At 47.2% G+C, this 63,490-nt stretch overlaps 1 protein-coding gene across 2 annotated transcripts; it reads right to left on the reverse strand.

Moving 5' to 3' along the window:
- Positions 1 to 14,523: 14,523 nt before the first annotated feature.
- Positions 14,524 to 43,827, reverse strand: BATF3 (basic leucine zipper ATF-like transcription factor 3). Of its 2 annotated transcripts, none has more exons than XM_059675433.1 (3): positions 43,633 to 43,827; positions 40,515 to 40,619; positions 14,524 to 15,243 (listed from the first exon to the last, which is right to left on the reverse strand). In XM_059675433.1, the coding sequence occupies exons 1-3, from the start codon at positions 43,708 to 43,710 to the stop codon at positions 15,013 to 15,015; spliced, it is 414 nt and encodes a 137-aa protein (XP_059531416.1). In that variant the 5' UTR covers positions 43,711 to 43,827; the 3' UTR covers positions 14,524 to 15,012. The 2 variants fall into 2 exon arrangements, with proteins under 2 accessions (XP_059531416.1, XP_059531417.1); XM_059675434.1 differs by lacking the exon at positions 14,524 to 15,243 and adding an exon at positions 31,064 to 31,650.
- Positions 43,828 to 63,490: the final 19,663 nt, after the last annotated feature.

The raw sequence follows: 63,490 nt of genomic DNA on the forward strand, positions 1-63,490 counted from the left end.
TCCTCTTTTCACTTTATTTATTTTTTCAAATATATTTTTATTGATTTCAGAGAAGAAAGGAGAGGGAAAGAGAGATAGAAACATCAATGATGAAAGAGAATCATTGATCTGCTGTCTCCTGCACGCCCCCTACTGGGGATGTGCCCTTGACTGGAATCCAACCTGGGACCCTTCAGTTCTCAGGCGAACGCTCTATCCACTGAGCCAAACCAGTCAGGGCTCACTTTATTTTCTTAATCCCTTCTCTTTTGCCCCACTTTCAGTTAACTAAACTCACAGGGACTCAACTGGGCAGATCTTAGCCCCTTCCTCCCCACTTCTCCCCACATATTGGCAAGCTCTTTGACCCCGGGGCGAAAGATTACTAGGAGCACCTAGAACAACAGCAGGTCAGGCCGAGAAGGGGCCTCCTGACTAATCCCAGAAGCACTTTACATATGAGGAAGTTGAAGCCTAGAGAGGAGAGGGATTTTCCCAAGGTCCTACTTCAAGTAAGTAACAATTCTGGCTAGCACAGCACAAAATATAGCTCACAGTGGGTCTCAAAGAATGTCAACACCTGCTTTCCATTTCTGACTTCCTGAAACTAAAGCCACTTGTTTCTGTTTCACATTCATTGCCTCAATATTACAATGTCCTTTTAGCCTCTTGGTCAAGGAGCAAAACCAATACGGGCAGGTTTCCTGCCCAGAGAGGCCTGTCCCAGTCCTGGCCTTCAGAGATGGAATGAGGAGGGGGGATGCTTGTAGATGGAGGAATGACCCCTCTCCAACCATCTCACTGCACCCCAGACATAAGTAGGTCCTTTCTTTCTGATCCTGAAGTCCAAGAATTCTCTGAAGTCAAGTATCAACTAGCAGCCGTTTTTTAAAATTGGGGGGCACCCGGAGATGGTGAATTTAGTTTAGGTCGATGATGACTGAAGTCAGGCTGAGGATAAATCTGTGGTGACACAGGGCAACAAGACAACTGTGCAGACAGGCTCACGAGACAGCAATTCTGTTATGTTAACATCTGTTTCCTTTGATAACTCCAAACAGGAGGAGGCAAAGGCCCAGAGTAGGGATCCCACCAGACATCCCATCGCATAGGGACTGGGTCTTGAGGGAAAAGCAAGGGCTGGAGAAAGCACAGGAGCTGGCACATTGCTCAGGGATCTGAATAGTAACAAGATGGAGAATAGCCTGTTAAATAGCCTCTCGGAGTTTTTGTAACCCACCAGCTCAGCACTTTCTGTCACAAGGTATTCAGCTCTGCAAGTCCGTGTGCTGTCAGGGAAATCACCTTGGGTCAACAGTGTGAGTCCCCAAGGCTGTAGAAATAGCATCTGTGGAGGACTCTATCAACAAGAAGGAATTGAAATAATTATTTAATTGGTATAGCCTGTAACCTCCGTTAGGGGAGTAGCCACGTCTTATTGTTTCTGGGTCCCTAGGTCTTGCCCAGAGGTTGGCACATATTAGAAGTTGCATAAAAGTTTGTTATGAAGACATAAAGGCATTCCCCTGCATCTAGGCACCATGCCGCCAGGGTATTCCTTCCTTCCATGTATCCCCTCCCTGCCTCCCAGCAGCCCTCTGCCAGCTCTCACTGATGGGTGGCCCAGGATGTGGAGAGACACCACTAATGAGGTTTAGTCCCTCCTTGTCCACAGTAGCTAGACTAGCACCTCTTCTTCAGCGGTCCTCTATTGGGAGTGGTAAAAACAAGTCATGAGGATCCCATGCCTTTCTTCCTGTTGAGGTCCCTCCCTCCAGCCTGTGTGCTCCTTCTTGCCAAACAAATAAAGGAGCCATTTCTTTCCCTCCATTTCCCCCCTGGAGGAAAACACCCCACACCATCAGCTACCAGAGTCATTTCCCAGCCTGTGGTTGGCCAGCACCCGTGCCTGGCCCTCATCCACACAGCCTGCTGCTGCGGCTGCATCCACTTCAGTAGAAATGGTCGGAGCAGCTGCCACACCAGGCACAGTGCCAGGAAATTAGGAGCCAACCCCCTGTTTCTCTCCAAGTTCTTCAATTTTCTCGTTGCATGTTATTTGGGACTGCTGTGTGTAATAACAGTGGTATCTATTGAGTGCTTCCTCTCTGGCAGCCACTGTTCTAGGAACACTAAAGGGATTATTGGGTTCAGTGCTTTCCCCACAACTCTTTTAAGTAGGCATTATTATTCCCATTTTATAGGTGAAGAAACCAAGGCTCAAACCAGTTCAAATAACTTACCCCAGGCCCCAGTGGTGGAGCCAGGATTAAATCCCACTGGATCCCAGAGCCCTGACCCCCACCTTGGGTTGACACCATGGAGGGCCTGGCCTTAGAAGGTATCTGAGACTACACCTGGTGAGTGTCCAACCTACAGTCAGCTGTCAATAAACTCCATGGTTAGAACGCTGAGCACAGTATCGAGTACCACCCTCTCCTCTGGCTGTGGGAACCACTCCATTTCCCTCCACTCCACTGCAATGAGCAGCACCTTTTACTCAGGCTCAGCAGTGCCTGGCCACTGGGGCAATGAGCTGTATGTGTGGGCACAGCAGTGTGTTCCTTCTAGAAAAACCACCCAAAATTCCATCCTCCTGTCGTGTCTCGCCTGAAACCACTTTAAAATCTATCATCTGTACATCTTAGTCCCTTGACAGACCCAAGGGATGACTTTCCAGGCCCCAGCAAGACACCCCAGTCCAACACCAGCCTGGCAAGGAGAAAAGGTAATGGTCCCTGAGGAAACACCTGGTCAACGCCTCACACTCTCTAGCTTTGATCACTAACTTCCAGATAACAAAAGTCTACTCTCCATTCTAACTAGCCATGCAATGCTTACACATTAACTTGCCTCTACTTACCCACCCACTCTTGTTCCTTCTTACCTTTGCCCCCTCTCCCCTTTTCCTTCCTCAGAGCTCCCCTCCACATGGGCTGTGTCATCTCCAGTGAGACTCTCTGTCCCCCTTCCTTCTACCTCTCTTCTCAGATCTGAGGATCCCTCCTCACCCAGTTCCTGTCACACTGAATCTAACCCCCACACATGCCTCACGATGCCAATCCCCTCTCTTAGGCTCCAACACATTAAGGATAACGTATAAGCTTCAGCTCCCAGAAAACAGAGGATCCCTTGACAGAGTTCTCAGTGGGCCCAGGGTGTGTTCTGCAGGCCAAGGGAATGAGGGGACCACCTGTCTACAAGTCAGGGCTCTCTCTCTCTCTCTCTCTCTCTCTCTCTCTCTCTCTCTCTCTGTCTCTCTGTCTCTCTCTGTCTCTGTCTCTGTCTCTCTGTCTTTCTCAGGCTGAGGCCTTCCTCTATCACTTCCCAGGGGCACAAAAGCTGGAGCCCATTTGCATTAATTCTCTGAGTTGCTTAGACTCTGAGTCCAGGACTCCTATGGCATGCTCATTTATGCAAACTGAATGCAGAAGATGAATAAAGAAAACTATGTGACCCTGGATTTACTGGAAATCAGAGATTCTCCTGATGGGAAGACTTGGGGAATTTTGAAATCTACTTCCCAAGAGGAATTTAAAAATAGAGTGGCCTCCAGTTGGGGGTTGAAGAGGGATGTGGCTGGAAGTCATTCAGAGGAAGGAGCATAGTCCGAGTTTCATGTCATTTCTAAGTGACACAGCAAAAGTCAGAGGAAGAGAAAGCATCTGGCCACCAAGCTGTCCCACCCCCTTTCTCTTCTGTTGGCTCCAAACTCTAGTTCAGCTCAGAGCTCTGCCAAAACCACTCCACAGTGTACATGCTGGAGAGCAGAGCACCCAGGACATCCCGCATTTTTGGAAACAGCATTTTACTTATATCCCGCTTCCCATGGCAACACTCCGCTATGCTCCTTTCCTTTTGCATCTCCTATTTGACTGTTCTGCTTGTCCCTCAGTGTGTATACCTGGTCAAGTGAACAAGATGTTGTGGAACCTGGCCAGGGGTGCTAGGCGGTCTGGATGTCCACATAAAGAAGACCTCAGAGGCTAGTTGGCAGGTAAGTCAACCCAGGCACAAAGCCTTGGGCACCTCATTTCCAGGAGGAGGGAGGAAAGGACCACTTCAAGAAAGGACAGGAGAGAGAAAGTTGGCCCAGAAGTAGCAGCCTAATCTTCTGACCCTAAACTGAGATGTGAGGAAAACCCCAAGAGGTAGCAACTGACCTTTTCTTAAAGATTTCAAGAGAAGAAACTACTTTTTCAAAATATTTCCAAGAGTCCACTAAGTATCATCAGAACATTTTTACCCGTATTAACATAAATGCTGGGTGCTACCATGGAAGTCATTTTCTCTGGTTCTTTCCATCAACCAGAGAACAGCTATTCCTGGCTATTATGGTAATACTCCAGCAAACCCTTAACACATGCCATGAAAAGACCTTAAGACAAACCTCCCCAAGACTGAGGGACCACCTCATCACTTCCCTGAGAGACGATCACCCAAACAGAACCTTCCACCCCCAGGTGATAGGGAGCATTATGTATCAATCCTTGTTCCCCTAACTAGATAAGAAAACATGCTGAGGGCCAACTTTCAACTTGTCAGTATTTGGGGTTACCCAGAGGGGAAAAAGGGCTCATTTGTACATTTAAAAGGGAAGGGCACCCTGTGTATCAAGTATGTTTTATATATTATACTTTTTAAGTCTTACAATAGTCCCACTAGATATGTATAATTTCCATTGACAAATGATGAAACCAAGGCTAAGAGAGTTAAAGTCATTTGCCCAAGATCACACAGTTGATGAATGGTTGTGGCAGAACCTTCTACTACTCATCAGTATCCATTTCTCCTTTTCTATTTTTCCCATTGATTTTTTAGAAAGAGTGGAAGGGCGGGAGAGAGGGGGAAAGAAAGAGAGAGAGACATCAATTTGAGAGAGACACATTGATTGGTTGCCCCTGCAAGTGCCCTGCCTAGGGCCAGGGATAAAGCCTGCAACTGAAGTACATGTCCTTGACCAGAATTGAACACACGACCCTTCAGTCAGAGGGCTGATGCTCTAACCACTGAGAAAAACCAGCTAGAGCTCTCCTTTGCTTTTTAGGTACATGTTAAATGACATTTTCCAGCCTTCTTGTGTTAAAGGCCAGCCATGTGACTGAGTTCTAGCCAATGGAATAGGGGCAGGAGTGATTTTTGCCACTTTCAGGACTGGCCCATAAAAATCTTGCAGGTGGCACTTCATCTTCTTCCCCATCACTATCTGGAGGACCCAGGGCACCACGAAGCCACCTGATTAAGATGGTAGGAGCTTGGTCCCTGAATGACTAGGTGGAGCACAGACCCTTTACCCTGCCCTCTGCCACCTGTGCTGGACTGTTATTTAACTTGGATGGAATAAAGCTTTCCTGTGTTAAGCCATTGAGATTTTAGCTTACCCTGACTGAGAGCATAGCGAAGGCAAGATCTGAAACCAAGCCCATCAAACTCCAAAGACCATCTTCTCTCATTAAGCCAAACTGCCACACAATACAACAGAAATATATTAGCTAGTCCCTGAACCTATGCCCCAGAGACAAGCTCTGACAAACTACTGACCCACCCAAGAGCTGCTTCACCCTTTTCTTGCTAACAAAACACCAAGTTTTCATTTGTTCATACATCCACCTGGCCTGAGTGGGTGGATAATTGGTCAGTCCCTGCCCCTTGCCCAGGGATTAATTTAATGCTAGATCTGTGACCAGTTCTGGCCAAAGAGACTCAAAACTACTAGGAGCTTCTGGGAAATATTTTCCTCACTGATTGCACCCCTATCCCATTTCTTCCATGAGAAGGAAAGCTTGGGGCAACTGCAGCCACCTTGCCACCATGAGGGAAGATAGCGGCAGCCAGGAAGAAGGCTGAGAAAAAAGGTAGAAGAGCCACACCAATCCCATAATCACCTCCCTCTGAACTGCAGTTTCCTGTGATGAATTGGCCTCTATCATTTAGTTCTTTATTACAAGCATTTTGTTATTTGAGGCTGAAACATTCTGGTATACTGATTCACTGAATTTCACCGTTTTCCAAAATAATTAATTGTTGGAGCTAAAAGAGACCTGGGACATCAACTAGATTTGAGTCTCTTTGTAATAGAAGAATCGGAGGCAGATGCAGAGTCAGAGCCAGCAGTCTTAGCTCATGATAGGTTCCCAACATCATGAAGATGGAGCACCCAGGGCAGGGGCATGGGTGGACAGCCAGGGTCAGTGTGTGGATCCTAGCATCTGAGAGTTGTGGGCAAAAGAAGGGCAGTGTGGGCTGAGCTTGGGCAGGGCTATGGCCAGGGATATCTGAAACACCAGAGTCTGAGGAAAGGCAAGTTGTCACCCCAGCTTTCTGTTAGGGCGCATGCACGCACGTGTGCGTGCGCACACACACACACACACACACACGCACATGCACACACGCACACACATGTGCACACAGACCTTTGCCTGGGCTCCACTTCCCAGGCTCGCCGGGTCTCTGGGATCTCCTGTTTCCCCACTGGCCTGGCAGCGAGATCCTCTTCCTCTCACCTATTAGGGCTTTTTGTGGTTTTTGTTTGGTTTCATGCCCTACACTTGGACCAAAGAGATCCTGAGGAGAGGCGAGAAATGAACTTTTGTACTCTGCAAAGCTACACAACAGTGAACCAGACCTAGTGGGAACAGGCATCGTGGAAAGCAACAAGTGGGCAGAGATGACAGTGCTGTGATTTCTTCAGAGGCTTCAGAAGACACCCCACCACTCCTACCCCACCCTCGTCCCCAAGTCATACTTCCTTTGCCTGGGAAATCCATGCTAAAATCCCACCATCAGAGATACAATGTAAATATTCCTGGGACACAAAATGCCCCATACTACTCTTCAAGGTGAATGAGTTTTATGACCCTTTCAAGTTTTTATGATCCACTCTCATAAATTTTATGTGTCCACTTAGCTGGGCCACAGGGTGCCTAGATATTTGGTCAAATGGTCTCCAAAAAAATGTATACATGCTTTGAGTAATTATTAATTCCAATAGGTTAAATCTGAAAAGAAAGAAACATCAATTGAACTATCAGAAAAAAAAATATGTATGCATTTGGAGGGGAGGGGGGCACCTGTATATTCTGGGTGTTTCTGCAAGGGTGTTTTGTCCTCTCTCAATCCTCACTTTTATCCTCCAATATCCCCATCCTGGGCTTCTTGACTCCCTCTTCACTCATAAAAGAAAAGAAATTCAAGAAACCATATTGATCCCTATCCCCTCCATGCCTGCTCCGTGGCCGAGTCTGCCGGTGGCACCCCTCCTCTCAGTCCCCCAGGCACTATCTTGGATGCCTCCTCCTTCCACATCCTACATTCCTGCAGGAGCCAAGTTCAGACCAATTAACCTCAGACATTTCTCCTTCATCAGGCCTTCCCTGTGACCCCACAAGGAAGGGGGTGAGCATTGGGAACCTGGAGGAAAGTTCCTTCTCCCCTTCCTGCAGCCTCACTCAGGATCTGGCAAGGAGAGGTGCGAACAGGTAAGAGGTAATCCACCTTCAGTCTGTCTTCCTCACCCATGCCAGTATTCCCAGGGCCCAGCACATCCTGGGTTCCTGCCAAGTATTTGTGGAATGAATGAATGAATGAATGAATGAATGACTATGAAACCAAAGGTGCCCAGAGCAGAGACTGCTGGATGGAGGAGCCTCCAGTCTCCCTGGCTAGCACAGCAGTGAGTCAGGCAGCTCTTTACACCTCCAAGGCAAAGCTCTGAAAACCATTAGCAGGGCCATTAGCTCTAACCAAGTTCACACACTGGGTGCCCATCCCTTGGACCAGTAGCCTCACCTCCCGTACCCAATGCCCCCAGCCAGATCCAGTATCAGACCTTCTGCCATTGTCCTATTTGGGCAAGGGCGGGGGTGGAAGCCCCTGGCAGGCTGGGACTTTGGCTCCCTGCCCATGCACCCCCAGGAACAGGCTCGCCATAGGCGGATAAATGTCAAAGGAAGGAAAATGGGGTTATTAACTGCTCATTAGGTGCCAGCATCTTGAACACATAGAAGTCATTCTGGCCGCAGAGCAGTTCTGGGAGATGGATCTTACTCAGCCCATTTTTGCAGATGAGAAAACAAACACACACAGGCAAAGAAGTTGAGAGACTTCTTTAAGACGGCACAGCTATTTTTGTCACAGAGACGTGGGGTTGATTCATATCGGGTCTTTCGCTCTAAAGGCCGTGTTCCTTCTACCAACCATAAAAACTAAAATGAACTTGGGACCTGGAGGAGGAAACCCTGGTGTCTGGAGTCCACACAGTTATTGTTCCTCCTCTCTCTACCCCCAGGCTGAGTGGGGGAGGGTGGCAGTTCCTTCCAGGCGTCAAGGAGGCTCACTACTGAGGCCTCGCTAAGGCTGGCTCTCTGTGACTCTCAGATGCCCAGGATGGGGAAGGGGTACTCATTTGGAGACCTACCGGGTCTGGGGAGGGTCTAATTGCCAAGGATGGGCCTCCTGGTTCTACCCCAAACCCCAAGGGCCTCTTCCCTTTACTGGAGGCCTTGGGGCCCATGGCAAACAGCCAGGGGCAAAATAGAAGCTGCATTTGGAAGGACAGAGTGTGGCAGGTGGAGCCAATGAAGCTGGCAAGGGGACACCAATTGGCACTTGACCCCAAAGCAGGGTGCATGGGTTAGAAGAGTGTGCTCGAGCAGAGAATTCAGTCAAGATGGAAGCCATCGGAGGGCAGGGAGGGTAGGGGGGGAGGCAGGTTTACATGGGCCCGCCCAGCCTCCACGACCATGCTCCATTCTGACAGACAGCTGATTCCAACAAGTCTGCCTTCTAGAGCTCTGTGCCCTTGAGCAAGTCACTTGACCTCTCTGAGAGGCCCTTCCTCAAGGTCATCATACAGTTCAGAAGCATCAAATGAGATGGTGCATGTGAGAGAAGCACTGTCCAACAAAGCATAGGAGACCAATGGAGAGAAGACACTCAATTACCATTTGTTAAACGGGACTGTTCTGAGTTTGCAGCTTTTATCTGATTGGATTTGGGTTACTATTCCCCCATATCGCCTCAGTCTCCCTTTTGATTTGTCCTTGGTTGGGGAATGAAAATGAGCATTGAAGGTCTAGTCCAGGGGTGGGCAAACTTTTTGACTCGAGGGCCACAATGGGTTCTTAAACTGGGCCGGAGGGCCGGAACAAAAGCATGGATGGAGTGTTTGTGTGAACTAATATAAATTCAAAGTAAACATCATTACATAAAAGGGTACGGTCTTTTTTTTTTTTTTTTTAGTTTTATTCATTTCAAACGGGCTGGATCCGGCCCACGGGCCGTAGTTTGCCCACAGCTGGTCTAGTATGTGCTCAATTAGTCCTTCTCTAAGTTGGGTCCCTGGGCAGACTGTAGCAAACATCTCCTGAAATGCAAATTAGAAATGCAAATTCTTGAGCCTCAGATATACTGATTTAGAAACTGTGGGCAGGACCCAGGGACTAGTACTTTTAATAACTTCTCTGATGCTGATACAAACTAAATCCACTCGGCTATGTGTTTTAGTATGAATGTCTCATGCTAAACGAATGTCTCGTTTAGTTGCATAAAAGCCTGAGGAAGTGGGGATTAACATCTCTGATGTACAGATGAGAAACGTGGGGTTTGGAGGAGTTAGTGACTTGCCCCAGGTCCTCACCTGGCAAGTGAGCGCCAGCTCTGTGTGGCCATGCACTGCTACCCTTTCTCCTCACTACTGTAATGCCTCTCAGAAGTGGGGTGGTTCTGCTCCAAGAGGGTTTCCTGCAGCATATGTGGGAGGCGGATTAACTGGGGAAGATGCAACATCCCCCTGGGCTGATGAACACAATAGGCAGCTATTTTTACATGATTTGCAAGACCAACTGGATTGCTGTCTTTTATAAAAATAGGCCAGTATTTAGTGCTAGGGCTGTCCCACTATTCAGCTGGCACTAAAAAGGCATCACTACTAGTTTGCAAGGCACCCCGAGCACCCGCCATCTGCCAGCATGAGTTTGGGCGGCACTGGCATCTATTGTGTTGCCTGAGGATGAGGACAGCATCAGTGATGAGCTGAGCTCCCACGGCTCGAAGACTGTGTTCTAGAGGCTTTGCAACGTATTATCCACCCGGCGTCATTATGCCCTTTCACAGGTGAGAACATTGAGGTCTAGAAAGGCTCAGAGACAAGAGGCTCTGGCTTGCCCGGCTCTAACGATCATTCCTTCCATTACGCTACGCGCTGAGAAGCCAACGCTCAGATCCAGGCCAATCTGGTCCTGGCCTCCGCCCTCAGGTCCACTTCCCCGCTGGGCCCCCTGCCTCAGAACAAAGCCAACTGGAGCCCACGGGCGGGCGCTGATGCGGAGGGTGCCAGGTGCTGAGCCCTACGGAGCCCACGAGAGGCCCTTCAGTGGCCACGAGATGGCGCTGTGGTTCAGGAGACTCGGGGTCCTGCCCGACACCAGCTCCGCGGACCGAGGGCCGGGACCCTTGGGGAATGAGACCCCTCCAGCCAGAGCCTCCCTGCTCCGGACCGGACCCGAGGGCGCGGAAAGAAGTTGTTGAAGACGCTCTCCCCCGACTTCCCACGGAATCCCTCTCCCCGTCCTCCTACCCGCTCCGACCTCCCTGGCGTGGAGGCCGCACCCGGGAGAGCCGGGCCACCGGGACTCCGCAGCGACTGTCTGCGCTCAGCGGAGCCGCTGCTCCGCCGCCGCCCCGCCCTCCCCTCCTCCGGCCCGCCCCACCCCCACCCCCCCCATCCCCCGCTCAGCTCCGGCCCCGCCCGGCCAGCCAGCGCCGGCCTGTGCTCTCATGCATCGTCGCCTCCGCACGCTCACCATTCACTATTGCAAAAGTAAACATCAAACATGAGCTCTTCGCACTAAGGCCAGCTCCTACTTCAAAACTCAGCCATCGAAGGTCCTTCTTTATGTAAAAAAAATAATAAATAAGTTACAAACAGGAGTCAGAGCCCATGCCTGCTGTCACTCGTCTTTCCCGAAGTCCTTGCCATCACTTCACACGCACACGCACACGGGTGTCTGTGCACACGCTCTTGCTGAGGCAGGATCTTGCGTTCAAATCCTGGCTCTTCCATTAAAAACCGTGGGACGCGCGGACCAAGGTCTCTCATCTCCTTGGGGCTCGCCTTTCTCGCCCCGTAGAAGGAGATTCATACGAGCACCCACCTTATGGGTGGTCGGAAAAATTAAATGCGTATAAACCATTGAGAAGAGGGCTTGTCGCATGGCGAGTGCACAGTGAGGGCGGCCCTTGTTCTTTCTCTTCCGCTGGCACCGTGTGCGCCGGTCCTTCGGCATGTCATACGGGTTTATTTGTGGCTGACTTTTCTACAGGCCAGGGGGCTGGGTTATATATTTCTATGCTCAGAAGGACCCGGCGCAAGCCCTCACCTGGTGCACAGCAGTCGGCGCGAGCGGGTCGCAGTGACCGCCACCAACCACACCTCTGGCTGCAATTCTGCCTCCATCTTGTCTTCTCTCGGGTGAGGAGTTCTTACCTGGACCTGCTGGTGCAACGGCAGGGTGTCCCCTGGCCTTCTCTGCTGTGGGACCGGGGGTGCCCCGTTTGGAGTGACGAGAGCTTTAGCCTCATACAGTTAGCGACACCCCCTTATCTGAGGGGGGTACATCCCAAGACCCCCGTGGATGCCTGACACCGCCAACAGTACCAAACCCTACGTATACTGTTTTTCCTATACCTACCTACCCACGATAAAGTTTAATGTATAAATTAGGCACAGTCAGAGATTCACGACAATGACAAATAATAAACTAGAACAATTATAAACCTATACTTGTCATAAAAGTTATGTGAATGTGGTCTCTCTCTCTCTCAAAATACCTTATGGAACAATTCACTCACCTTTTCACTTGAAGGAAGCGCTTTATGGCTTTTCTTGGGCATTTCTGAATTGCCCGCATCGCCGCTCTTGCACTTTGAGGCCCTTACGAAGTAAAGTAAGGGTTCCTTGAACACAAGCACAGCGACACAGCCTGGGTTCCCCAGAACCAAGATGGCTGCCAAGTGACCAACGCAGCGGGGCGAAGAGAGCGTGGAGACGCAGGGTCCACAACGTGGCGACGCAGGGTCCACAGCGTGGCGACGCAGGGTGCACAGCGTGGGGACGCAGGGTCCACAGCGTGGCGACGCAGGGTCCACAGCGTGGCGACGCAGGGTGCACAGCGTGGGGACGCAGGGTCCACAGCGTGGCGACGCAGGGTCCACAGCGTGGCGACGCAAGGTCCACAGCGTGGAGACGCTGGACAAAGGGCGGGCTCATGTCCCAGGAGGTCTGAGCAAGATCACGCGAGATTTCGTTCTTACTCAGAATAGCGTGCAATTTAAAGCTTATGCGCCTGGCCAGCATGGCTCAGTGTTTGAGCCTCGACCTCTGAACCAGGAGGTCACGGTTCGATTCTGGTCAAGGCACATGCCTGGGGTTGTGGGCTTGATCCCCAGTGGGGGCGTGCAGGAGGCAGCCGACCAGTGATTCTCTCATCATTGATGTTTCTTTCTCTCTCTCCCTCTTCCTTCCTCTCTGAAATTAATTAATTAATTATTTATATTTTTAAAACTTATGAATTGTTTATTTCTGGGGTGTTTTGTTTTTTGTGTTGTTTTTGTTTTGATAATCCTCACCTGAGGACATTTCCCCCATTGATTTTTAGAGAGTGGAAGGGAGGGAGACAGACAAAAAGAGAGAGAGAGAGAGAGAGAGAGAGAGAGAGAGAGAGAGAGAGAGAGAGAGAAACGTTGATGTGAGAGAGACACATTGATTGCTTGTCTCCCTCATGTGCTCTGACGGGGCTGGGGATCAAGCCTGTGACTGAACCCGCAACCCTTCAGTCCGAGGGCCCACGCTCTAACCAGCTAGGGCTATTTCTGGGATTTTTCCATTTAATATTTTCAACCCGTGGTTGACCACAGGTAACTGAAACCTTGGAAAGTGAAACCTCGGCTAAGAGAGGACTACTGTACTCTCCCCTAGGCCAGGGAACCCCTTCTGCTCCCAGGGGCGAGGGGCATGTCCAGAGTGGGTGGGTGGCGGTGTCAGAGTTGTTTTATTTCCACTCAGTGTCGGAGAGAAAGTGTGCTCCTGGTGCAGGCCTGCTTGGGCAGAGGGGAAGAGCCTGGCTCCAGAACCTTGGCCAGGTTAAGGCAGCATAGAACTCTGGCCTCTACTGTGCATGGCCACAGGGGTGAGCAGCTCAGCTTGTAGATGTTTGTGTCTGGAGTTCTTTGGGATTTTTATTTATGTCCTTCCTGACTTCTCCATCTCTAAGAGTCAGGTCTTTCCTGGCAAAAGGCATGGCTGGTGGTGCACAATCACTCCATGGGTGTTGACTGACTGACTGACGGGCCGATGGGCTCTGGAGGCTCAACCAAGTGGGTTCCCAAGCAGGTCTTTCAAAAAGCTGCAATCCATCTCATTGAGTCCCTCAGAGAGCCCTGCGGAAGCTGTTCACAGATCACTAAGATGTCAATAAAAAGCTAACCACATATGCAAATGAGGGTGTTAGAGGTGTGAGGCTGACTTGGGTGGTGGGAAGGGCTTCTGGTTTATCTAGGAAGGCTTCCTGGTTTGGAGGTGGAGGGGGCTGAAGGTTTAATTAAAATGGATGCAGTTTGACTGAGTGAGAGGAGGGTGGGGTTTTAGGACATAACCCACCCTTTCCTGGTTCAGCTCCTCACTTGAGTCATTCCAGAGTTCCCCTGCCAGCCACTGGGGAACGTTCCAGTGTATGACATCTCTCAGGAAGCTAGCTGAGTTTCCTGGAAAACATCATCCGAAGAAAGCAAATCTACCACCTCCACCCCTACATCTTTCTTAGAAATCCTAGGCGTCTGCAGCCAGGAATGAATGAAATGGAGGCCGAGGATTAAGCAATAACCAAATCTTGGTTTTGGGGTGCCCTGGTGACTATCTGGTTTCTAGGCAGGGCCACTTGATGGCATCGACTCTGTGGGTGAGGACACATTCACACGAGAAATGCGAGTGAAGCCAGGGGAGGGAGGTGGCTGAGGGGCTCTGGGACATCCTGATCTCTTGCTCAACTGGCAGAGCGGCCCCCTGCTCAGTGGAGTCCTCACCTTCCTGGTTCCCTCTCAGGACTCTGGGAGGGAATCTAAACCCTGGGTCTCTCATTCATTCACCATGAGCTCATCAAGTTGTGTTTGGCCAGAGGCCTTGGATGTCTCGGAAAGAGCTATTGGTTTGGTCTCATTTGTTTTTGTTTGGTTTTTATTTTTGTCATGCTTTTCCTTTGAAATAGGAAGTCTGTTTTGCCAAGACTGAAATGAAACACCAGATTGGAGGTTGGGTTAGAGCACAAGAAGAAATTAGGATTTTTATCCTTTGTGTCGCCCTCTTTTTAACTGTGAAATACAAAATACGTGTTAGCCAACATTTCATCTTGCAAATCAGGTCCTATTATTATTATTACCCCCACTTAACAAGTGGGAAAGCTAAACCCAGAAGAGTTCTGTGAAATGCCCAGGTCCACATGGCTAGTAAGCTGCAGGCCTGATGTACCGGCGTAGGCCAAGGGCCACAGTGCTTTTGAGGGCTTTCCAAGTATTTTAATTATTTTTAAATCAGAAGGAAAAAATGGATTTTTAGGTCGAATACAGAGCAACCTGTGTGTGACAAAGTGCTACAGAGTTTGGACTAGGTAGATTACAAGAGGTTTCAAGAAGGAGCTGGAATTTGAGGAGACAGGGGTTAAACATGACAGGAGAGAGATGGGAAAGTGGAGGCATTTTGAAGAATGGAGAATTCACTGGTATGGGGGAAACTGAGGCAGCTGATATAGAGGTTGTGGTCATCAGTTGAAAGTTAGCTCCAAACTTACTTCCGAATTTTTAACAATACATTTCACACCAAGAACCCACATTTAACTATTGAATGCCATCAGTAGGACTTAAGGCCTAATTGTTACTTAACTTCACAATGATTATCCTATACAATAGAAGGGAAAATAGGACTTTTGTTTTTGTTCATACTTCTTCTCTGTTAGATATTAACGAATCTTTATTCTTTAGCAGTTAGTGTCCACCAGTAATTAGCAAATTGTCCAAAAGGTCATAAGAAATCATCTCACTTCCTCGTTTTTGCATTAGAATGACATACACACACCAGCTTTGCAGTATGGTTTCCGTGGAGCCGACTGGAGGTCTACAGGCAGGGCTGCTCAGAGTGAGGGCTTGGCCAGGATGTCTCAGGAGACGAGGGGATGGCACGGGCTGGAGGCTTGCGGTACTTTTCCCGGCTTTAGCCTAATGTATATAACATATGAATAAAGGGCTTCTAGGAAACATTTCATTTTTATTATTTTTAAATTTTTTATTTATTAACAGAGAGAGAGAGAGAGAGAGAGAGAGAGAGAGAGAGAGAGAGAGAGAGAGAGAGATTTGTTGTTCCACTTATTTATTCATTCATTCACTGGTTGTTTCTTGTATGTGCCCTGACCAGGATCAAACCCTCAACTTTAGTGCATCGGGATGACACTCCAACCAACCAAGATACCCAGCCAGGACAGAAACATTTCATTTTTAAAAAGAGAGTCCTTTTAAAAAAATACATTTGAAAATCACTGATATAAGTACTTCAAGAAAGGTTCATAAGAACTCCAGGAACTAGTTTACTAGTATTTATTTATTCTCTGCCTATTTCAAGAATAACCTAAGGTGACTTACGAAAATAGATATGACACAGCAACATATATATATATATATATATTGAGGTAAAGAAAGAAATGGAAAGGAGGACAGACAGTGGTAGGAAAAGCCAGATGTTGCCATGGTAAGGCTTAGGCCAGTGATGGCGAACCTTTTGAGCTCGGCGTGTCAGCATTTTGAAAAACCCTAACTTAACTCTGGTGCCGTGTCACATATAGAAATTTTTTTATATTTGCAACCATAGTAAAACAAAGACTTATATTTTTGATATTTATTTTATATATTTAAATGCCATTTAACAAAGAAAAATCAACCAAGAAAATGAGTTCGCGTGTCACCCCTGACACGCGTGTCATAGGTTCGCCATCACTGGCTTAGGCCCTAATGCCCATGCTGAGGGGCTGGCCAGTGGGTTGGGAAGCACAGCTTCAGCTGGCAGGCGTGGTCCCCAGGAGGTAACAGAAACACAATCATCCTCCCTCTACAGGAGGAGATAACATCCTGGGCAGGGCCCTGAGCTCCCCATGGATGCTCCTAGACAATGAGAGAGAGCTCTTTAGAGGAATCATTTGACCTTGGACGGGCATGTCCTCCTCCCTCCTAGCCACCATCCTCATCCTCCTCTTCCCTACAGACCCCCAGTCCAGGACAAGAGGAAAGCTCTGCCGGGCCACCTGGCCGTCCTCAGTCCTCTAGCCACAACCACCCCCCAACACACACACACTACCCTATATGTACCAGTCACCCCCTCAAAAATAATCAGAGAGTGACAAGCCCAGAATTGCACACCCAAGAATCTCTACGAAATAAGAATGGCTAACATTTACATCGTGATGACTCTGCACCAGACACTGTTCCAAGCACGTCTGTGTGTTAAACACCCGTGCGGCTCACAACCCTAGGAGGTAGGTACTATTCTTAACCCCATTTGACAGGTCAAGAAACAGAGGCACAGAAATAACTTGCTCAAGGTCATCAACTGTTGACAGTGCTGAGATCTGAACCCAGTTTGGTCCTGGGCTCGTAACTATTCGCCATGCAGCCTTTCAGTCTGCCAACAGGATACCCCCCGCTACCCGGGGACAGAAAGTTAGAGATGCTGCCTCTGAGCTGAAGTCCCAAGTTTTCTCCTCAAGGGGACCCTACAGCCTCATTCTGGTCTGTCCTGTTTGGTGGCTGCAGGTGGCCACTCATTGGTGTTGTGGGTCCCAAAACAAACCTAAGGTTTGAGGGCATCAGGGACCTCAGGGCAGGCCTTCCTCATGACAATTCAGTGAGCAAGAATATGCAAGACGGCATCGTGGTTGGCCCGTATTTTCTCTTACTGACAGTAATAATTATTGAGTCAAGTGCCACTTCAAGCCAGATGCTGTTCTAGGGGAAACTGAGACCTAGGTAAGTTCAGTAACTCCCTAGAGGACATGGCTAATTCTCCTGGGCTTTCTCCAGGCCACCCACCCCTGCACTCTACCTGGTCACCACCCTGTGCCCGTGTGCCCCCTAAACCCATTTGCACAGAAGTTCCTTCTTGAACGTTCTCAGGATCTTTCTGTGCTTCAGAAGTTCCTCAAAAGCCAGGGCTGTTGTTTATTAGTTCTCTTCATGTCCTCCCCCCTCCAACATGAAGTTCTTCCTAAGGTGGACCCCAGTCAGTTAGATGCTCCAACCTCGTGGCCATGACAGCATGAGCAGCAGACATGCGGAAATGAGGAAACAGCCAAAAAATCGAGTTCCCTGAACTTCATCACTCCAAACAGCTTCTCACCTAACCACCCCAGAAAAACACCTACCCATGAATGTCCAGGCCCGGGCATCATGCAAATGAGGTGGCAGCTGCCGGGCGGTTCCAGAGCCATTTGTGTCCACACCCACCACCCCGTAGAGCCCAAACACCGACAGGAAAACCCTGCCCCTCCAAGCTCATCCCTGCTGTGATGACTCAGAGAGAAACTATGCAGTCATTTACTGGGCAGCCTCTAAAGGCAGCCTTTTCACTTCCCTGCCATTCCTCCTGCACACCACCCTCACCCCCACCCCCATCCCTCCCCCACCCAGCACAGGCTGGGAGAGGCCATCATAGTAAACGAGCTGTTAGCAGCTGTCATTTCAGGGCAACAACAACAAAATACGATTGCTCAGCTTTGCTCAGGAAAACAGTCACCTAACCCTGAGTAACCCATGGGCTGCAGGGCCACCAGCAGGACACTGATGCGGGGCCTGGCTTAGGTCTTAGGAAAACACCATTCATCTGGGCAGTACACAGACTATAGCAACGTAGTAGTTGGACCAAACTTAACTTGTATAAATCTACGAGGAAACGAATTTCTTAGCAAACAAATTTAATTATTTGTTTATTTATTTAATGCACATATAGAAACACATGCAATGAGGACTAGGAAAAAAAAAAACTAAAAATGGCCCTGTTGTCAAGGAAAAAAGGGGTAAGTTAATGAGTCACAGCACCCTAATTCATGGGTGAGAATCTGGCATTTTCCAGCTGTTGGGAGACCCTTGTGTCTGGCAGCAAAACAGACCTGTGAATCTCAAATCCTCCTTCCTTCACTGATTTGGAGCACTGATTTGGATCTCTCTTTTTAACTCTGTGTCACTTGACACAGTGATAATTCATATCCTGGAAAGAAATAAAAACCCTTGTGCTTTATAATACTTACATAATTTACTTTAAAAAATTCACACTGCTCTCTCTACCTCGCTTTTTTTCTGAATTGGTGAGATGACCCCAAAGAATAACTTGTAAAAAAATCACTTGGGCTTCAGAACATACTAAGTCCTCGCCACTCAAAGTCTGGCCCACGGGCCAGCAGCATTGGCATCAGGGGGCAGCTTGTGAGAAATGCAGACTCTTTGGGCCCTATCTCCTGGGCCAGGATCTGCAACTCAGCAAAATCCCCAGGTGCTTCCGGTGCACAGGAAAGTTGGACATTATCTTCCTGGGCAAAGACCTTCCTTGTAGAGTTTTGCTCCCAGTGATGCTAGCAGAGACTGGTCCTCTCTGAGCATGTGCCTTGTCCTGGGGGCGGCCAGCCCTGGGCCTTATTGAGGCTGGAGGGAGCCCTGCAAGAAAAGATCACAGAGCGGGGCAGGTACATGTCATGACCTTGGCAGCTGGCCTCCAGGTCAAGAGGAGCAATGAGGGGGAAGATGCCTAGAAAGCAGGCTCTTCCAGGGCACCGTGGGTGGCACAGGTGACATTTGGACCCTGTAAGGGGAAGCACCTGTCTTGATGCAGGAGGTAGAAAAGGAAGAGAGAAGGGAAGGGTCAGCACCGTGGTCCACAGGGTTCTATTTCAGCCCAGCCCACAGCGGGCTGAGGAAGGGTCAAAGGCCAGAAAACAGGCTGAGAGCTGGACTCAGACCCAAATCAGAGGCCCTGGCCTATCTGCTCTGACTTGTGCTGAGATTAGGAGAGACACAGGCTGTGTCCCGTGGACAAGGCGGTAAGAGCTGGCCTGCTGAGCCTCCCGCTGCTAGACCAGAGGAAGACAAGGGGGAGTGGGGCTGGCACTGATTTAAGACAAGTCACGCCAACTGCTGCACAGGAAGGCTTATGTAACGCTCTCTGGACAAGCCCGGAACCCACAGGATGAGTGCAGGCAGCAGCCACACTCCCTCTCTCCCTTAAGGCAGAAAAGGCTGCAATCAGCATTTCTCTCCCCTCGCCATTTCCCAGGCAGAAGTCACACGCCAGCTGGCAGTGTCCCCCAGACCGCAAGGACATAGATCAGCCCTTTGAGGTAACTGCTGAATTCCTCTTCCTTGACTTTAAGGGATGGAGAAAGCCCTCACAAATCCCCTCACAATCTCTTCTCTCTCCACTCTTTTATATGCTCAGTGTAGCTGAGGGGTTTCAATAGTCACGTCATCAGCTTTCAGCTAATTTTGGAGTAAATTTTGCATACAGTCTAGCATGTTCTTTGGAATGTAGCGAGTCCTGTAACTTGACAGCTGAGTCAAAACTTCAACATTACATCTTGTGGTATGTATCATACAAAAAAAAAAATACTGGGAAAACCCTAAATGTTTATCAATACTGGTTCAGTAAACTGTAGAATATTCATTCATGAAATATTGTGCAGTGTTTTAAAAAAATAATATGTGGCCCTGGCCGGTTTGTCTCAGTGGATAGAGTGTCAGCCTGCGAACTGAAGGGTACCCGGTTCGATTCTGGTTGGGGCACATGCCCAGGTTGCAGGCTTGATCCTCAGTAGGGGGCGTGCAGGAGCAGCCAATCAATGATTCTCCCTCAACATTGATGTTTCTATCTCTCTCTCCCTCTTCCTTCCTCTCTCAAATCAATAAAAACTATTTTTTAATAAAAGGAAGAATAATGTGTGAACTTGAGATGGTATCCAAGACATATTATGCAAAAAAGCAATTATCTAACTAATATTGTTATACTTGTGTCTGAAAGGAGAGGGGGAATAATGCTTGTCTTTATGTGCATAGAATATTTCTGAACCTACATCCTAGAAATTGGATTGTCCACTGCTTCTAAGCAAGGCACCTTGAAGGTCAGTGTTTGGGGGAAAGACTTAGCTTTTCGTGTGTACTATTTGGTATTTCTGAAATTTTTTACTATGCGTGTATATTACAGTTTTTATTTCCAAAGCATTATAGAGCCATTTACAATGGTGATTATGAAAATTAATGTAGCAACATGGTAACATTTGTGTTGTAATGTTAAGTGAACAAAGCAAGATCCAAAGTCATTATGTAAAGACAAGCAAGTAATGATGAAAATGAACAAAATTTCAGAGTACGTATGTTACAGTACTGGGATATGAAAAAATTTAAATTCCTTTATGATAAAATTATCTCAACAAATTAAAAATAGACATGAACGTTTTCAACTTGATAAAGGGAAATTCTGAAAAAACTCTACAGCTAACAACATACCTAATGGTTTAAAAAACATAAAAATAACCACACAAAAAAACCCTGAATGCTTTCCTCTAAGATAGGGAACACACAATAAAATGATGACTGCTCTTAACACATCTATTAAATATTATGCTGCAGCCCATAGCCAGTGTGTAAAACAAGAAAAAGAAATCAAAGGCACAAGGTTTGGAAAGGAAAAACCAAAACCTTCTCTATTTACAGGCAACGTGATTGTCTACATAGAAAATCCCTAGGAATTTAAAATAAACCCAACCAGACTAAAACTGATAAATAAATTTAGCAAAGTTAAAGTATATAAGGTCATACACACACACACACACACACACACACAATATACCAGCAACAAATAATTGGAAAATTATAATCTTATAAATCCTATCTACAATAACATCAGAAAGCATAATGTATTTAGGGATAAAGTTAATGAAAGATGTGATAGACCTCTACACTGAATATTATAAAGCACTGAACAGATGTAAAACATTATATTAGCTGAGAGAAATTAAATCACATTCAAATAAATAAATAGATATATCACATGAATGCATTGGCAGACTCAATATTATTAAAATGTCAGTTCTCCCTAAATTAATCTATAGATTCAATGCAATTCTATTTGAAAAGAGCGGTGGTTTTTAGGCTTGGACAAGGCGATTCTAAACTTATATGAAATTTTAAAATTAATACAATGAATCTAAAATAGAATAAAATAAGCCGGGCTGGTGTGGCGCAGCAGTTGAGCATTGCCCCAGGAACCAAGAGGTCACCGGTTCAATTCCCCGTCAGGGCACATGCCCAGGTTTCGGGCTGGATTCCCCAGTGGGGGGGAGGGGAGGGGGGGTGCAGAAAGTGAAGAAAGCAGCCGATCATCTCATCAATGTTTCTATCTCTCTCCCTTTCCCTTCCTCTCTCTCTAAAAAATCAATTAAAAAAAATAAAATAAAATAGAATAAAATAAGACCAATGCTGCAACAGAAACACATACAAGGTTCTACCACAGCACAGAAGAAGAAAGAATCTCTCTCACTAGGTAAGTCAGAGGAGGCTCCTTACAGAAGATGCCATTTGAACTGGGAGTTGAAAGATGATTAAGTACTTACCAGGTGGAGACATTCATGAAGGGTATTGATTTTCTTGGGTTTCTCGCATCATAAGGAACTAAAACTCACTGCATTCGCACATGATGGGATCGCATGTGGAACTGTCCAGGAGATAAAGTCCCATGGAAATCTTTGGTGAGACCTCAGAAATGCTGGGCTTCAAGGGGAGTTCTGGATCTGAGGCTCCTCTCCTGGCCTCCGCAGCCGAAGCCCTGAAGGCTCTCTCTCATCTGTGTCCATCTTCTCACCTCCGACCAACTGCTTTATTCTCTCGGTATTTTCAGAGATGAAGCTGGAGGGCTAGGTTAGAACCAGATGGTAAAAGATCTTGTTTGGCCAGGCAGGTTGGCTTTTACCACTGTAGCCACTGAAGGTTTTTAAACAGGAGAAATAAATGATCAGATTTGACTTGGAAGCAGGTGATTCTGATGGTGTGTGGAGAGGCCAGAGGCAGGCAGACCAGGGAGTAAGGTATTCTAAGTAAGAGATACTGAAGGTCAAGACCAATGGAACTCAGTGAATATGGAGATTAGTTTGTAGCAAAATACATCCTACCCTGGTCAAATTTTTTTTTAATTTCTTTATTGATTAAGGTATTACATATGTGTCCTTATTCCCCCATTGCCCCCCTATCCCCCCTGTTGTCTGTGTCCATTGGTTAGGCTTGTATGCATGCATACAAGTCCTTTGGTTGCTCTCTCCCCCCTTACCCCCACCCTCCCCTACCTTCCCTCTGAGGTTTGATGGTCTGATCGATGCTTCTCTGTCTCTGGATCTGTTTTTGTTCCTCAGTTTATGTTGTTCATTATATTCCATAAATGAGTGAGATCATGTGATATTTATCTTTCTCTGACTGGCTTATTTCACTTAGCATAATGCTCTCCAGTTCCATCCATGCTGTTGCAAATGGTAAGAATTCCTTCTTTTTTACCACAGCGTAGTATTCCATCGTGTAGATGTACCTGGTCAAATTTTTAAAATATCCCCTTAGGAAATGAGGGGAAGAAGAGTTAAAGCATATGCATTTTGAAAATAAAACTCCCCGGTTGATCCTGGTTGAGAACTGCTAGTCCAAACGAAGTGATGCCGATGGAATTAGAAAAGTGAGAACAGATGGAAGGTAGGAATGGATTTGGGGACCAACTGGACTTGGTGGAAGAACTCCAGGTACCTCTGTGATTTTTAGCTGGGGAAGCTGGGTAGATAATGGTTTCATTTTTTCAGGATTTGTGAAATAAAGGGAAGTGAAAGTTTATATATAGGTGTGGGAATGAGAGAAGTTGAGAGGAGAATTATGTCTACACACCCCCAGAGAGCTCAGGAATTCCGTCCCACTGAATGCACACCCAGCAGGCAGAGAGCTAGAGATGGACTCCAGTCCTCCCTTTAGTTTTTGCCTCTATGGGGCAGACTCTGCTGGTGAGAAAGGTATTCACTGGGCATTCATTAGTTGGATAGATGCTGCGTTCTAGGTCTCTGAATAAGTATAACGCAATTCTCTTCTTGGTTTCATTGGTGATGGGAATGTTCTTTAACACGGACTTTGTTTGTCCCTAGCCAACTGGCCTTTCGTTTAGAACGCTAGAACAAATTTTGATCAGGATCCAAGATTCCACTCTGATGGTTCTACTGAAGAGCTTTTACGGAGAGAATTTACAGGGACGTTGGCAGGATTAAGGGAACCAATCAAGGATGTTGAGGCACCCAAGGGATATCAACAGTGGGGCGCTGTTACCATCTAGTCCTGAAAAGGCAGAGGGAGAGGATGGTACCACTGGGGCCCAGTGGAAATGAGCTGGGGAGCGGGGGTTGCAACAATCACTGAGGAATGCAGCCACCACTAGAACCTGGGCTGCAAACCAGGAAGGGCCAGGCAAGAAACACTGGGCTGACCTCTCCCTCCTCTCGCCCTCCAGCCTCCTCTGGCTCCCTCTGGCTAATGCTGATTGGAACCAGCCATCGGGGAGCACAGAGTGGAGTGCCGGTATGTCCAGGTTGGCCTTGTGACACAAAGCAAGGCAGAGCATGGATCAGGTGTATGGGTTTAGGGGCAACCACACCCTGGAACACAGCCTGTGTGAGGCGGTGACATGGATGCGAAATGGCAGAAAGGCCAACCCCAGGAAGTCGAGATGCTTGGATTCCTGACAGGCCTGATGCACACCTCACACCAACCGTCTTGAGGGCACAACACTGGCATCCGGGGCCTTGACCACTTCAGCTGTAAAATTAGCAGATTGGATGGATCACGTGGCCTTCTCAGGCTTCCAGGGTAAGATCCCTGGACTATGCTGTCAGTCGGCTTCCCCTTTTGCCCAAGCACAGACTGGGCTGGGCGCTGTGCTCACTGCTCCAGGGGCCCCCACCCCATGCCACAGGGTGCTGTGCCCGACAAAGGAGAACCCTGGCCTGGTCAGCATCTGGGACTAGACCAGGAGCGCCTCCCTTTCTTCCAGCGAAGCCTGGGACGTGCAGAGTCCACCAGGGGCTTTCTTAAATGTATTTTTCACTGCCACGAGCACATTCAAAAGGAAAGCGAGCACATTCATTTCCAGAGAGCAACAGCTTCACAGGCCTTGGGCTGCTGCAGCTCCAAGCCCTGGCGCCCCCCGCTCAGTTCCTGATAACTGACGATGAAACTTGAACAGCAAAAGGGAAGTCTCCTGTCTCCTACAGGGTATCAAATCCTGTTTCTAGATAGTTTCAGTTCTGAATGACACAGGATTCCATATTTTCTCACCCAATAAGCTAGAAGGCAAAGAACCTCCAGTGACCACCAACCACGTTTGCAGGGACCTGGGGTGAAATGGAAGTGAACCGCAAGGCGCTTTCTGAGATCCGGGTTTGAAAGGGGGGGGGGTCTGGATATTTCTGAAATGCGTCATCATCTTTCTCCTTATTAATGTGAAGAATTGGTCTGGCAAGTGCACAGATTTGCTCCGTCTCCTCTGGGGCCCAGAGTGCCTCTCCTGCTTTTACTTTTGTAGCTTCCTACGGGGGTCAGATGACTCAGAGATGTGAGCCTCGTCGTTGGCTTTTGGAAGTGGGAAGATGGGTGCATGCGGGCCTCGGGGTCACTCCAAGGGCGGCCTCAGCGAGATGCCTACTCCTTTGTCGTGACCATGAAGCATCCTAGGCCATGGGAGAACAACCCCAAGGACTTCACGGCCTTCAAAGCATTTATTTGCAAGTACAGGTCCGGTTATGTGTTATTAATTGTATGGGCTCTGTAATTTATTACAGAGGATAAAAGAGGGAACAAAGAAAGAAAGAAAGAAAGAAAAGATGAAAAAGAAAAAGGTGGAACAGGTGTTAGTAAGGGTTTCCAAGCATGTGAAAACACACAATTCAGAGAAAAAGGTGATGTGTCTACTGAACAGAGGAAAGGGAGATGTTTCCGTTTGGGTCCACCAAGGTTTCCCACTGAAGTCAGAAGCCAGCACAGGTGGATACAAGATCCTGCGGGATCTTTCACTTCAGGACCCATTCATCGATGTTTTAGTTATTTAAACGAGCAATAACAATAGAATGGGGTGCATGCTATGACTCACACACCAAGTCAAAGGAAGCACACAGTAAGAGCACCTAAACCAGTGGTTCTCAACCTTCCTCATGCCGCGACCCTTTAATACGGTTCCTCATGTTGTGGTGACCCCCAATTTCATTGTTACAAATTCAACACAATTAAAGCATAGTGATTAATCACAAAAACAACATATAATCATATATGTGTTTTCCGATGGTCTTAGGCAGCCCCTGTGAAAGGGTCGTTCGACCCCCAAAGGGGTCGCGACCTACAGGTTGAGAACCGCTGACCTAAACCAGTGTGTCAAGGATCACAGGCAGCTGCTAGAGAAAGTGACATTTGGCCTGTGATGTAAAGGATGCTTAGGAGATGGAGAAAAAGGGAGGAGGAGGAGCAGCAGATATGAGGACCTAACTCAGGATAACACAGCCCAGGACTGCAGTGCAGGAGAAAGGGTCCCAGAGGCTCTGCTCCTTGGTGGTGACACTCAATGACACCGCCTGGCTTCCTCCAGGTCCCCAACACCGGGGTCATTTCACCGGTTTAAAAGAAATTTCAAAAAAGGGCCAAATCATAGCTGTTATTCAAATATGAAATTAACAGGTATTAAAAAAATATTACTTATCAAAAGTTAAATAAGACCATAAAGATTAAAGGTAAGATCAATAGGAGACCTGAGTGTTTATATCCAGTTTAAAACAGAATTCAAAGAACAGGCATATTTATAGATTTGGAATGTTGAAATGAATGTGAAAATGGAGCCAAACTGGTTTTTTCCAGGGAAAGAGAGGGTGGAGAGTAAATTGACCTTTTATAGTCAAGACATAAATTTTGGGTCTATGACTACACATTATTATTATTATTATTTATTTTTAAGAGAGAGGAAGGGAGAAAGAGAGAAAAACATTGGTTGCCTCCTGTATGCGCCTGGACCGGGAGGATCAAATCTAAAACCTAAGTATGTGCCCTGACCAGGAATCAACCCCCAACCTTTTGGTGTATGGGATGATGGGCTAACCAACTGAGCCACCCAGCCAAGGTTATAGCTATAAATTATTTTGTATTGCCCTGACCGGTTTGGCTCAGTGGATAGAGCGTCGACCTGAGGACTGAGAGGTCCCGGGTTCGATTCCGGTCAAGAGCATGTACCTTGGTTACAGGCACATCCCCAGTAGGAGGTGTGCAGGAGGCGGCTGATCGATGTTTCTCTCTCATCGATGTTTCTAACTCTCTATCTCTCTCCCTTCCTCTCTGTAAAAAATCAATAAAATATATTTTTAAAAATTATTTTGTATTGATATCAAGTAGCTACAATTTACCGAGTTGTAAAATGGCTCAAAGACACTGAAAGACAGTAATTGGAATGCCTGAGGGGTGTCCTCTAGACAACACATCCTTTTCCCATGAACTTTTCCCCTACAAGACCAACCTATTCAATTTCATTCTTTTTCCCTCTCCAGACCAGGTCACTGGTGATTCGGGTATGTACTCCTCAGTGAACACCTGGTAAGTTAAGTAACCCTGAGCAAATATTAAAGACAAAAAGTAATGACTGTAGGAAAAAAAAATATATAGCTCTATTTACAATGTTTAAATAAAATTGAAGACAATGACCGAAGCGATGTGTTTCCTGTCCATTTTCTACCTCATGCCTCCACCTTATCATCACCAGCCTATTGTCACTTCCGACTCTTGTTGCAGGGCCTTTAGGAAGCAACGTCACTGCTGACTTATGGGAATCCCTAATTTACAACAGGCAAACCGACCCAGATGAAGAATTACAGGAACAAAGGAAGTAGGTCAGGTCCATGCTCTTAAATGGGGAAACCACAATGAGGAATTCACATCATAAATAGAGTAATATTAAGTGATTTTTAGAGGGTTGGAAGCGGGTGAGGGACTGAACTAGATGAAGACTAGGGAAGGAGTAGCCATTCATTCAATCAGTCATTCAAATGGACACTTTTAGTGCTAGTCACCTGGGGTAGGTGCTGTGGTTAGCAACCAGAGATAAATGGGTAAGTAAAACAGGACCCCTGTCTTGTAGTTATTTCGAATTTAGGTAGGAGTGTTCCTTGATTCAACCAGATGAAAAATATCATGAAATTTCTTCTGCTCAAACTGAGACAGGTCTGGAGGTGAGATTTTAGAAGTTATATGATAAGGTGGCCCTTTAAGGTGTGTGTGTGTGTGTGTGTGTGTGTGTGTGTGTGTGTGTGTGTTGGGGGGGTCTTCCCTTGCTGGTCCTGTTCCCCGTGACACACACAATGGGTATAACACTGCAGATTATTTGAACACTACCTAATTAGTAAGTAATTACAACAAACGATTAATAAATTATTTTATCATTTTAAACTACATAGTATTTATTTTTATAAATAAAGGTATTGGTTTATTGCCAGAATAAATAAATAATTGGTTAAAATAGGTAGTTAACTATTAATAAGTTCTGTAATGAATAAAGAATCATTAGCAAATTCCCCGCCACAGTTCAAGAACTGCGGCAAGATGCATTCGCTGGTTCTTTCCATCCTTGACGCTCTGGATGCTGGTGGGCCTCAAACTCTCTCACTTTCTCAGTGTCAAAAAGTCCTGCCCGGCGAATTGAGCCTCCTGTGGGCTTACAACATTTGGGAAGGTGCATCTTTTTGCCTTGCCTCCCTCCTGTCTAAAGGAAAGATTGCAAGGAAGCTGGGTGAACGCCTGAAAAACAGCCCTGCTCTCCAGGCTCCTGAGCCCTGACACCCGCACTGTCCACGAACCGGTCACCCTGGATTTGTAGTGAAAGCTGACGCCCTGCCCATGGTGGCTGAGAACTTAAACTAGTGCAAGACAAGTCTTGACTAACAGACAATAGATCAAGTAGCGGGGTATTAAGGGAAATCAGGGAAGTTCCGAGGGCACCTCTGGCATTTAAGGACGGTGTCTTCGAACGCGAACACTGGACTCTCCCTCACTTTCCCTCAGTGTTGTGGCTGGAATCCTGGGCCAGTGGCCTTTTGTCTGACCTGTGATGACATTTCTGATCTTCTTAAGAATATTGTACCAGAAAAGGTCATGCTGAGCACCCTAAAGAACAGATGCGCTGCTCGGGGCAGAGTCTGCCTTGAACACAGCCCCGGATTTCGGACACAAGCTCTTCCAGCATGCCATGCCACATGCACCGGCACCAGCTGATGGTGATGGTGTCCATGGTGACAAAGTAACCACATGAATCTTCTTTGTCCCAAATGGTTGGGCAGGGAGGGGGGAGGGGGAGAGGGGGAGACAATTCCATCAAGGTGGTCAGTTTCCAAGTGGGTGATCCAGGAATGTTTCCATGACCCTAAGCATAGAGCCGTTTCCAGAGATTCTGGCCTTGGCTACCTCCACTCTCACTGGGGAGGGGCTTTCAATAGCATACCCTCCTGGGGGCTCCGCATAACTTCCCCAGGAGCAGGGATGGTTTCGGTTCTGAGCTCAAAGATCCCCATCACCTTCTTTCCTTTCTTCTTTCCCTTCTTCCTTCCCTTCATTCTCTCTCCTTTCTCCTCTCCATTCTTCTTTCCTTCTGCTCCCTGGCCTTCTATTATGAGCCTTCTTGCTGTGTCGTGGATGACTCTGTCAGATCCTCAGGGGCGCTGGGCGGTGGGGGGGTGTGGGGGGGGGACATGTCAGTGAGATTCTCGGCTGCCCCTTTTCTTCTAGCTTCTGCCAGTAGAGCCCTCAGCCCTGGTAAGTCCACGGGACTGTGGGAATCCGAGCATTGATGGGAAAGAAGAGAGGGGCTTTTGGGCCTCTCACTTTCCTGTTCATTAGAGTCATCATTCTCAGTCAAGGTTTGGGGTGAAAACTGGGGCCTGATTCAGTGATGGAAATCCCAGACTTCAAGGCTGGGCTGGTGCAAGGCAAGGGCGGGATTGCGGACAGGAAGTGGTGTGGCTGCGTGGGTGTGAAGGAAGGGCTTCCTCCCTCGCTGACACTTTCTCAGCCTCCCGCCCCTCCCCCCACCCAACAAACAGCCAGCGCAGACGCCGTGCACGGGCCTGGCACACAGCAGCAGTGTGGGTAGAACCAAGCAAATCCAATCCCACCAACTTGTCTACTCCCCTTGTCTACTCCTGGAATAAGTGAATAGTTCTCAGATTTATACAGATTTTCTGCTTTGCCAGAATAGAAGCTGGGGAGCTGAAACAGCCCTAATGTTAATGGGAGCTTGATAAGACTATTCTTCACAGCCACGCTCAGTGAACATTTGGTTTTCAGAACTCTCGTCGCATCTCCAGTTGTCTTGGAGGGGACTTGGCCCCAGCACCACGACTCACACCCTGGGTTACCCTAGTTTTGGTTCCCTGACTCCAAATGTACTGTTTTGACATCAAAAGTGAAGGTCTAACTGCCCCTACATGTGAGCTCAACCTCAATGAATGCACAACTTAGGGAGGCAACCCCCAGTGTTCAGCAACTAATTTGAATCAAGTTCTTGATAGCAGACCAGGCCATTGGCACCCTGGAGCAACGTGGCTGGACCTGGGGGGCGGGGCCATTAAGAACCTGGAGGAATCACATATGATGTGGAGAGTTAGAAAGCAGCCCTGCTCTCTGGGCACCTGGGCACCGGCACCTGCACCGTCCGTCAACCTGACCAGGTGAGTGATGGAGCCCTTTATAAAACAGGTGAAAACAGACCGAGAAGCAAGTTTGAAGGAAAGACGGTGGGGTCATGGGTACAGCTTTGAACGTGTTGAGCGGATGTGCTTGTGAGGCTCATGACGGGAAGCTGCACATACAGGTGGCCTGCAGGAGAGAGCTGGGTTCTGGGCACGGAAGGGGAGGTATCAGTCTAGGAAGAGATGGGGACTGAGGCCCCAAGAAGAGGAGCCCCTTTATTCTGAGAAGCAGGCAGAGAGAGAGGAAGAAACGCAGAAGCCAGTGTCGTAGGCTGTTGGGAAGTTAGGGAGCTTGCTGGGACCTCGGAGTGGGCAGTTTCAGTGAGGTGGCAGGGACAGCGGCTGCACCTTCTATGGCAGAGACTACTAGTAAGTCATGAAATCCAGTTCCTCCACCCTGAGCATGAAGCTAAATTTCATTTCCTGACCTTCCCTGTAGCTGGGTGAGGCTGTGGGATGGAGGTCTGACCCACGGAGTGCGGGCAGAAAATGGTCCACTATCACCTCTGAGAAGTAGCCACTCCCCACCCGCCTCCATGGACCCGTCCTCCCAAGTCTCCCAGGCAGAGTAGGGGACCCAGGGGGGCTGGAATGCCTTGGGGGTACAGAGCAACTAAATGGAAGGAGATTGGTCCCTGAGTTATTATGTGGAGCCACGGGGTTCGGGCCAGTGAGGCCAGCAGGTGCAGACACGCAGGGGTTAGCAGTGGAGTGGGTGAGCGGCCAGCTGGACAGCAGTGGCAGTAGGGATCAGAGCAGATCAGCGGTCAGGAAAGCTAAACGGGTCTAGCTGCGACCCAGCTGGGGTGACAGGGAAGTCCCTTTGGCCTTTGCTCTGCAGCCCCCCAAAGTTGCCTTCCCATCCAGCTTGGATGAGGCTGCAGGGGAGATGACCAGGAGGGAGAAGCAAGGCCCATGAGGAGACAGTGGACACCCCCTCAGGAAGAGAAAATATATTATGTCTCTAAATTCCAAGAACTTGCCCAGCCAGTGTGGCTCAGTGGTCAAGCTTCAACCCATGCACCAAGAGGTAGCTGGTTGGATTTCCCATCAGGGCACCTGCTTGGGTTGCGGGCTGGTTCCCCAGTAGAGGGTGTGCAGGAGGCAGCCCATCGATATTTCTCTCGCTGATGTTTCTATCTCTTACCCTCTTCCTTCCCCTCTCTCTAAAATTAACAACAACAACAACAAAAAATTAAAAATAAGTAAATTCCAAGAACTTGCCAAAAAAGAGAAACGATAACTGTCTTTATTACCCAATTCTAGAGAAAATGATTCTGCAGCGGCAGAACCTCGTAGCTGCCATAGTGGAAGTGACGTGAGTCATGAGGATGGTCTCCCAACCTGGGTGACCTGGATCCGCTCAAGGTTCTGAGAGTCAGGTGCCTGTGGGCATGGCCCGGAGCTCAAGGAGGAGGCCTGGGAAGGTGCCTCCCCATCTCACATGGATGTGCCTGTGGTGGGGGGATGACCAAGATCCATGAGCCACAAAACACCCGAGGAGCTAGAAGACGGCCTCTCCGGGAAGAGGAACCGGCGGAGGAGGCCCAGCCACAGGTCCCCTGGATGCGGAGGGAACCCCGCTCACTGGTATGAAAAGGACCAGGCTCCTTGCAGGGTTTCACCGGGGCAGGCAGCCGGCCACCGGGTCCGGCCGCAGCACGGGCACGAAGTTCATGGGGCACAGCAGCAGCGGGCACATCTTCTCGTGCTCCTTCAGCGCCTCGCTCAGGTGCTTCAGCTCCTCCGTCAGCTTCCCGATCTCCCGCCGCAGCACTGCGTTTTCTTGCTCCAGGCACTCATATTCCTGGGGAAGAGGGAGTGAGCAACTTCATTTCTTTCCCGTCCTCCTGGCAGATCTAACCCGCACTGTGATGCTCATCTCCTTTCCACGAAAACATTCTCGTTAACCTGTCCCCCCTCTGCCACTCATAACTGTTGGTGCATTTGCTTGCTCTGTCTCCTCCCGCCAGGAGGAAAGGGTCAGGAGGGCAGGCCTTTGTCCAAAACACTCCATGAGGTGTAGTGTACAGAAAATAAAATACACCTACCTTATGTGTATAATTCAGTGAGTTTTGACAAATGTAAATAACTATGTGGATCAATTCAGAATGCTTCCACCATTCCGGAAAGTTCCCTAGTGCCCCTGTGAGCCTCCCCTTCCAACTGCTGATCTGTTTTCTAAAGGTCTCTGCTGGGTTTGCTGCTATAGCCCCAGCACCTGGATCAGTGCCTCGAACATAACACACGTTTGTTGAGTACTGAGTAAATGGACGAAGAGACCCCTTGCTTTGGCTTTGCTCCAATACTCATGCGTTAATTTTCCTCTACAGCAGAGTTTACAGGGGCTTAGAACTGGAGGGGATCATAGAGACCCCTTAGCAGCTAAGGTCTCTTAAATACAGTCTCTCTCAAACCCACACGATATAGAAACCTTCCCTGTGTAACTCTAGCTCAGACGCCCAACTTGTGCTGAGCGTTCTCTCTTCCAAAGGACAGGCCTTGCCATCTCTCTGAGCTGCTCTATGAGGAAGCTCCTCGTTGCACTGATCCAAAAACTCTCTCTCCTTCAAACCCACCTATTGGGCTTGGTTCCACCTTATGGAACCACATAGAGTAAATGCAATACTTTTTCAACATCGCAGTTCTTGAAATGTTAGGAGGCAGCCCCATACCACTTCCCTTTAGGTATTCTCTGAGCTCAACGGTCTCAGGTCCTTTGGGCTCCTTGGGTTGTGGGAATCCTAGTCCCTGTGCCCTCTTGGACGCCATCCAACACATGCTCCAATTTGCCAGGGGCTCTGAGAGAATATCATTCCCACCATGCAGTGCAGGATTCCAGGGATGGCCAGGCCATGCAGAGGGCAGATTGTGCAGGTGATCTGCACTGGGCTAGACCCAAACCACAGCCACCCTGCTCCGGGGACTCCCCCCTGAGCATGCAGAGATGTGCAAGCTTTGTCTGTATCTGCTGCTTCTTTGTCTATACTTTAAGGACGATTGATCTTTTGGAGCTTGAGGATGGGCCTTACACCCACCTCTACTGCATTTCACCCTGTTCCCTTGAGCGTCTTCCAGCCTAGCAAATCCTTCAGAATCTTGATTGTGTCGGCCCCTGGCTTAGTGAGACCACAAGCTTTAAGCTGTCCACGAGCTTGGTAAGCAGGTCTTCCTTTCTTTCCTCCAAGTCATGAATAAGTTCTGCCGTAGTTGGCCAATGAGAGAGGCCCTCTTAAGGCTGACAGCCTTAGGTAAGTCTTGCTGAAATGTTGTTTACAGTCATTTTTTCTAGGTTGGTTCACACTATTGGGCTTTGTTGTGTCAGGCATACCATGTTTCCTGAGCAGGGGGCTCAACCTTATTATCGATCACACCTTTTCTTTTACTCGTCATTTTTAAGAAATATCACTAAAAAAGAAAGAAATCTGATCTTGCAGGCTCTTAAGGCACATGCAAATTCTCAACTCTGCCCCTGAGCTGCCTTCCTCTTTTTCTCTGTGGGGCCAGCTCAAGCCCACCACCTCCAGGAAGGCTTCCATGATCATAGCACCTAATGGAAACATCTCTTATTATGTGTGTCTTATTCAGTCTTGTATCATATTCAATCTTAAATAAGGTCTCTCTCCAAAGGTCAGAAATGTATATAGCACATGGGGCCTCTGCTACCCTTTCCTGTACCCCACCTGACAGGCCCCAGTGCTCAGGGCCCCCTCAGCCCTCTGTCTCCTTCTCTCACCCCCTTTCTTCCCTCCCTCCCCTATAGACATCTTCCTCCTTCTAAGAACAAGGGACCCAGAAGGGCTGATCTGCTCTGACCCCTACTGCCACTGCTGTCCTCTGCCTCCTGCCTTTCTTTCCTAGGCAGGCTCTCAGGATGGTCTGGGATACTCGGCAAGACAGCAAGCAGGCCTAACCTCTTCTCCCCACAGGTTGTCCTGGGTCAGTCCGGCATCACTAGTACATTGGCCCTGTGCTGCCTCCAGCCCTCCTCCAACTCCTCATGCTCTCCTCTGGCTTCTGACAAGCTGCAGTCCTAGAGTCAGAATTCAGTCTACAAACACAGCAACCAAGCCCTCTGGGAGCAAGGGGAGGGTCTGGATGGGAGGATGGGGGTGGGAGCCTACACATCCGGGAGGCCTGCCTGCAGCAGAGGGGTGAGAGGCGCACACACACACACACACACACACACACACCTGGAAATGCTCCCCACTTCCAAGTAAACAGAGAATAGAAAAGAATGGTTTCAATGAGCTAACGTTTCAACAGGATTCCAAAGAATAGGGAACTCTCCTCTTGTGGCAAATATTCCAAACTGACTTTCCATATTTGCTGCATTTTGTGGCGAGACGCTGTGAGCTTCTGAGCTTTGTCTCTGGAAGCCACACGGAGTGGTGCTGCTTAAGGTACCACTGCTCTCCCCCAAACCCCAGCGGGGAAGGGCTCAGAGCTGCCCGCACAGGCACCCAGCAGGCCCCTCGCCTGCCTTCTCCGAGGGGACTTTCTCCTCTGAGATTTAAGTTTTACACAAATATGCTGAGGGACTTTTATCGAGCCGTGTGAATAAAAAAGAGAGAAGAAGTAAAAATCTCCTTCAGGTGAGACCAGTTCTACAAAAAATAAAAGGGGAGGAAGCAGAGGGGAGAGAACACGGAGAGGGAACACAGGGGGAAGAGTAAGACCCCCTTCGCACCGAGAAGAAATTCCCTGGACTTCGCAGACATGAAAAATAATCAAGAACATGAGACCCTTTGCTATTTCCAAAGAGATGCTCGGTTTAGCTCAACGACTGGTGTTGGAGGTGAATGAGTAAGTCCTTTGCCTCAGGAGGGTTTGAGGATACTGGGCTGCCTTCCTGGGTATCTGCCAGGACGTGGTCACCAGGAAGAGAGACCTACAAATTAGAGGTGGTGAGGTCACTGCAAATCCCAGTTCTGCTCAGAAATTAAGCTGTCGAGGGCAGGGACTCTCAAGTGGAGCAATGTGTCAGTCCCCAGGGGACACCTCGCGTGTCTGCAGACAGTGTGGGGGAGGGGTGCTACTGCATCTAGAGGGCGGAGGCCAGGGATGCTGCTTCAGGTTCTACAGTGCACAGGACAGCCCTACCCCCCCACAACAAGGAATTATCTGGCCCCAAGGTTGAGCAAGCTTTGTCTGGGCATCAAAGAGAGGTTGACTGGGGTCTGTGGGGCTGTCCAGGAGGCCTCTGAGGCAGAGGGAAGGATCAAGACTGGTAAAAAAGACAAGGTGGGTACCAGGGACCAGAACTGATAACTAAGGCAGGAAAGGACAGGACGGGGAGGAAATGGCCATCAGGACACAGCCACACACGGACCCCATTTCACAAGCAAGAAACAAACTCAGAGAGGCCCGGTGACTTTCCCAAGGTCATGTAGACTGGAGCCTGACCCCCGATTTCAAGGTCAACGGCAATGCTCATGCAATGACAGCGATTCAACCTTCCCTCGGCAGTGCCTGGACTCAAATGTCCCCATGGCCATTACCAGCAGAAAAGGGCCGTACGCACTCAGGATTTTACAAGAAGTCTATTCCCAAACCTAACACAGATCCCCTTCCCGGCAGAAACATGTGTCACCAGCCAGGGCAGTAAAATTTGGTGTCATCATCCGTTTCTAAACCAAGTGGGGGACTAACACGAAGCATTTCTCTTAGAAAACGCAGTATCTGGAACAACCAGGGCAACACATACCACAACCGTATTACTCAAGACACGTGTCCGTTTGTGACATTTGGGGCTCCCAAGGATGGCATCGCGGCCTTCCTTTTCTGACTCAAAATTCTTTCTCAGTCTTACGCCTTTCGGTGCCTGGCTCCAACCAGTCTGACCCACTTCTGAAAGGAGCGTCTTTCAGCCTCTGCCTTGGGGCGCTGGACTGTTCGCTGGGGTTCCTATTTGTGAATGTGGACTCAGGCATGTGCCTACCGTCCAGAGATGAATGGGGCTCGAAATCCCCATGAGAGGTGTCAGCGCCTTGAAGGGGTGCTTTAAAAAGCCACAGAGAGCACTGAGGTCCACAGATACACATTGGGAACTGCTGTCACCACTGCAGTCCAACTTCCAGCAACTGCCACCCTGAGGGGAAAGCTCTCCCCTGGCTTAGCCTGTCCCCACTCTCCCACTGGCCTGCCCTCCAAGGGGGGGACGTGGGGGGGGGGGGCGCGCCTGGAAGGACAGTCCTCTGGCTTTGGCGATGGAGAACGGGGAGGGGAGGGAGGTGGCCGAGAGACTTAGATGAGCTGGGACTGGAGGAGGTGAGCGAGAGAGGTGGGCAGAGGAGAAAGGTGGGAATTTTAAACGTCTTGCTCTAAATATTCCCCTTCTGGGTGTTCAAGAAAGGCAAATAAAGATCTTGAGTGACTCAGATGTTTAGCAGCGCTACCCAGAGCCTGGGATAGAGGCGTATGGGACAGGGACTTCACTCAAATCTCCGTAGGGAGTAGCGGGCAGCCACGGCTGTCAGGTGGCTGTTTCCTGCCTGGGGTGCCTCCCAGTGAGCGGGCCCCTCCACGCACTGTGTCCCCTCTCACTTTCCCATCCTACCTGTGGCCTGGGAGCCCCAGGGGGCCTGAGGGGCTTTCTGCCATGGCTGACAGCAGTATGCTAGGTGCCTCGCCCTCAACTCACCACATTTTTTTTTATCAGATGCCCTACCCCCAATAGGAAGATTTTTTTCAATGTTTAAAATATAGTCGATTTTTACTATATTTACTTTTTTTTTTTCACTACGTTGGCCATATAGAAAGAACATAGATCCCCAAAACTATGATGTGCTCCCTGGAAGGAGGCAAGGAATGAAGGAGGAGGGATTATTCATGTGGCCCAGAGACACCGCTCCTCCTCTTCTGCTGAAGGATTGGATATTTCCATTTTCCTGAGCCCGCCACCGGCTCCCTCACACCCTCTTGTGACCAGTGACATGGGTGTGGTTAGTGGCAACTAAAGGCCTCCAGCTTTGGGGTCTGTATACGGATGGAGCCGCTGTCCTGGCCTCCTGGACGCTGTGTTTCTCAACCAAACTGGCCTCACTGAGGGGATCTGCCAGGCGCACAGTCCTCATGCATTCTTCTAGCTCCACAGAGGAAGGGGAGAAGGGAGTGTCCTTCCATGGAGGGACTGGCTTTCAGATCGACCAGCCCTATTTCTGGAAAGGACACCTGGCAGAATCAGTCCTGTCTGTGGACAGCAGAACAGGCTAGGAACCCCGCAGACGGGCCCTCCACCTGTGGTTCTAAGACAGCCGTGGGCAAACTACGGCCCTCGGGCCGGATCCGGCCCGTTTGAAATGAATAAAACTAAAAAAAAAACCAAAAACCGTACCCTTTTATGTAATGATGTTTACTTTGAATTTATATTAGTTCACACAAACACTCCATCCATGCTTTTGTTCCGGCCCTCCGGTCCAGTTTAAGAACCCATTGTGGCCCTCGAGTCAAAAAGTTTGCCCACCCCTGTAGAGGGAGCAGGTGGGAGTACATGCAGCACCACCCCTACTGGTAAGTTTCCCAGGCACCTGGTTCATTTGGTCATTGAATCAAACAGTGACAGAGATGGGAAGACCTGTCTTAACTCTGTAGTAAATTCGTGCTGCTGCTTTCTGTGATAGAATAACAGCCCCCAAAGATGTTTACATACACTCTTGAGAACCTGTGATTATGTTACTTTAAGTGGCAACAGGAACTTTGCAGATGTGATTAAGTCAAGAACCTTAAAATGGGGAGATTAACCCGGATTATGCAGACGGACCCAATTAATCACAAGAGTCTTTTTTTAGTGAAAGGAGGAGTCAGGAATCAGAAAAGGATATGCGCCTACAGAAGAAGTGTCAGCGCAATGCAGCATAAGAGAGACTCGACTGGCCAGCTGGCTTTGAAAATGGAAAGGGACCACAAGCCAAGGGACACAGAAGCTTCTAGAAGCTGGAAAAGGCAAGGAAACGGATTCTTATCCAGAGTCTCCAGAAGGAACGCTCTTCATTTTAGCCCCGTGAGATCCATTTCAGACACCTGACCTCCAAAACTGTAAGATAATAAATCTGTGTTGTTTTCAGCCACCACATTTGTTACACTTTGTTACAGCAGCCACAGGAAGCTAATACACATTCCCCGGAAATTCCTGTGCTTCCCATGGACAGGAACAAGACCTCACTCCTTCCTTTGTGGCCCAAATGACAATGCCCTGCCCATGCAGTGCTTCATAAATATTTGTGAGGTGAATCTGAATCTACTTGACCTTTCTCTATGAAAGATCTTGTTCAAGTCATTTACTCGCCTCTATACACGTAATCACTCGGGACTTAAAACTGAGTGTCCTCTTGTTTTTTATATTAATGTCCCTGCCTTGGACTAGAAGCTTCTTGAAGGGAAAGACCCGAGCTGTCCACCTGGCACGTGTTCTAACACAGGGCCATGCACTGTGAGCCCCAGGTCCCCTCCAGGGGCTACTCGGTGACATGAAGCCAGAAGCGGGACAGCTTTAGGAGGAAGCGGGGAGGGAGAAAAGAGGCAGAGGGCACTGCCGTTCTTCTGAGGAAAGGTTATGGAACTAATAAAAGCTGGGAAGGACCTTCCCTGACCCCAGGCGGAAGAGCCCAGGGCCCAGCCTTCCCACTGCCACGCTGTGAAGCTGTATCAGTGGGTCTCCTCTCCCTGGAGTACGTACATCCTAACTCGGTTCTCTGTTCATTGTTAAAGGGTTTTCAGAGATTGTCATTCCCCCTCCAAACACCCGGGTCTCCTCTGCCGTCGGTGCCCCCAGACTGGATTGCTGAGACAATCGACGGCGAGAAAGCTTGGCCGGGGAGAGTCCAACTAAAATCGTAGTGGTTCACACCAACGCTGTGCCACGCCGAGAGCTTGGAATGAGCCCCCCTCCTTGGAAAGACCCTCGGGTGCCTTTGAGGCCAGTTCCTGATAGAGAGCAGTGCCCATGTCCTGGCCGTGAGATGATGTGGGGTTATGCGCAGGGGTAGAGGAAAATGGAAGAGTTTAGGATAAATCCCAGGTTCCAGATTGGGGTGATGGGAAAGATGGTTAGCTCCATTAAGTACAAATGGAAGGCAGTGAGAATGGACTGTCTCGGGATCAGCAGGCCCTCTAATATGACCATGCTGCGTGTGAGGAGCCTGCAGCAGGCCCATTGGGAAACTTTGAGATGTGGTTATGGCTAGAACAGAGGTCTTTCCCAGAGTGATTGATGATGGGAAAGCAGATTTATAGATTAAATTTTCCAGGGTGAGAAGAAACAAGGACAGAGTCTGATCAACAGCATTTAAGAAAACAGACAGTAAAAAAGAAGGACCTCTTACCATTTGCAACGGCATGGATGGAACTGGAGAGCATTATGCTAAGTGAAATAAGCCAGTCAATGAAGGAAAAATACCACATGATCTCACTCATTCATGGATAATAGAGACCATTATAAACTTTTGAACAATAATAGATACAGAGGCAGAGCTGCCTCAAACAGATTGTCAAACTGCAGCGGGAAGGCCGGGGAGGGTTGGGGGGCAGGAGGGAGGCGGGTAAGAGATCAACCGAAGGACTTGTATGCATGCATATAAGCCTAACCAATGGACATAAGACACTGGGGGGTAAGGGAGGCCAGGAGACCGTCAAGGACGGGGGGGGGGGGGGGAAGGACACATATGTAATACCCTTTGTAATACTTTAAGCAATAAAAAAATAAATAAATAAATAAATAAATAAATAAGAAAACAGACAGAGCTCTAACCAGTTTGGCTCAGTGGATAGAGCGTCAGCCTGCGGACTGAAAGGTGTCCCAGGTTCGATTCCAGCCAAGGGCATGTACCTTGGTTTCGGGCACATTCCCAGTAGGGAGTATGCAAGAAGCAGCTGATCGATGTTTCTCTCTCATCGATGTTTCTAACTCCCTATTCCTCTCCCTTCCTCTCTGTAAAAAAATCAATAAAATATATTTTTAAAAAAGAAAACAGACAGAGACAGAAAAATCTAACAAAGAAACTGAGAGAAAAAGTGGTTAAGAGGGTCAGGAGAAGTAGGAGATGTGGTTTTTTTTTGTTTGTTTGTTTGTTTTAGAAGCTAAAGACCTTGAAAAAGGTTTTTTAAAAGGGGAGGATGAATGGTGTCAAATAGTCCAGCAAGGTCAAGGGTGATAAGACTAGTGGTCTCAGCGGGAGCAGCTTCTATAGGAAGTGTGTGTGTGTGTGTGTGTGTGAGAGAGAGAGAGAGAGAGAGAGAGAGAGAGAGAGAGAGAGAGAGAGAGAGAGAGAGAGAGAGAATGTTGGTTGGGAAGGGAGGCAGAAACAAAATCAGAGGACTGGGCAATAAATGGGAACTGAGGCCATGGAGCCAGCATGTCTCTCTTTAAGAAGCAAAAAAGTGAGGGAAGGAAAGAAAAGGGCACAAGCTTATAAGGTGTCAGGCTCAAAAGGGAATCTGTGGTCTTTTTTTATTTTATAATGAAAGAAACTTGGGTGTGAGATGCAGCCAGTGGATGAGGGAGAAATGAAGAGGCCAATGAGCAAAGAACCAGAGCACTGGGCTGGAAGTGCAGAGCAGAATTAGACATGCACGTGGCCAAATTGGTGATGACCAGAACGTGACATCTGGGCCACCCCCACATGCAAGCGTCTTCATGGCCCTAATGTGGCTCTGCTCCGACCACAGCCTCACCTCATGGAGTTTGTCAGCCTTCTGGGTCTGCTTCTTCCGACTTCTCTGAGCAGCAACGCGGTTTTTCTCTCTCCTTCGGACCTTCCTGTCATCATCCTCAGGGCTCTGGGGGAAGACGTGTGGTCAGGAGTGACGTGGAGGCCCCTCACCTCCCCATCTGCCCTCTCTCCTCACTCCGCATGGCTCACTGCCTTCGCCACCTCACCTGCAGCCACAGCAGTGCTTGTTGCTACATCAATAGGGCAGCAGTAGCCCCTTGTGAGGGAACACTCCCCAGGTGCTATGGCTGCGCGTAGCTGCTAATCCCCACGACCACCCTGAGAAATGTGTGGTGTGACCGCCATTTAAAGGATGAGGAATTGGAAACTCAGAGAGGTTAAGGAACTTGCTCCAGGTACCACAGCTAGTGAGTGGGTGAATGGGAAGTGGAACTCAGGTCTGTTGGACTCCACCAACGTTCACCAACCTCTACCCCGCAGGGCGAGTGCCGGGAAGAGCTGTGGTGTTGGTGGTGCTCATCTGAGAATGGAAAAAGCAGCAGGCATCCACAGTCTGGAACTTGCCATGTGCCAGGCCTTACACCACCACACACAAATAGGGGCTTTTGATACTCCGGGCAGATCACGGTTACTCTTACAACTCACTGTGCCCACATACCTCTAGCAGCACGCCAAATGGTCTTAAACACCACTGACACCAGGCTCACGTGAACCATGCTCGACTGGCATTTGGTTTCACAGGTCAGAGCAAATCAGAAAGCAAATTGATGATGTGTCTCGGAAGCCCTTAGCTGTATCTGAGATTTAACCAAACCTCATCAAATCCTCCAAGAGGTAGCATGAAACAGGCAGGCAGAACAATGTACCGACCATGTAAAAACACTTCATTCAGTTCCAGAAAACAAGAAGAGAGCAGCATTTGCTTTCAGAACCCTATTAGAGGATGCCAAGGATGGGGAATGCTATCTTTAAAGAGTTCAAAAGTCGCCTGAACCGGTTTGGCTCAGTGGACAGAGCAGTGGTTCTCAACCTTCTGGCCCTTTAAATACAGGTCCTCATGTTGTGACCCAACCATAAAATTATTTTCGTTGCTACTTCATAACTGTAATGTTGCTCCTGTTATGAATCTTAATGTAAATATCTGATATGCAGGGTGGTCTTAGGCGACCCCTGTGAAAGGGTCGTTCGACCGCCAAAGGGGTCGCGACCCACAGGTTGAGAACCTCTGGGATAGAGTGTCGGCCTGCGGACTGAAGGGTCCCAGGTTCGATTCCGGTCAAGGGCATGTACCTTGGTTGCGGGCACATCCCCAATAGGGAGTGTGCAGGAGGCAGCTGATCGATGTTTCTCTCTCATCGATGTTTCTAACTCTGTCCCTCTCTCCTCCTCTCTGTAAAAAATCAATAAAATATATATATATTTTAAAAATTTCAAAAGTCAAGAGGTTAGTGGGATACATACCTAGGAAAGCAATTCAATCATCCATGTAATTGAAAGCAAACACTGATCACATACAGTAATGAATGTGATCAGTGATCATTTTATTTGGCCTTGTCTTCCAAATAGACACACATGCCATCTTCCCCAAGTAATGGGGATAAAGAACTTTTAGCATATGCAAGAATAAAGGAGAAGAATTAGAAAATATAACAAGTAGAAGAGGCCTGGGTTAGGGTTAGGGTTAAGGAAACAGATACAAGGTGTTAAAATGTAGTTCCTTTGAGGCAAAGAAGTCTTGGTACACAAAACCAGAACACCACGGGGGAGGGGGTGGGGTGTAGAGGATAGAACTTTCGCTTTAAAACTGCACAGCTTCTGGGGGTTTTTCCCCCTCCTATTGTCAATATGGTCTTGGGGACCCTATTCTCTGAATTTTTGGGTTTCTCACTTATTGTAAGTGTGATTCATTCGGTTCTTTCAATAATGTTAACAGAGTACCTGCCATGTGCCAGGCATGGTCCCAGGCCCTGGAGACACATGCCCAGAACTGCAGCTTGAGGCCGGCAGGGGATAAAACAAGATTTTATCTTACAGCTCCCAGCACACAGTATGCCGGCAACAACCTCTGCTGAGGTTGCTGCTACTTTGTATCGAGTCAGCGAGGCCCCTATTGTGCTTGTCACCCAATCACACCTCTTTGTTCTCCAGAATCCGAAAGTCATAGGGCGAAATGAAGCTGGCTGCAGCCTGCCCTCCGGAGCCCCATCCTAAGCTGGATTATCAGCTACCCTGCGGTCACACCTGACAACCCAGAAGACACATTTATCAAGAGAGAAAGAGGGGAGCAGAGAGTGGAGAAATCCCTATATCAGTAACCATATCTCAAGGCGTCCTCACAAAAAACCATTAGAAGTTGAAATTATTATACGTACTCATATTACAGGTGGGGAAAACCGCAGACCCAAGAAGTTAATAAAACTGCCGATGGCTGTTCAGCCTGTGTGGCAAAGCCAGGATCAAACTCAGACCTGTGCGACTCTCCAGCATCATCCAATGACACTATTTGCCAACACCCAGGTGAGAAGGGGGAGGGGGGTGGGGGAGGGGGTGGGGGCGCATAACGATGGGAAAAGACTCAGTCCTACAGCAGCTGATGGAAAGCCTCGCACTGCCGTCCCCGCAGGCAGCCTGGTCTCAGGTTCCCGAGGACGCAGCTGTCAATGTCGCCGGGGCAGCGCGGAGGGGGTTCCTCCAGCGCCGGGGGTGGAGCCGCCCGCCCTCTGCAGGCCCCCCGCCCCGCGCCCCGGGACTGACCGGTCCGAGTTCCCCATTCTGGCGGCAGCCTGGCAGGGTAGGTGCTGGGAGCGCCTGGGCACGAGCTGCCCCTTCGGGCTGAACTCCCCCCTCCGCGTCCTGGCCCCACTCGGAGCTCCCGAAAGGGCCACGCGCGGCGGCCGAGTCGCACGGACCCCACGTGCGGGGGAATGTGGACCGTGCGCCTCCCGGGCAGGCGTCGGCGCCCTCGGGTCACCGCGCTGGACGCCGCGGGTCCTCGCGCGCGCCCCTGGACAACCCCGCACCCCACGCCCCCACCCAGTGCTCAGCCCCCCGGAGCCCCCGCACCTCCCCGCGCCCGGCGCCCGCTTCCCCACCGTCCTCCCCAGCCCCCGGCTCACTACCTGCGGCTGCGACTGGTTCCCCGGCGCCGCGACGCTCCTCGGCGGGACGCTGCCGGCGGCCGGGAGCCCCTGCGACATGCCGGGCGCTCGTCGGCCCCGCCGCCCAGCCGCGCAGCCTTGCGGGAGGAGCGGCCGCGCGGCCCGCCGCGCCCTGCACGCGGGGCGCTGCCTACCCGCGCTCTCCCGCCCCCCGCATCCCCGCCCGCACCTGCCGGCCCCGCCCAGCCCCGCCCCGCCCCTCAGGCTTCCCGCTCGCCCCGCTCTAGCAGCTTCTGCGCGCCGCCCGGGCTTCCCCACCCCCGTCCCGGCCGCGGTCCTTCCCGTCCCCGAGTCTGCCCGCCCCCTCCGGCTCCCATCCCGCCTCGTTTCCTCCTCTGGGGCCGCACCTCGGGGTCCCAAATCCCACCCCCGCCGCCCCTCCCCCGCGCTTCATGGAAGTCACGTGGCGGCCCGAAACCCCGAGGGAAGGCGAAGCCCACCCACAGGAGACGGCGCGGGGCGGGCGAGGCGCAGCCTGTGTGGGGTCCCTCGCTGCTCTCAGGGAATCGGGGTGAGAAACACACGTGGGTGGTTTGGGGTTGGTGGGTGGTTTTCTCCCGGTCCCATCGCGGCATCTTCCTGCGCATCGGCCCCGCCTCCCCCGGCGCCAGGGTCCCGGTCTTGGGGGACTTTCTCCGTGGCGATCGGTCACCCGGGCGCGCGCCGCTCTCACTCCTTCCGCCGCCCTGGGCTCCCCGCGCCCGGGGGGCTCCGGCTCTCCCGAGCCCACCGCGCGCCCCGAGAGCCAGGGGCGCCCCAGGGCCTTTCTGCGGAGCCCTCACTCCTCTGGTCCGCCGGGCTGCGGAGAGGCCCGGAGGATGACGTCCCCCTCGGTGCGGGGTGAGGAGGAGGCTGCCCTGAGAGCGAAGCGGTCCCGGTGGACGTCACCGTGGACAGGTTTGGGGACCTGGACCTCAGGCCGTTTTTCTTTTTCAGGATGAAAGTGGCAGCCGCTCTGCCTGGGGGTTAAGATGGGTGACTTCACGCCAAGCTGGGGACGGGGTAGAGACGCCGCAGGTCCCCCTCCACCTGCCTGCCCGTGGAGAGTTGCAAAGTCAGGCCGTGTTGTACAAGGTCCCAGAAAGAAAAGAAAGAAAAAAAAAGCGAGCGGTTAGGGTTTGTGGTCTGCAGACTGTGAGCCCCGGGCGAGAACGATAACCCGGAACCTGTGTGGGCGGGTGGCGACCGGGACCAGGGGTCAGACGTGGCGTCCCAGGGCGGTCGCTAAAGTGTTCAGGCTCCTGGGCTGCAGCGGGCGTGGAGGCGGGCACTTCCGACTCCCAATCCAGTGCACGTGGCTCTCCGCCCGGATTCCAGCTCCTGGCAGATGCTGGGGGGTGCAGCTTGCGCGACCTTGGCGACCTGGCTGCGGCTCGGCGGGAGGGCAAAGGGAGAATCCTGTCTGTGTGCGCAGGGGCTCTGACCAAGGCGCGGAGGGTGGAGGTGCAGGGCTGGGGACGGCGGGAGGTGGACGCAGGCCTTCACAGTGACACTGCGGACCCCACGCCGTCTATTCTGCACAGCGGAGCCATCTCTACACCAGGGTATCCGCTAGAGACTTACCTTCTTCATCTCCCTTGGATCCTTGTCTTCTCTGGGCATCACTCGTGGTCGCCCGGAGCCTTTGCTCTGCGTCCCACACGGGCACACACAGTGTGCGCAGGACTCATGGCAGTAGGTCAACTGACAGCCCTCATTCTTGCAAACGGAAAAGGACTCTAACAAGCCGTCAATGTTCAGAAGTGTTTTCCTTCCCCAGTGTTTAGGTTTATGAGGGAAAAGGGTAAAAACTGGATATTAGGTGCAGTCCCACGCTTCATTCCGGTAGTCGCCACTCTTCTGTTCTCACTGAGCCTCTTCACGTTCCTAGTCCGTTGGGGGCTATAGCTTCCACGGAGCCTGGGACCGTGCCCAGCACACAAGGACTCCTCATGTGACATAGGCCCACTGTCCTAATCATTCAAAGGTCCCTTCAACTCTCTTTCAAGGAGGAGGCTTGTTAGCATTTAAGGAACAGATCAGTTTGACCTACACCTCATACATCAGAATGAATGGATGAAATAATTAGATGTAGAAAATAAAATCAGGAAGGTAAAAAAGAATCCAATCCTACATCAAAGCCCTGGGAAAGTCCCATGGAGAGAATTTTCTGAGACAAGCTGTGACAGGAGAAATCACATTGGAAAGATTTGAGCCACAAAAAGAATGTTAAATTGCTCTAGATGGCAGTTGTGACCAAAGATGTAAAAACAAACAGATGGGGGAAATGTTCCTGGTAAATCTGATAAAGGGTTAAAAACTCTAGTATATGCACAGTCCATGAAAAGGAACAAAAAAAGTACTGAGATAACCTCCCAAAAGTAAACTGCACAAGTGGCATGAACTGGCATTTCCCAACAGAAGAAATAAGGAAAGTAGATATAAAAATGTATTCAAAGGAGAAACCTTTAAAAATATTAAATTAACAAAAATCAAGGTTGTATCAAATGCCAGTGACAGTGGTGAAATTAGAACTGTCATATTTCACTGGCATCATTATAAATTGGTACAAACCAACTGGAAAACAATTTTGTTGTATTTTTAAGAACCAGGCAAAAGTCATCGCTTCTTACTTTGTTTTCCCTAGAAAACTTCCAGAAAACCAAGCAAGGAAGAACATCGGAAATACTAAAGAGAAAAATACTATATGCACTAAAAATTCATAACATTTGAAGAATGAACATTTGTAAGCAGCAAAAATGTCCAATTAAAGGTGAATGGTTCAATAACATGTAATAGTTATGGAATGGAATGAAATATTATGCATCTTTAAAATTACAAGCATCAGACAAATTTGCCACATGGAAGATTTATTTGATATGAGGTACAGTGAGAATAAAACCAGGATACAGTAAGTACAAATAGAACATGTATGTAAAAATGAATGTACAACTCTACTGTACACTTAAAAATGATTAAGATGGTAAATTTTATGTTGTGTGTTTTATACCACAATGAGAAACCATATGTATATGAGAATAAAATTAGAAGATAATATATAAAAAATCCTAGCTTTTCTGTGGTGGTGGAGAAATTATAAATCATTACTTTTACTTGTCCTTTTTAACCTTTTGAAAAATATTTTATTGTGCTAACATCTAAAAATATTTTGTATTTACAAGCAATAATGTCTTCCTGGCACTAAGTTCATTGTCATACCAGAATGCCAACACCTCACTGACCAAGTGGGATGCTCTAATTACAGCCTCTTTTTTCACTTTCCTGTAACATTTTCTGATTCATTTTATTCTAAGTCAGAAGGGGGAAGAAAAATGAAAAGAGATAAACAAGAACAAACATTTCAAATGTGTGTTTTTTTTTAATTTGTATTTTTTCCTTAGAACTTGGAAGAGAAATTATATTACATGATTTGGCACTTTCCTATTACTACCACGATAACCCTGGATTACATCTTTGGGGACAGGAGGGGGTGCAGGAGGTCAGTGATCAAATCCTCTGGTGATTCACTTAACCAGAAGATGGTTCTTCGTAAACACCACTTGCTCAAATGCTAGAAAACCCTGTCACTCTGTCACCTTTGCTCTCCCCTTTTTAGGGAAACTGGCCTTCCCGTAAGTGCATTTTCACTGATCTTTCTCAGAAGGAGATCCTGTGGGCTTCCGGTGGGGCTAGAAAAAGGAAAGTTTAAGGCAAAGGCCCCAGCGTTGACCGGAAATCAGTCATGTGCCAGGCACTGTCGTAGGCACTGGGGCACAGCAGTGAACAGAACAAAGACCCGCTTCTCCTGGAGCTCACGTACTGGAGGAGGGAGACAGACAATCACAACGCATAGTATTTATTTATTCTTATATATTTTTATTGATTTCAGAGAGGAAGGGAGGCGGGGAGAGAGATAGAAACATCAATGATGAGACAGAATCATTGATCGGCTGCCTCCAGCACACCCCACACTGGGGATCAAGCCTGAAACCCAGTCATATGTCCTGATTGGGAATCCAACCATGACCTGCTGGTTCATAAGTTGACGCTTAACCACTGAACCACGCAGGCCGGGCACAACGCATAGTATTTACACAGTGATGTGCTCTATGGAGAAATATGAAGCAGGGGAGGGAAACAGGGAATAGTGAGGGATGGTCAAGCCAGGTTTCCTGAAGGAGGCAAGAGGGAGTCCTGAGAATATCTGGGAGGAGTAGTCCAGAATGCAAAACAGTAAACACAAGACCCCCTTGGGAGCGTGCCTGGCCACTCCAGAAAGCGTAGGAGGCTGGAGTGGAGTGAGGAAGGGCTGGATACCAAGAGATGATGTCAGGAAGGCAAAGAGCCAGGTTATGCAGGGCCATTGGGACTGTTGACTTTTACTCGAAATGACATTGGAAAACATTGCAGGCTTTTAAGCAGAAGTGTGACATGATCTGACTTAAGTGTTTATGGGATCTCTTTGGGCCCTGTGTTAAGAATAGAAAAGGGCAACGCTGAGAGCCCTGGAAGCTGGGTCAGATTTTCCAGGAAGTCAATGAGCAAAAGCTTTAAGGCCCCTCACGTATAGCCCCCTAACAATGCGGTCACGTCATGAAAGACTAGAATAAAATTTGCAAAAATGGGATATTTTAGCCACAAATGGTTAAGACCACGGTCTCTTTTTATCCCAACTTCTCCTTAGTCCCTTCATGTCTGGTAGTGCTGAAGTAGCTATGGGCATTTGGGGGACCTTGGGAAGGAAGATTAATCAGAGATATCTATAATAATAAAAGTGTAATATGTTAATTAGACCGACGTCCATAGCAATTATTGTACCCTTATATGTCTGTACTTGTCTGGTTGTGGCCTTAGGTTTAATTCCTAGTAGTGGAATTGCTATTCAAAAGGAATATACATATTTTCAAGGTATTTGACACATATTGCAAAATGGCCTTTCAATGAATAGTCCTGCTAGCAGAGTATGGAAATCCTACTAGCTAATTAGGGAACACAATTAGGATTACAATTTTAGGACTACAATTCGGGGTCAGAAGGATTGAACTTGTTTCTTGGGTCATTTGTTGGATTCCTGATAAAGATGGGGGGAGGGGAGAAAGAAAAGAGGAACAGATAAATATGAGGACCTGCCTAAAACAACATGTCAAGGGTTGTTTTTAGCAACTTCCCGTCTAGAAACATCTACTCCCTGAAGCTGTCTCCCTGGTGCCCAGGATTCCCCAAGGAATGGGCAACCCAAGAGCTCTGGGCTCTGCAGCTACTTCAAAACACAACACATTCCTCCATCCAAACTTGCCACTCGTCAGCCTTTCTCTCCCTCGGCTCTTACAGGAAAGATAAAGACTGTGAGTTAAACTGTTAACTCTCTATTAAAGGTATTTGCATTTTAAAAGGAAAAAGTATTAATGATGCATTTACACAAAAGACAAATTACACAAACTTATTCCAGATAAATTGAGTGATCATCACTCCCAATTCTAGTCATTAGTTTGGTGTGTGTCTATCCAGTTCTGATCTATATTAGTGGCCTAGCCTTCATCTACACATCTGTCTCCCCCTGCTAGATTAGAAACCCCATGAGGGCAAAATCAATGTCTTATTCATCACTTTGTCTCCATTCCCCAATCCAGTGTCTCATTGTAGGAATAACCAGCGCTAGAAATGAGGGCAGTGAAGTGCAGAGCCCTTAAGGAACTTGCTCAGGTTACCCAGAAAAATGGCAAAGTTAGCATTCAAACTCAGGCAGAGCATGCACTTACTAAAGGTTTAAAAGATAAATATATAATGAACATTCACGCTGGGACCAGTGACATTTGGATAGAAGAGTTGCACCCTAAGAAGGTCTAGTACATGCCATCAAAGCAGAAGTGAGTGCACTTTTTGACTTATAGAAGAATCCAGGTAGCATACTAAACACACACACACACACACACACACACACACACACACACACACACACACAAAAATTGGTAATTCATTTTTATTTTTTCCCCTTCAATTTTGTTTTCTCTGGAAAGACATCTAGTACAGTAACAGTGTTTTAACTAGTTGTGCAATGCTAGTATCTAGTGCAGCTCTAAATTGTGGTATTCCATGGGAATTTTAATAGCCTAGTATCCGAAGCAATGGCTCATTATTCTCTTGAAAACAAGAAATAAGACATTTGTCATTTGTGATTCACTTTAAAAAAACATTTCACTCATTTCCTATTGGACTTACCGCCACTTACAACTACTTTGTAATTTCCTTGGAGGATTCTCCAACTTCTTGTTGTGCCTGGCACAGGGCTGGGCTCACAACACTGGTCACACATCTGCTGAGTGAGTTAACTGCGAATGACTTACACTGGTGTGGCTATGGAGCTCCTTAGAACAGTGGTTCTCAACCTTCTGGCCCTTTAAATACAGTTCCTCACGTTGTGACCCAACCATAAAATTATTCTCGTTGCTACTTCATAACTGTAATGTTGCTACTGTTATGATTCATAATGTAAATATCTGATATGCAGGATGGTCTTAGGCGACCCCTGTGAAAGGGTCGTTTGACCGCCAAAGGGGTCGCGACCCACAGGTTGAGAACCACTGCCTTAGAAGGAGCATAGCAGCTTTGGTATCCCCCCAGGAACTCCTTTCGTATTCCTTCAAGAAATCTCTTCAACAGCCTGTGCTCTTGGCTTGTTTGGGGCAGAAAGAGTCTTAGATTTGAGTAAGAAGGTGACCTAAAATGTGCTCATCAGACCTGAGGTACACAAAATTAGATTAACCTTTATTCTCAGTTCCTTATACTCTGTCGTCATTGGTTCATAAATGGACTTCCTTTAACTACTTATTACTTATTCGCTCATTAGTAATGTAACAAACATCTCTAAACCCAACCCCTAACCCAAGAACCAGAACATGGACAAACCCTTTCATTTACTTGCATGCTCCTTCCTATTCCAGCCACCTCCTCCCCATCTTAAATGTTGTGTTTATCATTTTGTTGCCTTTTTTCCATTTTTTTTTTCCAATTACAGTTGACATTCAACATTATCTTAGTTTCAGGTGCTGTTGTTTTTTTTTATTGCACTTTTTTGTGTGTGTTTTTTGTTTGTTTGTTTGTTTTGTTTGTTTGTTGTTTTTTTCCTTTGGTTGATCTCTTACCCCCCTACCTCCTGCCCCCCAACCCTCCCCAGCCTTCCCACTGCAGTTTGACAATCTGTTTGAGGCAGCTCTGCCTCTGTATCTATTATTGTTCAAAAGTTTATAATGGTCTCTATTATCCATGAATGAGTGAGATCATGTGGTATTTTTCCTTGATTGACTGGCTTATTTCACTTAGCATAATGCTCTCCAGTTCCATCCATGACGTTGCAAATGGTAAGAGTTCCTTCCTTTTTAGAGCAGCATAGTATTCCATCGTGTAGATGTACCACAGTTTTCTAATCCATTCATCTACTGATGGGCACTTAGGCTGTTTCCAGATCTTTTTTATTGTAGATATTTATAGATTCACATTGCAATGAGAGCCTCTCTGCCCTTTACCCAGTTTTCCCCAGAGGTCAATATCTTGCAAAACTTATAATTCAGTATCACAACTAGATACTGACATTGATACAGTCGAAATACAGAACATTCCCATCACCACAAGGATCACTCTGTTGCCAGTACCTTTTGTAGTCACAACCATGTTCTCCTGTGCTTGGCCCGCCCACTCCTTAATCCCTGACACTACTGTTCTGTTCTCCATTTCTATTCTTCTGTCATTTCAAGAATGTCATATCAATGTAGTCAGTCATGCAGTACATAATCTTCTGAGATTGGCTTTTTTTCTTTCAATCAGCATAATTCTCTGGAAGTTCATCCAGGTTGTTGCTGTATCGATAGCTCATTTTTGTTGTTGCTGCCCAGTAGTATTCCATGGTGTGGAGGTACCACCGTTGGTTTAACCGTTTACCCACTGAAGGGCATCCGGGTTGTTTCCAGTTCTTGGCTATTATGAATAAAACTGCTATAAACATTCGTGTGAACTCAAGTCTTCATTTCTCTGGGGAAATTCCCAAAAGTGCAGTTGCTGGGTCATATAGCAGTTGAATGTTTAGTTTTTTTAAAAAAATTACCAAAGTGTTTTCCAGAGTGGCTGAGCCATTTTAAATTCTCAGTGTGTGAGTGATACCGTGTCGTGGCATGCTCTTCAGCATTTGGTTTTGTCCCTATATTTCATTGGAGCCATTCTGATAGGTGTGTAATGATATCTCATTGTGGTTTTAATTTGGGTTCCCCTAATGGCTAATGATGTCGAACATCTTTTCATGTGTTTGTCACCTGCATATGCTCTTCAGTGAAATGTCTTTATGTCTTGTTGATTTTATAATTTTTTGCTATCCTGTTGCTGAGTGTTGTATAGCTACACATGCAAAAAGACTGTCAAACTACAGCGGGAAGGCCGGGGAGGGTTGAGGGAAGGGGGTGGGTAAGAGATCAACCGAAGGACTTGTATGCATGCATATAAGCATAACCAATGGTCACAAGACACTGGGGGGTATGGGAGGCTAGAGGAAGGTCAAGGGGAGAAAAAAAAAAGGAGACATATATAATACTCTTTGTAATACTTTAAGCAATAAAACAATTTTTAAAAAAAGAAATCTTGCTGGGATTTTGACAGGCGTTGCATTAAACCTATATATGACTTTGGGGAGAACTGACATCTTTGCTAGGTTGAGTCTTCCAATCCATGAGCACAGTGTGTCTCTCCATTAGTTTAGATTTTTATTTCTCTCATGCACATTTTGTAGCTTTTAGCATACAAGTCTGTACATGTTTTGCTAGACTAACACCAATATCTCTTTTCGTTTTTAGTGATTATAAAAAGTATATTTTTATATATTTTTTTATTGTTTAAAGTCTTACATATGTCTCCTTCCCCTCCCCCCCTCCAATGACCCCGCCCCGCCACTCCCACCCCAGAGGGCAAGCCAGTATGTGTCCATTGGTTATGCTCATATGCATGCATATAAGTCCTTTGGTTGATCTCTACCCCCGCTCCCTTCCCCTACTCCTCATCTCTGGATCTATTTTTGTTCATCCGTTTATGTTGATCATTATATCCCACATATGAGTGAGATCATGTGATATTTATCTTTCTCCAATTGGCTTATTTTGCTTAGCATAATGTCGGTGTCCATGTGTTCATTTGATTTTTGTAGGCTTATTATTTGCTGAACTCACATATTAGTTTTAGGAATTTTTGGTAGATTCTTTGGGATTTCCTATATGGACAATCATGTCATCTGCAAATAAGAACAGTTTCATGTGGTCCTTTCTGATCTGTATAGTTTTTATTTTCTGTCACTGAAGAATTTCCAGCACTATATTGAATAAGAGCTGTGAGAACAAACCTTCTTGCCTTGTGTTTTGAGGGGAAACATTCAGTCTTTCATAATTAAATATAATGTTAGCTGTAGTGTGTGTGTGTGGGGGGGGTGTGTGGGTGTGTGTGTGTAGATGCTTTTTATCAAATTGAGGAAGTTCCCCCTTTATTCCTATTTTTCTGGGAGTTTTTAACCATGAATCATTATTGAATTTTGTCAAATACAATTTCTACATCAATTGATATGATAGTGTGATTTTTCTTTTTTTAGTCTAGTAATGTGGTGGCTTATCTTGATTGATTTTCAATTATTAAACCTATCTTTTATCCTTGGAATAAAATCTATTTGGTCATGATGTACAATTCTTTCTATATATTGTTGAGTTCTATTTGCTAATACTTTGTTAGGGTTTCTTTTCTATAAAGGATATTGCTCTGTATTTTTCTTTATTTTATACTGAATTGTCTGGTTGTGGTATCAGTGTAATACTAGCTTCATAAAATGAAATGGGAAATGTCTGCTGTTCTGTTTTCTGGAAGAGATCACATAGAACTGGAGTAATTTTGCTTTAAACATTTAGAATTATTCAGTGAAATCATCTGGACCTGGATATTTCTTTTTCGGGAATTTTGAAATTACAAAGTAAGCCCTAGCTAGTTTGGCTCAGTGGATAGAGCGTCGGCCTGTGGACTGAAGGGTCCCGGGTTCGAGTCTGATCAAGGGCACATGCCTGGGTTGTGGGCTCGATCCCCAGTAGGGGGCACGTAGGAGGCAGCTGATTGGTGACTCTCATCATTGATGTTTCAAGCTCTCCCTCTCCTTTCCTCTCTGAAATCAATAAACATATTTTTAAGAAAAGCAACAAAAAATTACGAAGAAAATTCCTTTAACAGTTATAAGGCTATTAAAATTATCTGTTTCATATTGGATGAGTTGTGGTAGTTCATGCTTTTCAAAAAATTGGTCCACTTTGTCTAGTTGTCAGATCTGTGCTTGTACAGTTGCTCGTGGCATTCCTTTGTCATGCTTTTGATGTCTGAAGTTTCTCTAGTTATATTCCTGATGTAGGTCATCTGTGTCTTCTCTCTTTTTTTCTTGGTCAGTCTTGCTGGAAATTTGTCAATTTTGTTGATCTCAAAGACTCAGCTCTTTGTTTCAGTGGTTTTCTGTATGTTTTTTTCATTTTATTAATATTTATTGCCCTACCTGGTTTGGCTCAGTGGATAGAGCACCAGCCTACAGACTGAAGGGTCCTGGGTTCGATTTCGGTCAAGGGCACATGCCCAGGTTATGGGCTCAATCCCCAGTAGGGAGCATGCAGGAGGCAGCCGATCCATGATACTCTCTCATCATTGGTGTTTCTATCTCTCTCTTCCTCTCCCTTCCTCTCTGAAATCAATAAAAATATATTTTTAAAAAATATTTATTATTCCCCTTTTCTCCTTGCTTTGGCTCTTTTCTAACTTCATGAGATCTTTTCACTTCCATTCAATTCAAGGCATTTTTTTCACCTCCCTTGAAATTTCCTATTTGACTCATGAATTATTTAGAAGAATGTTTAGTCCAAGTGTTTGAAGATTTTCCTATTATTGATTTCTAGTTTGATTTCAATGTTGTCAGAGAATATACTCTGCATAATTCTAATTCTTTTTAATTTGTTGAAGTTTCTTTTATGGCCCAGGATATATCTATATTGCTAAATGTTTCATGGGCACTTGAAATGAATGCGTATTCTGCGGTTGTTGGGTGGAGTGTTCTGTAAATATCTATCTGGCCATATTGGTTGATGGTGTTGTTGAGTTTTACAGCCTTGCTGATTTTTGTCTACTAGTTTCATCAACTGTTGTCAGATATCTTAATTTTTGCCTGTTGGGTAAGTGGGAATTTTACTTATTGTGGTCTTGAGTTGCATTTCCCTGAGTTCTAGTAAGATTGAGAATCAAATTAAATATTCTCCTTCCTCCTTAATTACACTTTTAAAAGCATGTCATTGAGACTTTACCAATTATTCAAACCTATTGCTTTTTTCTCTTTGTTTTTTGTTTTGTTTTGTTTTGTTTTTCACATATGTAGTGACCCCTGCTGATGCATCTGAATAGAGAGGCCAAAACTATGTCTGCATAATTCTCCTTGTGCATCTCCACCCGGCACATTGCCACAGCAATTAGATACATACCTAGGTCAAAAACCTCCCATGACTCCTCGTTAATACAGTCCTAAGCCTTAGCCTGCCATTTAAAGCCCGTATGATGCACTTCTGACTTAACTAATCCAGCTATGTCATCCCCTAGCTAAGTTGGTCCCTGCCTCCACACTTTTGCACATACCATTCCCTCTGTGCAGAATGTTCTTTGTCAACCAAAATTCTACTAATGCGTTAAATGTGGCTCACATGCTCCCTCTATGGAGACTTTCTTGATCATTCCAACTGGAAGTGCCTCTTTCCATTGTCCTCTAACATCTGTTATATGATCTGCATGGCTTGGGTACTTAAGACACACATCTGGGAAACTACTGGCTGGCCTGAGGTCAGTAATTCAGACCAGGACTGCTTCCTGGCTTGTAGGCAAAGTGCCTCTCCTTCACTCATAGAGTGAACATTATTACAATTCCATCTCAAATAACCAACTTCACCAAAGGTGGCATATTAGGCAAACCCCAATTTGTTGAGCAGAAATATCACCTATGCAATAAATTTAGAAGAATGAATTACTTAGAATGTTGGTAGACTCATGCTTAGAGTGACTTCTATATACATATCAACTGATTGTGGGAAATGAACTCTTCTCTTAATAGTAAAACTACCAAAAAAATTTGACTTGTGTTATGGTGAGTGGAAGTGGGCAATACTCCTCTGAGTTTTGAATTTTGCTTCTTCAAGCTAGGTGATAGTTTCAATAGGCTGTATAATTAAAAGGGCTTTACAAAAAACAAGTCTAGATAATGCCCTATGTTATTTTTAAAATAAGAGATTCCAGGCAAATTTCACACAACCTATCTATATAAGTAGCTATGAATTTTTATGTCTCATATGAATACAATTTCATATACCAGGCAATTCTAGTCTTCATAAAAAAAAAAAAAAAAAACTGAAGGGGGACCTAGCCAGTTTGGCTCAGTGGATAGAGCATCAGCCTGAGGACCAAAGAGTCCCAGGTTCAATTCCAGTCAAGGGCATATACCTTGGTTGCAGGCTCCTCCCCAGCCCCGGGGCCCTGGTCAGGGCTCCTGCAGGAGGCAACCAATTGATGTGTTTCTCCCACATCGATGTTTCTCTCTGTCTTTCCCTCTCTCTTCCATTCTCTCTAAAAATCAATGGAAAAATATTCTCAGGTGAGGATTAACAAAAACAAACAAAAAAATAAATAAATAAAGGTGATTAAATGTTTTTTTTAAAAAAAAAACTGAAGGGGTATCAATGATGATGGAAGGAGACTTGACTTGGGGTGGTGGACACGCAATAGAGTGTACAGATGATGTATGGTGGAATTGTGCACCTGAAACCTGTATAATTTTGTTAATCAGAGTCACCCCAATAAATTCAATAAAAAGGAAAAAATCAGTCACCCCAATAAATTCAATAAAAAGGAAAAATCAAACTACAGAAGACTAAAAAAAATTTAAAAAATAAAGATTCTCATCTAATTATAAAATGAAACATTCATTATAGAAAAATTCAAAATAACAATTATTGATAATTAATAATAAACTATTATATTTAATTAATAGTTACAATAAATAAATTAGTATTACCATTTTTATTTCCTTCACCCAGCAACACCTGCTGATACTATGGAAGAACCCCTGAGAGACTGTTCTAGATCTCTTTGGGTTCATGTTTAGGCAAGACTATTGGTGCTAGATTTTTTTTTAATGAGGAGTCTGTACCACCCCCCCTCCCCACCCCCCCACCCCCCCGGGTGACCCGGGACTTAAAAATGCTGATGGTCAGCAGTTCTTCAGTTTATTTTCAGTTCCACATGCCTTCTTCAAACCCATTTCCCAGCAGAGGCAGAGAGGTATTGGCCCAAACGCTTCCACAGAACTCCACCAGTGCACCCAAAACCTGCTCTTCTCTGGTGTGAATCAACCAGGTGTTCTCTCCTCGGCATTTGAGTCTCATTTTCCAATTATTTTATCACTTGGAGGTATTCCCACCAGCCCACTTGATCCTTTGGGATTCTCATTCCTGAGAGCGGGAGGCGGGTCGGACGGCTTTGGGGGCTTCCTTCCACGTGTGACTTTGTGTGCCGCTTCGTTGGGCCTGGATACGATTCTGCATAATAAGCTTTCCTGGCTGTGTGACTCAGGAGTGTGGTTCCTAATGAAAGCCACGAACGGTAAAGGGAGTTCCAGGAATTTGCTGGTTACTCATTGGCGGTGGGTCAAGCAGGGAAAATACAGGCCCCTGCCCACTTCCTAGTCACCTCTCCCACGTGCATTGCAAAGGGGATGGTTACAAAGAACGGTCTGAGCGACCCCACATTGCCCCCTTGTAATGTGCTCCTTGGCAGGGGAATGCTCTGGGGATGATGTTTCGGGGAGCTCTGGCTTCATAGGGGCTGCTTCCCTCAGCGAAGAATGGGGCTCTAGGTAGTTGGGGGCTCGCCCAGGTTGCCTCCTCCTGGTTTCCTTGTGTCTTTTCAAGGCAGCCACTTTTAAACGTGGTGTTGGAGCTGTGCATCGCTGCAGCCTGGTACCCGGGAACCTGAGAGATGCAGCCACGTTGGTCCTGTGCTCCCAAATGAACCCTCTAGAAGTAGCTAGGAAGCAGAGTGGGCGGGAGCCTGAGCGCACTGTCATGCCACTGCTCAGGCTCCGTAAATGGCCAGCTTCGGCAGAAGCAAACGTTCAGGCCCTGGCAAGCTTTTGCAGAAAGTGCCTGGGCTATTCTGTCAAACACCTTCCCAAATTGGCCCTCCATTCTTTGCAAACATTCACCACCCCTTTCATTCATCTTACTCTTGTGTCATGGATTTTTTTCTTTTCTTAAGGTCATTTCTCTTCTCCCATCATTCAAAGGGTGCCTGAAACCACCTCTTCCTGGAAATCTCCCCCGACTAGAACAATGAAACCCTCTGCCCTCCTTCCACACTAACCACTCTCCAAGAACTTCCCCTTTGTTTCCGCAGAATGTAAATGCTGCAATTTATTTATTGTTGAATGTGTTTTAAACAGATTCTCAGGAAGGACCTAACAATAGAAGTCCCATGGTGTCTCACGGATGTGCAAATGACCGCAACACAGAGCAGCCAACTAGTGCTGCTGCTATACATGTGGCTCTGCAGGTGGTTGCCCAGAACCTGAATTTCCACATTTCCAGTGGTGCTGCTTATATGTGCAGCATTAGCCAGATGCTTCAGTAGTAGTTAGCAACAGGTATTTACTGAGAACCTACTACAAGCTAAGCATTGTTAGATATGGGGGATGTAGTGCCCACTGAAAGTTTATATATATATATATATATATATAATTTCAGAGAGAAAGAGATAAATACAAACATCAGTGAGAGAGAATCATCGATTGGCTGCCTCCTCCACGTCCCACACTGGGGATCGAGCCCATAACCTGACATGTGCCCTGACTAGGAATTGAACCGTGACCTCCTGGTTCATGGGAGGTCAACCACCAAGCAACTCCAGCCAGGCCCATTGAAAGTTTTTAAGACTATTTTGGTGGCCCATCAATTTGATGGCCCTAAATCCTAAAGGAACCATGCTCTCTGTCAGCATTCACACCCTTGTATAGCCCCCAGCTCCACCATTTTTAAAATTGAATTTATTGGGGTGACATTGGTTCACAAAACCATACAGGTTTCAAGTATACAACTTAACAAAACATCACCTGCAGTGTGCCGTGATTCATAGGTCGATGCTCAACCGCTGAGCCACACGGCCAGGCGTACCACATCTTTTTTGTCCACTTATCTACTGTTTCACGATTGTGGCTATTATAAATAACACTGCTAACATAGGGTGCAAATATTCTTTTGAATTAGTGTTTCAGATTTTTGGGGGATACATTCCCAGAAGTGGGTTCACTCTGTCAAAAGGGATTTTTTAATTTTTTTAGTTTTCCACAGTGGCTGCACCAGTATGTATTCCCAACAGTATGTGAGGGTTCCCTTTTCTCCACATCCTCACCAACACTTATTTGTTCATTTATTGATGGTAGTCATTCAGATAGGAGTGGGATGATATCTCATTGTGGTTTTAATCTGCATCTCTCAGATGATTAGTGACACTGAGCATTTTTTTCATGTCTATTGGCCATCCATATGTCCTCTTTGGAGATGTGCCTACTAACATCCTTTGCCCAGTTTTTAATTGGGTTGTCTTCTTAGTGTTGAGTTGTATAAGTTCTTTATATATTTTGGAAATTTAACTCCTTATCAGATGCATCATTAGCAAATATGTTCTCCCCTTCAGAGGGTTCCCTTTTCATTTTTTTAATGAGCTGGCCTGTGACTTGCTTTAATTAATAGAAGATAGAAGTGATGTGCTAGTTCCAAGCATAAGCCCAAAAAGATCTGCAAGTTTTCTGCTTTTGTGGTTTGGGCAGCCCTGAGCTACTATTTATGGAATGATCTGTTACACAAAAATTGATACCTAAACAAACAAACTATAATTCCTGAAAGCAGAAGAGTATATGATCTTCCAGTGGCTTCACAATACTTTGATAAACCAAATACTTAAAAATTTAATAATCAAGCAGAGTCACGGTACCAACAGACCTTTTGAAAAACCAGTTCATATCAAGTTTTTGGTTTAAAACAATAAGCAAGTGGTTATTTGCTCACAGTTCTGTGATCTGAGCTGGGCTCAGCTGGTGGTTAATCTGCTGGTCTTGCTGCTGGTTGGCAGGAGGCTGGGTTCAGCTGGGACTTGAGATGGCTAAGCTTCTCTCTCTTCCCTGTCGTCTCAGGGCCTCTCCCTTTTGAAGTGGCCTCTCTCCATGATTTCTCCAGGTTGAGCAGCTGGACTTCTTACTTGGTAGCTGTGGTATAATGGTGAGGACATCCAGCACACCAGGTCCCTTGAAACATATGCTGTGCAGATGTTTCTTTCCTGCAGCGACTGTGTCAAGAAGCAAGGATGGACTGGCTTATGGCACCTTTACTGTGTAGCATAGGGAGAAACTGGAGGCGGGGTTGGAATCACACGCCCTCACCCGATTGTGTTCAGTCTGCAAATCCTTGGGAAGGTGTCCGGGTGTGTACACTCTTGGCATGTTCCTGGCACGTAGGAAGTACTCAACACATGGTAATTACTAGTATTTTATTACTGTTACCTTCAGCAAATAAATTAATAAGACTGTATTCAAACATTTATAGGAAAACATTTTGTATAATTCTGGGGCTATAGTAAATTTTTTATATGCTTGTTTTAAAAAATATACTGCCTTAAACAATTCTATAATTCATGCAATTAATGGTCTTTCACCCAATGTTGCTGCAATGTTACAGTTGTTGGCTTTACTTAATCTCTTCCTTTGGGTTATCTTTTTTTTTTTTTTTAATATATTTTATTGATTTTCCACAGAGAGGAAGGGAGAGAGATAGAGAGTTAGAAACATCGATAAGAGAGAAACATCGATTAGCTGCCTCCCGCACATCTCCCACTGGGGATGTGCCCGCAACCCAGGTACATGCCCTTGACCGGAATCGAACCTGGGACCCTTCAGTCCGCAGACCAACGCTCTATCCACTGAGCCAAACCGGTTTCGGCCTTTGGGTAATCTTTTATCTTGAATAAGAGTAGAATAAATTGTGAACTAGAACAAATCTGAGATAGTGAGTTTGCTTTAGATATTTTTTTCAAATCACATTTATAGGGAGATATGAAATAAAAGTTTTTTCGGGGGAGAAACACACATGGTTTCTAAGAATTCTGAGGCTCTAATGCAGCGGTTCTCAACCTGTGGTCACCAACAATGAAAATACATCCTGCATATCAGATATTTACATTACGATTCGTAACAGTAGCAAAATTACAGTTATGAAAAGCAACAAAAATAATTTTATGGTTGGGGGTCACCACAACATGAGGAACTGTATTAAAGGGTCGCGGCATTAGGAAGGTTGAGAACCACTTCATGTGATATCTTATCTAGTGAAGGGAACACAGGCTTATCTGCACGTCACATATACTGTTCCCCGACCTCTCCATAGTGTAATACCTTCACAGGCAACATGGGGGTGAACTTGATCATGGTCCCTTTGTTGACACATCTCAGCTCTTCCTCCTGTTTTCTCTCTCTGACTTAGCTAACAGCAGGGAGAAGGGGAGATGGGCAGAGTACCCCCAGCAAAGTAAGTCCGGTGTTTTGGGGCGGGGGCAAGTCTGGGAGTGCTGGGAGTTAGGGGTGGGGTCACAGAGTCCATCACCCAGGCAGAGAGAGTGCAACACTTATTTATGTTTTTGAACTTTTGTCCCCTGTGAGTGTGAGACAAAGGAGGATTCATTTTAGTTAGGAGTATTTCTCATCTGTCAAATCTGAAAATCTCCTTTAAAAGAAGAATTGGGTTGGGGCTTATACCAAAGAGAAAATGCAAGTAAGTATTAAGATTTGCCAGTAAATTACAGGAATTTCTTAGTGTCCCATTAGTTTCCGAAACCAGGCAAAACAATTTCTTGCAAACAGCTAATTCCACAGAAGTCTGAAAACCCGTGAGTTTCACTCTCATCTTCCCTTTAGGTGCCTGGAACCTCAGCAACAGTATGGATTCCCCCTACCCCTCCCTCTCCAGTCCTGGGCCTTTCCCTCCGCCCCCTCTCACTGTCACACACTGGATTCCCAGCTGCCACTGATGTCTCTTGTGACCAATGGCCGATGCTGGTGGGCAGGGTCTATGCTTTGGTTCAAGAATATCCATACACCTTAGCACACTATTCCGAGTCATTGAGTATTTGTAGAACCAAAGGTGTGATGATAAAAAATGATTTCAAAATATTGTTTGGAATGTGCCTGGGAAGATCACAAGGCTCTGAAGCTGAGATACGTGGGACGACCTGGAACAGAGGTGCCCTACAAGTTGGCCACATGTCATTATTCTGTCACTGCCATCCCCTAATTTTTTTCTCCTTTTTTTTTTCTTTAGTCATCCCCTAATTTCTACACTCCCACAGGAGCAGAGCTGGGTAGATATGGCATACATAGAGATCAGCGAGAATTCATACCCACACTTACTTGAACCTTTGTCCCTGTCAAAAAAAAAAAAATCTAATAGGGAAGGAAATAAAGCCAGATGTGTGGGTCACAGCGTCCCCTCTTATTTTCCTACTTGGTCTTCTAGGGGTGGTGCCCAACTGTAAAACGGCTCGAAAGAAAAGGAGCTTCGGAAGTAGAGACCAAGGCATGAGGGGGCTCTTATCTGGGAAAGGGCCACTGCACCAGCTGGTGCTCCAAAGGGCAGAGGTGGGGGGGGTGCTGAGGGGCTGTTGGGGTGTCTCAGGCAGCTAGGACCCTGAAGCGGTCACCACTGGCTGCTTCGTGGAAGAACTAAACCTCCGAAGAGTTTGAAGGAACAACGAGAATGAAACGCTCAAGTCTCAGATACTAGGGACTAGTGAAGAGGGGCATGCTCCATCAAGGTGACATGAGAAATGGACAGAGAGCTCCAGTGCCATCATGGCGGAGGAAGTGGCCACAGAGCCACACACGTGGGCAACAAGGAAGGCCCTGAAATCCACTTGAGCCCAAGGGCATGGGAGCCATTCTCTGAATGGGGCTAGTAGAGGTGATGCTAGGTGGCCTGACCCTTCACAGGCATAGACATGAGCTGCAGCAAGGGACCCCGAGGAGCCAGGTCTCCCCTGGCTGCCCCAGGCCACCCAGAAGTCAAGGGAATGCAGCCAAAGGAAGGAGGGCCAGAGGCAGATGTATCTCTAGCATCACGGAATCACTCTGAGGGCGGTGAATGCCACCCTCTTCTCTGATCAGGCAGGGATCTGGGGACTAGGCTTTAAGCTCTAATAGCCAGAAAATGAGAATTCTAATTCAGACGGTTTTCCTAGTGATTTGCCCTCACTCCTTTAAACCCCGCCTCCACCCCCATCCTCTACAAAAGTTAGCCCATCTTCTAAGCTGAATTAATAATGAATATAGCCCAGCCAGCGTAGCTCAGTGGTTGAGTGTCAACCTATGAACCTGGAGGGTCACAGTTCAATTCCCGGTCAGCGCACATGCCTGGGTTGCAGGCTTCATCCCCAGTGCGAGGAGTGCAGGAGGCAGCCGATCAATGATTCTCTCTCATCATTAATGTTTCTATCTCTCTCTCCCTCTCCCTTCCTCTCTGAAATCAACAAAAATGTATTTTAAAAAATTAATCATGAATATGAATGCCACAAGTCATTTATGTCTGAGATTGTGACTTGGGGGAAGTGGTAAGTTAGAAATTTGCAATATAAAATCATTCATTCATTCAACTAATATTAGCAAAGGGCCCACAGCGTACAAGCAACGTAGAGATACAGCAATGAACACGAGAGG

This window comes from Myotis daubentonii, chromosome 18 (genome assembly GCF_963259705.1).
Source record: "Myotis daubentonii chromosome 18, mMyoDau2.1, whole genome shotgun sequence".
Taxonomy (NCBI): domain Eukaryota; kingdom Metazoa; phylum Chordata; class Mammalia; order Chiroptera; family Vespertilionidae; genus Myotis; species Myotis daubentonii.

Bases quoted from the DNA above. Each gene is read 5' to 3' on its own strand.
- BATF3 (XM_059675433.1), bottom strand. From the start codon at position 43,710: ATGTCGCAGGGGCTCCCGGCCGCCGGCAGCGTCCCGCCGAGGAGCGTC. The intron at 40,620-43,632 runs GTAGTGAGCCGG...GTCTTCCCCCAG, and splicing joins GGAACCAGTCGCAGCCGCAG to AGCCCTGAGGATGATGACAG. The intron at 15,244-40,514 runs GTGAGGCTGTGG...TATATACATTAG, and splicing joins AGGCTGACAAACTCCATGAG to GCTAAAGCCGGGAAAAGTAC.